General features: G+C 41.2%; 1 protein-coding gene across 1 annotated transcript; it reads left to right on the forward strand.

The window, feature by feature from the left end:
- Window positions 1-17,388: 17,388 nt before the first annotated feature.
- KL (klotho) lies at window positions 17,389-52,483 on the forward strand. The gene is made up of 5 exons (XM_084879505.1): window positions 17,389-18,284; window positions 38,865-39,375; window positions 40,266-40,534; window positions 48,618-49,719; window positions 50,248-52,483. Exons 1-5 carry the CDS (start codon window positions 17,469-17,471, stop codon window positions 50,583-50,585), a joined length of 3,036 nt encoding a protein of 1,011 aa, XP_084735631.1. The 5' UTR covers window positions 17,389-17,468; the 3' UTR covers window positions 50,586-52,483.
- The last annotated feature ends 19,606 nt before the right edge of the window (window positions 52,484-72,089 follow it).

Genomic DNA, 72,089 nt, shown 5'->3' on the forward strand with positions numbered 1-72,089 from the left:
CAAAGGGAAGAACAGACTTTGTCTTAAGAAACTTAAATCTAGTTCAAATGTATGAAAAAAACAATATTTAATAGTAGCATGAATTATTTCACATAAAAGCTTGTATTAGAAAAGATGGCTGCACAGGTAAATACCTAACTGCAGCTGCACACAACAATTTCAATAAAATACAACTAAAATATAAAATGGACATTACCCAGAACTACAGGAAAGTTAAGTGACTGGAAATTCTACAACAAGAAGCAAGGAGAAAACCAAAAGGAAGAGCAGAGGAGCTGTAAAAGCCTAAGGTACAGAGACAGGTGGCGCGCACGGAGAAGACGGAGCCAGAGAGAAGGGGAGGCTGAGTGCCTGGCTGGCATTCCCTAGTGGGAAGGAGATAAAAGCTCCGGACTGTGCTGAACCCCCGACCCGACAGCGCTGAACCCCAGTTCTAGGCCAGACCCCGGGGACCCAGGCTCATCCACAGGGAGCTGGGCAGTAAGGCGGAACCCCGGGGGAGCGGTGAAAGGAGGTCCAGGAGGCATGACGCACATTGCGTGGAGAAAGGACGGTTGGCTGTGCTGCTGGATTGCCCTGGCGGGAAGGAGACAGGGACTCCAGACTGCTCTGAACGCCACCTCCAACTCCACTTCCAACTGAACTGAACCCCAGTTCTGGGCTCATTGGGGGAGAGCCTAGACTGTTTGGTAGCAGGTGAAAATCGAGGGCACCTTTCTCTCAGAGGTGCTTGCAGTGAGTTCTGAAGGACCCTGAGACTCAGGAGCCGCATAGGGCGGGACTGAAGGAAGCCAAGGCTGTAGGCTCCACCCTGAAACCCCGCCCCATCAGGGAAGCTGCCTGCGAAAATGCCTAAACCAAATAGATCACAAACGAAAGAAATGGAGGACAAAAAGCGACTGGATATAGAGTTCAAATCTAAACATATAAGGTTTTTTAAGAATTTCCTAGAAAAGGTCAATAAGACCTACGAGGATATGAAAAGGGATCAACTAGAATTAATAAGGAATCAACAAGAAATAATAAGGGATCAACAAGAAATAAAGAATACATTGTCTGAAACAAAAAATATTAAACAGAGTCCTAAACACAGAATGGAAGATTGCAAGAATCAAGTCAAAGATTTGGAACATAAAGAGCCAGAAGACACTCCTCCGCAGAAGCAAGAAGGCAAGAGAATCCAGAAAATTGAAGATAATGTAAGAAACCTCTGGGACAACTTCAAGCAAACTAACATCAGAATTATGGGGGTCCCAGAAGAAGAGAGAGAGCAAGATACTGAAAACATACTGAAAGAAATAGTGACAGAAAACTTCCCCCACCTGGGGAAAGAATTAGATTTACAAGTCCAGGAAGCACACAGAACTCCAAACAAAAGGAATCCAAAGAAGACCACACCAAGACAAATCATAATTAAGATTCCAAGAGCAAAAGACAAAGAGAGAATATTGGCAGCAAGAGCAAAGCAGGTAGTTACCTATAAAGGAGCACCTATATGATTGTCAGCTGATTTCTCAACAGAAACCATGCAGGCCAGGCGGGAATGGCAAGAAATATTCAAGGTGATGAATAGTAAGAACCTACAGCCAAAAATACTACCCAGCAAAGCTATCACGCAGAATCGAAGGTCAGATAAAGAGTTTCACTAATTAAAAAAAGCTTAAAGGAGTTCATCACCACCAAACCAGAATTATATGAATTGCTGAAGAGGGTTCTTTCGGAAGAGAAAGTAAATAAAGATAAAAATTATGAACAACAAATACGTAACTATCAACAAGTGAATCTAAAAACTAAGGAAATTAAAAAAAAAATCTGATGAACAATATTAACTGGTGAATATAATAGAATCAGAGGTATGGAAGGGGAGTGGACTGACGATTCTTGGGGAAAGGGGAGAGGGGGATGTGGGAAGAGACTGAACATAAACTGTGCACCTATGGATGAGGACAATGGGGGTGAGGAAAGGGCAGAGGGTGGGGTGGGAACCTGGTGGAGGAGAGCAATGGAGGGGGGGAGGGGAGGAAGAGGAATATTTGTAATAATATGAACAATAAAGATTTATTTAAAATAAAAGCTTGTGTTAATAAATGGTGCAGACAATGGTTACTGGAAAAAATCTGCAATCATGTTACCAAACTGCTCATTTCTCTAACCTAGCACACACAACATTTTTGTTTCTTTCCTCCCTTATCCATGACCTCTCATCCAATCCCTTGAGGCTTAGCCTGGGCCAAGCATGAGTCAGGTCTACTTCACACATGGAAAAAACAAACAAACATTTTAAGCACTCCATAAAGTTTGTAGAAGTAAAGATGAACATCTCATGCCCAGCCCAGCTTCTACCGATAAATCAGGAAATTCTGGTTTGATTCCCAGTCAGGCATAAGTCCAGGTTGCAGGCTTGATTCCCGGTGTGGGGCTTTCAGGAGGCAGCCAATCAATTATTCTCTCATCATTGATTATTCTTTCTCTCTTCTTTTCTGAAATCAATAAAAAATGTGTTAAAAAATAAAATAAGTAAGTAAATAAATAAATGAATATTTTTTAAAAAAATGAACATGGCATATTCATCTGTGTACCCACTGTGCTTTATCGGAATATTTAATTACTGAATGAAGAGGGAACAATCACAGGTGCTGTGGTTTAATTCATTATTTAATTATCAATTCAATTTATGTCATCAGTAAAGTTCTTTAATACTTTGAAGATGTTTTGAACTTGGGTGACCCTGAGATCATATATCACGATAAATGAAAATAGGGGGGCCAGAGGACAAACTGGTTTTGCAGTAAGATCACAACTTGCATCTGAGTTAGTTTGCCAAGGTTGTCATAACAAGGACTGGCTTCTAACAAGAAAAGTGTCCTGAATGAATCCATTCTGGGCTTTCATGGCCCCTTTATGCTTCACTCTTCTCTCCTCTCCCACAGTGAATGCTTTGTATACACTGGCTTGTGTTTTCCAAATGTCTGTTCAGGTCCTATCTTGCTACCTCAATTAGATGACAAGCTACCTGTGCTTTTTCTTTTCTAACTTCTTTTCTAGTCCTTGGAGGACACCCTGGAGCACTGTAAAGAACTGTCTCCCTGGGTGAGTATGGGAAGCTGACCCCAACTTGGCCCTCCCAGCAATAAATGAAGAGAAAGAAGCCCAATGTGTTGTACTGATCAAGCTTTCTAAGGGGGCTTGGTCCCCACAACTGTCCTCCCCTCCAGGCATGGTACTCTTCCAACTGCCCTCTCCTACAGGCCTAGTTCCCCCACCCCCAACTGTCCTCTCCTGTAGGCCTGGTCACCCCAAACTGCCCTCTCCTGCTGGCCATCTTGTGGTGGCCATCTTGTGTGTTGGAATGATGGTCAATTTGCACATTACCTCTCTATTATATAGGATTTCTGCATGGTTGGTTCCTGTGATTGGGCTTGCTCAAACTGCCATGTCTGTCTCTGCCTATGTTCTGCCTGCCTTTGTTTACCACCGGACCCCTCCTGCCCTATCTGCCTGCATTTTAAGTTAACCCTCTTAATTTCAAGGGTTTTGCCTTCAAATATATATTTTTCTTTTTTCAAAAAGGAGAGAGTTGTATTAAATGCTGCTCAAAAGTAGTGTATATGTATCCATATCATAGGTAATATCTTAATAAAGAAAAAAATTTTTTAAGTAGTGAATAAATGCACATTTTCCTGTACTTTAACACTAAATGTTAATTTTTTCTTTTTTTAGATTAAAATTCTAAATCTCTTTAAAATTATGATTATTATTAAAATTATGATTATTATTGTTATTGTTCTCTGGTAGTTCTTGTTTGCTTGTTTATTGAACTTTTTTGTTTTTTGTTTTTTTCCTTTGTGAGATCTCTTTTCATATCCTTGGATGATTTTCACATTGAGTGTATTACCTTTATTTCTTCATGGTAAGAAAAGCTTTCTTCACAGGATTATGAAAATATTCTCTTAGTTTTTTTTCTAGTATTTTTGTACATTGTCTGTTAGCTACCTAATCCATTAGGAATATTTTGTTAGTATGGTGTGCACTTACAATCTAACAATTTTTTCCAAATGAATGATCATTTTCCCAAGTCTTTAAAAACATACTTTGACCACATGTTAGCTTATGTTAAATTTATCTACCCAGAGTTATTTTGTGTATGCTAGTATGTTTTACTGCTTTTTCACTATTCCTATTGCAATAATATATTGCTTTGATTATATTAGTGCAAATTCTTCCCTTATTCTTCCTTTCACAATTTTTGTGCAATTTACATCTATTACAAATGATGTTGAATATTTTTAATGTTTATATTATTTCTAATTTGCTCTCATGTTAAGTCTTTGTGTTCGCATATTTTGCCAATGTAAGCACATTAACTTTGAGATTGGTGCTTGAAATTTCCCAGTGGAAATGCTAGCAGGCACTGAAAGTATGAAGTGAAAGGTTACATATGAGATCATGATGAAGAGATTCAAATTTAGAAATCATTCTCAAAGTTGGAAATTGAGTTAGTTGAGCATTCAGAAGGACATATAGAAGGCCAAAGATTAGGAGATAGAGATAGTAAGCAAGAAGAGCTAAGTCAGAATCACAGAATTCTGTGACGAAATGTCAGCTTTTGATGAAAAACAAAACAAAACAAAAGAAAACAAACAAACAAAAATCCCCACCAGGCTCTCTATTTAGAGAGAGCTGACCAAAATAGTGCAGGTATAAAATCAATATTGTGGGGCTAAAGGTTTATAGGCAACTCTGCCATCACTTGGTCAAGGTCTCAGACCCTACAACCAAATTTTATTAGTCACACTTGAAGACGGATGCATTTTGTATAATTTTTCTATGTGGGTCATGTATTCCAGCCAGTTAAATCACTTTCTGCTTCAAATAATGACCCCTGATGATTCAGGAGACCAATTTCAAGTTTGTGTCTAGGAGCAGAGAAGCAATCTGTGAGAGTGGGTCAGATGGATGCTGATTAGGACATGCAAGCTCTGAAATGTTGACCTTGGTTCTAATCAAAAGAGACTGGCCATATTAAAAACAAAACAAAACAAAAAAAAAACCTGGATTTTTTTTTTTTTTTTTTTTTTTTTTTAGTATTATATGAAAGTGCCCAATTGCTTATGTGTCCTCGAGTGCACCAAAAAGTTGGTGGTTCTATTCCTGGTTAGGACACATGCCTGGGTTACAAGTTCTATCTCCAGTAGGCAGACAATTGATGTTTTACTCTCGCATTGATATTTCTCTTTCTCCCTCTCCATTCCTGTTTCTCTAAAATTCAATAATATCTTTAAAAATTCTCCCTATGCCTGGTTGATGTGGCTCAGTAGTTGAGTGTTGACCTATGCACTAGGAGGTCAGGGTTTGATTCCCAGTGTTGGGGTATACAGGAGGCAGTTGATCAACGATTCTCTCTCATCATTGATGTTTCTATCTCTCTCTCCCTCTCCCTCTCTCTCTGAAATCAATAAAAATATTTAAAAATAATTCTTCCCAATTCCTTAAGAGCATTTAAATATTCAGTCATTATTTAATTAAACAATATATAACTGTTTTCTTATCTTAGTGAGAAATAGGTCACAAAATTATGTATTTTAAATACAGACAAATAGGCAACCTGAAATACCACATCAAATATTTTCAATAAATATGGGTAGTTTAGATAGTTACTTTAAAAATTCATGCTGTGTAGCTTCACTCTTGCTATTTAGTGAAGTTTCAATCATCTTTTGCTCACATTCAGCAAATTCATAAGTTTACTTTTTCTTATTCACCCAGCTCCTTCACATTTATCCTTGACTTAATCTTCAATGCTACTACAATAGAATGTATAAATCATCAGTTTTAAGTTTCATGTCATTTCTGTAACCCCTGTCAGTCTCTCACCTCAAAATATATTTGTCTGCACCTCCACCTTTGCCTTTGAATTTCTCTGTAGTGTTACCCACTTCTCTTTCTCCGCTCAAGAAGATACAATCCATTCTTACTTATTAACATGTACTTTCTTTAATTTGCATGTAAGTTAAGAAGTCAAATGTTGATTTTATTGAGGAGAAACCAAGACGGCGGCATAGGGTAGACACTCGAATGCAGCTTACCACAACAAATTTGAATTTAGAACTGGAAAACAGGGGAAACATTGCCCTGAAGCACCAGATGGCTGGCTGAGAGGAGGCTCTGCCATCTGGGAAGGAGAGAGAAGGCACATTGAACTTCAGGAACTGTGAAGGTACAGAGAACTGTGCACGTGAAAAGGCGGCTGCCCGACTTCGCTGCCGGCTTGTGTGCAGAGAGCGGAGAGGGCAGGCCAAGTTCGCTGCTGGCTTACTCCCTGCGCTCAGAGAGGGCGGACAGCTAATGCGCAGCTGGCTTTCTTGTTCGGGAGGAAAACAGAACCACCCTATTGCTCTGATAGACGGCCCCAGATAGGGAGAGGCCAGACTGTTGGGCAGTGGGCAGAGATCTCTCGGAGGTGTGTGAAGCCAGTGGCCATTACTGCAGGACTCAGAAACCAGACCCTCGTAGGGAGAGGCTGACCAAAGCTTGTCTGCACCACCCGAGACTCTGTCCTATCCAGGCAGAGCACAGAAGCCCTTCCAGTGGCTAGCTTTCTCATTCACAGTGAATGGGACTCTCCTAGGGAGTGACAGACAGAAATCTAAAGCTTGTCTGCGCCTATACCAAAGAGGTGCACACGCCTGCAACCAATTGTGTGGGATTCAACAAAGCTTGTCTGTGCCACCCCAAGACTCGGCCCCATTCAAGCGGAATACAGAAACCCTCCTAGCTGAGACACTTCTGATCCTCATAGCCAATTGGCTTGGAGATTAACTTTCCCCAGTGATACCAAAAACAAGCAAGGCTTAACAACAAGACTGCACACACAGCCCACAAAGGGCTACACCAAGTCTGTCCACCTCAGGTAACTGGGAGGCTGACTCACTGAACCATATAGGACACCTTAGCACACAAAGCCACCCCACCAACTCAGGGAAGCTGTGAAAATGCCGAGACAAGGAAACAGATCACAAACAAAAGAAATGGAGGACAAGAAGCAACTGGATATAGAGTTCAAAACCACACTTATAAGGTTTTTCAAGAATTTCCTAGAAAAGGCCAATAAAATAAATGAGACCTATGAGGATATGAAAAGGGATCAACTAGAAATAAAGAATGCATTATCTGAAATAAAAAATATTAAACAGAGTCCTAAAAACAGAATGGAAGATCGCAAGAATCAAGTCAAAGATTTGGAACACAAAGAGTCAGAGGACACTCCTCCACAGAAACAAGAAGATAGAGAATCCAGAAAGTTGAAGATAGTGTAAGAAACCTCTGGGACAATTTCAAATGAACCAACATCAGAATTATGGGGGTCCCAGAAGAAGAGAGAGAGCAAGATACTGAAAACATACTGAAAGAAATAGTGACAGAAAACTTCCCCCACCTGGGGAAAGAAATAGACTTACAAGTCCAGGAAGTGCACAGAACCCCAAACAAAAGGAATCCAAAGAGTACCAAACCAAGAAATCATAATTAAAATCACAAGAGCAAAAGACAAAGAGAGAATATTGGCAGCAAGAGCAAAGCAGGTAGTTATCTATAAAGGAGCACCCATACGATTGTCAACTGATTTCTCAACAGAAACAAGGCAGGCAAGATGGGAATGGCAAGAGATATTCAAGGTGATGAATAGCAAGAACCTACAGCCAAAAATACTCTACCCAGCAAAGCTATCACTCAGAATCGAAGGCCAGATAAAGAGCTTCACAAATAAAAAAAAAGCTAAAGGAGTTCATCACCGCCAAACCAGAATTATATGAATTGCTGAAAGGGGTTCTTTAGGAAGAGGAAGAAGATACAGATAAAAATTATGATCAACAGGAGAATCCAAGATGGCTGCTCGGGTAGGCAACTAGCCGCAGCCGCACACAACAATTTCAATAAAATACAACTAAAATAGAAAATGGACATTACCCAGAACTACAGGAAAGTCGACTGACTGGAAATCCTACAACAAGAAGCAAGGAGAAAACCAGAAGGAAGCGCGGAGGAGCTGTAAAAGCCCAAGGTACGGAGACACGCGGCGCGCGGAGAGGACGGAGCCGGAGAGGAGGGAGGCCGAGTGCCTGGCTGGGGTTCCCAAGCGGGAAGCAGAGAAAAGCTCCGATTGTGCTGGGCCCAGCTCCAACTGCTCTGAACCCCAATTCTAGGCCAGACCCTGGGGACCCAGGCTCACCCATAGGGAGCTGGGCTGTAAGGCGGAACTCCAGGGAAAGGCGAGAGGAGGTCCCGGAGGCTGTGCCGCAGGATTGCCCTGACGGGAAGGAGAAAGGGGCTCCAGACTGCTCTGAACGCCCCATCAGGAAAGCTGCCTGGGAAAATGCCTAAACCAAATAGATCACAAACGAAAGAAATGGAGGACAAAAAGCGACTGGATATAGAGTTCAAAACCACACTTATAAGGTTTTTCAAGAGTCTCCTAGAAAAGGCCAATAAAATAAATGAGACCTATGAGGATATGAAAAGGGATCAACAAGAAATGATAAGGGATCAACAAGAAATAAAGAATACATTGTCTGAAATAAAAAAATATTTTACAAAGTCCTAAAAACAGAATAGAAGATCGCAAGAATCAAGTCAAAGATTTGGAACATAAAGAGCCAGAAGACACTCCTCTGCAGAAGCTAGAAGGCAAGAGAATCCAGAAAATTGAAGATGATGTAAGAAACCTCTGGGACAACTTCAAACGATCCAACATCAGAATTATGGGGGTCCCAGAAGATGAAAGAGAGCAAGATATCGAAATCATACTGAAAGAAATAGTGACAGAAAACTTCCCCCACCTGGGGAAAGAATTGGACTTACAAGTCCAGGAAGCACATAGAACTCCAAATAAAAGGAATCCAAAGAAGACCACACCAAGACAAATCATAATTAAGATTCCAAGAGCAAAAGACAAAGAGAGAATATTAAAAGCAGCAAGAGCTAAGCAGGTAGTTACCTATAAAGGAACACCTATACGATTGTCAGCTGATTTCTCAACAGAAACCATGCATGCCAGACGGGAATGGCAAGAAATATTCAAGGTGATGAATAGTAAGAACCTACAGCCAAAGATAATCTATCCAGCAAAGCTATTGTATCACTCAGATTCGAAGGTCAGATAAAGAGCTTCACTAATAAAAAAAAGCTAAAGGAGTTCATCACCACCAAACCAGAATTATATGAATTGCTGAAGGGGGTTCTTTCAGAAGAGAAAGTATAATAAATAAAGATAAAAATTATGAACAACAAATACGTAACTATCAACAAGTGAATCTAAAAACCAAGGAAACTAAAAAAAAAAATCTGAGGAACAATATTAACTGTTGAATATAATAGAATCAGAGGTATGGAAGGGGAGTGAACTGATGATTCTTGGGGAAAAGGGGAGAGGGAGATGTGGGAAGAGACTGAACATAAATTGTGCACCTATGGATGAGGACAATGGGGGGTGGGGAAAGGACAGAGGGTGGGGTGAGAGGGGGGGGGGAAGGAACATTTGTAATAATATGAACAATAAAAATTTATTAAAAAAAATATGATCAACAAATACGCAACTATCAACAAGTGAAACTTAAAGCCAAGGGAATTAAAAAACCTGATGAACAGTATTAACTGGTGAATATAATAGAATCAGAGGTATGGAAGGGGAGTGGACTGACGATTCTCGGGGAAAAGGGGAGTGGGGGGTGCGGGAAGAGCCTGAACAAAAACTGTGCACCAATGGATGAGGACAATAGGGGGTAGGGAAAGGGCAGAGGGTGGGGTGGGAACTTGGTGGAGGGGAGCAATGGAGGGGAAATAATGAGGAACATTTGTAATAATATGAACAATAAAGATTTACTTAAAAAAAGAAGTCAAATGTTAAAAAATCTTTAATCCCATGATATCTTCCCTTTCAACCATTTTAGCTTTTTTTTTTTTTTGCTTTGTATTTCACCTCAACATTTTAAAATAATATGCATGTAACTCTTTCTCTTAAGTCATTTATATCATTGCCTATTGCAGTTATAATAATTATCTTACATTGATATTAAGTATAAATATGTAAAGTTCATTCACAGCTGAGCCAAGTAGTACATTAAGAACATTTCTTTAATCATATATATATTTTTTTTTCTTGGAGAAGTGATTACCTCCTTTTTTCTTTCTTTCTGGTTTTGATGCTTGTTATATCCCTCCAGACGGTGTTTTTGCTTTTTCCTTTTAGCATGCTTTGTAATTTTTGTTAAAAGCTGGACATAACATATCAGGTCGAAGGAGCTAAGGTAGACAGGACTTTATTGTGAGATTCTATGTTTATCTGGTTGTGTTTATTGTTCCTTGTATCTGTGCTATCAGAGGATAAAATTTCCTCTAGTGTTCTTGTTTTTTGTCTGTCCCATTGTCTTTGGATTTTCCTAGAGACTTCTTCTTAAATAGGGTCTGAGGCTTGTAGTTCTTTTAGAAATAATCCCATTATATTGATACAAGAGTCCTCTTGAAGTGGTGGTGAGGTGTGGGTAAGAGGGACATTCTGTAGTCCTATGATTGAGTCTATTAGTGAACCTGAATTGGATATTTCTCTTGCTCCATGTCAAAGACTAGAGGGAACTGGAGTTGGGTGTTTCCTGTCCTTCAGACAAGCTGGGCTTTGGTCAGGTTCTGGTACAACAGGGTTTTTTTTGAGGAAACAAAGAGCTTGTTAAAGAGAAGAGAGTGAACTACAGGTGTATTTCAGAATAAGCTACAGGTGTTTTTCTTTTGCCAGTAGCATGAGGAAAGTTTTCTTCCCTCTTTACAGTGAGAATCTTGTAGGGTTCATGGAGTTAAATTCACAGAAGTGTGTGGGTCCCCTAGGGGTGGATCCTCTGAATTTTTAACTCTCAAGTTTGTTTACACTAAATCTTCAGCAATCTATCAATCACAATTTAAAGTTATCCTACTGGAATTGTCACCAGATGTGGGCTTCTGCACACGGTATGCTGTGATTCTATGTATTGACCTATCTTTAAATTTCTTTTTGGGGGGGGGGGGGCAGAAAGTTTCCATGCAATCTTACTTCTTTTATGTGTATAAGAAAAGTTGATTTTCAGTTTGTTCATTTTTTTTTTCCTTGTGAGGATGTAAGTGTACTTCCAAGAGCCTAACATGTTGGACCAGAAACCTGAAATTCTTTACCTCAAACCTCTAGCTAAGTTTTCTTATTCACTTCTAAAGTCCTATAATATCTCTCTCAACAAAGTTAATCAGATATCTACCTGTATTTTGTGTGATTGTTTGTTTTCTGGGACACCCTCTTGAAGCCCATGTTCTCCTGTCCACCTGGAATGCTCGGGCTCTAAATTGGCTGCATCCCAAGGCTTGCTTTTGCTATAATTCTATGACTTCCTGCTATATTTCTTCTGCCTTTTAGTATCTGTCATATGTAGCCAATGCTTTCTCTCTTTCTCTTTCTCTCTCTTTTTTTTTTTTTTTTTTACTTCCTCATTTTAGTGGAACACATATTTCTAGAGCTTCACCAAAAAAAAAAAAAAATCATTTATGGATAGCACCTTTTGAAATATCTTCAATGTCTGAAATAGTGTATACTACGATTACACTTAATTATTAGTTTGGTGGAGTATAGAATACTCGGTTGAAAATAATTCTCCCTAAGAATATTAAAGATATGGCTCCACTGATCTCTAATGTTCAATGTTACTTTTAAAGAGCCAAATGCTACTTTGGTTCTTATTTTATTATTATTTCTAGGGGCCCAGTGCATGAATTTGTGCACCTTGAAAGAAACTGTGAGCTGTGAGGCTGCAGTGGGCACAGGGGAGGGTTTTGGCCCATCCTCCCTGTCCCCACCCAGACCCTCCCACCGCAGCCCCTGGTCCCATATCTGCCAGTAGCCTAGCTCCTTCCACTGCTGCTCCCACATACCACCTGCTTGCACCCATGAAGTGGCAACTGCTGCCCCGATTCCCCCTCGGGAGCAGGGGGAGATGGAGAAGCTCTCAGGGGCAATTAGGGCCAGCAACTGTCACTTGCACCCACTGATGGTGCCAAGCAATTGGGACCAGTGCCTGGTGCTGACAGTGGGTGTGAGTAGTGCTCTGGTGCTGGAATAGGATCAAAGGCTTTTCAGCAATCACCAGAGGACTGCCCCGATGACAGCAACTGGCACCTAGCCTTGGTCTGGTGCCCCCACTCACCTGCTCCACCATCCTGCCATGGCCCATACTTGCCATGTTCTGTGGTCTGCTGCCTGCTACCAATGCCCCCCATGTTCTGCGCACATCAGCATACGTCATAGTGACCAGTTTTTCAGTTGTTCCACTATTTGGTCTATTTGCATATTAGCCTTTTATTATATAGGATTTTTTTCCTTCTGGAAGCTTTGGGATTTTATTTCTTTATCTTTGAGATTCTGAAATTACACAATGATGTGCCTTACTTTTGTTGTTGTGTTTTAAATCATAATTGTGCTACTTAGACTCATTTAACTGGAAACTCACATATTTCAATTATGAAATTTTCTGTGTTCTCTCTTGAATTCTTATAAGTTGGATTTTGATCTTCCAAATTTTCCTTAAACATTCTCTCTTATTTTCTAATGGTTTACTTTTTGTACTAGTTCCCAACAGATTTTCCTGTCTTCCAAGAATTTAACAATTTTTAAATTTTATTTTTGTTATCATATTCTTAACAATTGCTTTGGCCATTTCTTACCAATTCATTTATTCATTCATTCATTTCACAAATATGTATGGAACACGTACAATATGCAAGCACTGTTGTAGGTCTCAAGGTCTTAGAGATACTGTAAAGAAAAAGCCAGATGCCTATTCTCATGGAGTTTATATTTTGAGTTGGGGATAAAGAAAATAAGTAAACAAAGATAATCTGAGGTACTCAAACTAAGTGAGAAAGGTAAAACAGGGCATTGTAATTGAGAGTTATTGTCTAACTGCTTTCAGTGGAGAGGTTAAAGAAATGCTGCTATCAGAATGTGGCTTTTGTTCTAAAACCTGAGGAGAAACAAGTAATCCTGTGAAGAAAATTCCAGAGAGAGCAAGAGCCAGTCAAAGGCCCTGAGGCTAGGAACCAGTTTGGTGTGTTTTAAGAACAACCAGGAGGCAACTGTGGCTGGAAAGGAGTAGAGGGGAAGAGCAGTGTGAGAGAAGGGCAGGGATTGTTGGCCTTTTTTGTTAACTGCTGCCTTCCTAGTGCCTAGAATAGCACTCAGCACAATAAAAACATTTGTTTAATGAGTACAGGAAGGTAGAGGTTCTGATGCAATATAATGATAAAACTTTAATATGAAATACTCTATAAGGTCTGATCCCTGCCTATCTTTTCAGTTCACTATTTCCTTGCACAAATAGATTTATTTTTAATTAAGTATTTATTTTTACTACAAATATGCTGCAAATATTTTTCTTTCATGTTTTGTTTCCCAGTCTTTTGCCTCCAGGTCTCCTTGCAAGTTTCACTCTCTTAAACCCCAGATATTATCAGATATTATAACATCTCTGTGAAATTTTTTCAGCTCCTGAAAATGAGATAATTTCTCCTTCCCCTAAATTCCTCATGTGTGTCATTTGTTAATACTCAACAAAAACAACTAATTAATTATCACTTCCTTTATCCTGGTTCTTTAATCCAATATTATCTTTGAGGGGTGCAGTTGTCTTCTATATTTTGAAGCCTTAAGCTTCTGAAGGTGGCTTTGCCCATAACTGTTGCTCAGTATTATGATGTTGGTAACTTCTCAGCGAGGCCGAGTGTCTGTGGCTGTGAGTTGTGAGGTTGGAGATGTAATTTTTCCTATGTAGATCAGTGAGCCTCCTTCTATATATTACCTTGGCCAGAGAGGCCTCTGGGTCCCAAGAACACACAGGAGAAGGACTGGTCAGAAAGGATTGATGAAGGAATGTTTCAGCATGATGACCACCTTTAGGTTGTTGAAAATCATCACCTGGCAAAAGTCAGTAAGTAAATTTAAAAATTTCCTTTCCTTCAATGCTCCAAGAACATTATCTTTATATTCAAAAGTCTTATTTGTGGGAGAACAAAGCATTGAATGAAAGCCACATTTTAGATGTTCAAAGATGGTTGTGAAAAGTAAGAACCAAAATAAACCAGAACAAATGAGGAGTAAGTAGTAGCCATTAGTCACACTTCAGGAATCTAGAATGTAACTGTCAACAAAATCTTGATAACAGAGTTCTGGGAAGGAAGTTTATCATGTAATATTTATCATTGGTTAAATTAACTATCACATTGGAACATCTCTGCAAATGCTGAAATTATTAGGGGATATGTGAGCTGGGGGCAGATATGGCAGAGATTTCCCTTTTCTGCGTCAAGCACTGAAAGAGAGATGAACAAACCAGTTATAAGTGGAGGCAACCTGGGATTGAGAAATAATAGAAAGAAAGAAAGCAAGATGCAGAAATAGATTTATAAAGCTGGGAGCCAGGTGGGATGCCATTTTCTCTGATGGAGAGGCAGCGACGACCCTGAACCCACACTGCACATTTATTTTATACCCCCAAATACCAGGAAGTATCACTAAAAACTTAGGATCAAAGGAGCTTATTTGCATTCTTGTGTAGGCCCTAGCATTCCTGGTGCTTGCCTGGATTTACATATCGAGCAGGCTCTTGGACTGATATGAAGGCCAAGCTGATAACACTTTCCACCATCTTGGGGAAATGTGTATCCGAGATGCGAGATGCGGCTCTGCCAGGAGTCTTGGACTCAGCTGACAACAATTTAAAGAAATGCCCATGTGCCTTCCCAGTCGGCCCTCTACATATATGTCTTCCCCCACACCCACAGAGAGGCATAAACTTTAAACGAGAAGAATTTAGTCAACGTAGTCCTTTTTGGTAAATCGCTGTTCTAAAAAAAAGCCTTAATTTTTTTACTATTGGTTAAATAAAAGTAGCAATAGATGCAATCAGCCCTGAGCAAACAGCCACACATCAATAAGCAAACACTCAGCCTAAGCTATTTTCCATGAAACCCATGGAGCATTTCTAATAGAAACTTAACAAGCTACAACGCAGCAAACACTCCAATCTTCAGCTCTAGAAAGGAAATGTGATCCTGCATGCAGACAAAGAAGCTTTTTAATTTAGCTAGAATAGAGTGTGACTGTGCAGTTGGGTGATGTAATTTTTTTAATTGCTAAAGTGCCATTGTTTTTTATTTTATGTTTATTGAAAAATAAAAATGCCATATGTAAGAATGGCAATAATTCTTGTTCAGTCTGATGTCTTAATCTTACTAATTATGAAAATATATGCCACATGCTAGTTGCTGCTGGGAATATTTAATAAAATATTGGAATCCATTTCTTGTGCTTGCATTTTAAGAGGATTAATAAAAGTACCTTAGTCTGTAATATTTAAAACTATTGATTTTAAGTGTGTATGACATAGCATGGGGATGATCAATGGACAAGATGGATGTACCACTGAAAGGATCTTCATCATTCAACACAGTGTCGGAGTGGGAGACTGAGGCACAAGGTCCTGGAATGGGAGGTAAAGGTATTATTAGCAAGATCTTACACTTGTCTGGATGCTTTCGGTCTGAGTCATTTGAGATCCACGAGCCTCTAGCGTGGCAGGGCCAACATGTCCGCTGTCTCCATCTGATAGATGAGGACCTTAAAGCTCCTCTGGCCAAGATCACAAAGATGGAGACCAGGCTTCACATACACATACTCAAATGGGCCAAATGTCTTCACCACTTCTGTCCAAAGGCCTCTTTGGCAACTGGAAAGATGTCGTGACCCTATTTTGTTGCAGAGGGAGTGGATGCTTGTGCTAAATCCCTCCTCCTCTCTCCCTTCACAGCTCAGAGACCTTTTGGCATCTAGGAACCTCTGGCTCCAGAAAACTTTATATAGACAAGTTTCTTGCCAACTCCAAGACAAGGCCCCACTTTACACAGTTCTTCTTGGCCACTGATACGGCCTGAGGAGGGCCAACCCGGTGCTGGTGGGTGCCACAGACTGGATGCCACCTCCATGGGTCAGGAGAGAGCCTGCAGCAATGATCTTTATTGAATGTTTTGCTCTCTGGATGCGTTTGGAGGAACCACATTCCTCCTAGCGTGTGAGGGAAGGCCTTCATGCTGTGGACAAGGCTGTCGGAACTCCGAAGGAGGGTTGTCCTGTGGTTTTTCTTAATTTATTTCACCCAGTTCTCCAGACGTGGTCTCGGTCTTCGGGTGAGATTCACGTAGGAAACGCTGAGGACTTCTGCAGCCACGTGCAATTGGGGTCCAGTGGGGCTCTGCTCACGCCCCCTCAGCTCCTCTCCTCAGCTGTCCCTGGCTGTCACTTCTCCCCACCCAGCCAGAGGCACCAGAAGCAACCTGCTTGTGGCATGGTGGCCCGGCCCCCTCTCCTTTGGTGGGCCCAAGGCGTCAGTGGCGGAGACAGGCGGGCTAGGCTGAGGCTGGCCGAGCAGGAGCAGGTTGAGCGCGTCGCTGTAGATTATGCTGTTCTTGTGCATTTGGGTTAATCTTAGAGAAGAATCCCCACCCCTTTTCTCCCTCCCTGATGCTTGCCTTGTAGCGCCTTCCTCTGGAGGCTTCTCTCCTGCCATCCAGCCCGCGCCCTCTGCCTCCCGGCCAGGCACTGCACTGCACCAATGCATTTTTTTTTACATTCAACTTTAGTATTTTTATTATTATGAGACTTTCCCTCCAAATTCCTCAATAAGAATGACTTTTCAACTTAAAACACACACACACACACACACACACACACACACTCACTCACAGTAAGAGGGAAAGTCCTAAGACAACCTTCCAGCTTCATGTCTTCCTCCAGGGCTCCCTAGGGTGGGGCTGGAGGACAGCCATGGGCCCTGCCAAGTGTCTGTCTCACCTAAAGGCTTTAAGAAAAGTCCACCTCCATTCCTTGTTTTGCAACATTCAAAGTTCCGACCTGTCTCCCCACCTTGCCTTCCCAATATGACTGCAGCCAATTCCTAATTGGCTCTAATCACGTCAATCTAAAGCTTTTCTCAGCCTCCCAAGGGTAGAAAAGAGAAAACCAGTGGTGCCCCCGGGTCCACGGACCCATGAGGCTGGCGAAGGCCCCGCGCCAGACTCAGGGAAAGTCGGTTCCCGCCTTTACTTCCCGAACCAACACCCACTCCTTGGGAGAGAAGGCGGCGCAGTCCCTCCGCGGCTCCCAGGCGCAGAGAGGAACTGGTGCCTCGGAGCAGGTGCCTTTTCTCTGATGCTGCAGCCTGTCGCGCCCCTTTCCCCGGCACCTGCTGGTCTCTGCGCCCTTGTCTCCCCCTCCGCCCTTTGCAAGGCTGGGCAGGCGCCAGCTCTCAGGTAATTATTGCCAACCGCCCCCGGGAGCGGGGGTGGGCGCGCCGGCGCGGCGGGGCACGGGCATAAAGGGAGGCGCGGGCCCGGGCCCCATCACAGGCAGCATGCCAGCCCGCGCCCCGCCGCGCTGCCCACGGCCCCCGCGGCCGCCGCTGCTGCTGCCGCTGCTGCTGGCCCTGGGCGGCCGCCTTCTGCGCGCGGAGCCGGGAGACGGCGTGGGAACGTGGGCCCGCTTCGCGCGCCCTCAGGCCCCCGAGGACGCCGGCCTCCTCCACGACACCTTCCCCGACGGCTTCTTCTGGGCCGCGGGCACCGCCGCCTACCAGACGGAGGGCGGCTGGCGGCAGCACGGCAAGGGCGCGTCCATCTGGGACACGTTCACCCACTCACCCCCGGCACGCCCTGGAGGCGCCCCCATAGCCGCTCTGCCCACGGGCGCCCCGTCACAGCCCCTGCCCGCCACCGGGGACGTGGCCAGCGACAGCTACAACAACGTCTTCCGCGACACGGAGGGGCTGCGGGAGCTCGGGGTCACCCACTACCGCTTCTCCATCTCGTGGGCGCGGGTGCTCCCCAACGGCAGCGCGGGCACCCCCAACCGCGAGGGGCTGCGCTACTACCGACGCCTGCTGGGGCGGCTGCGGGAGCTGGGGGTGCAGCCGGTGGTCACGCTGTACCACTGGGACCTGCCCCAGCGCCTGCAGGACGCCTACGGCGGCTGGGCCAGCCGCGCCCTGGCGGACCACTTCAGGGACTTCGCCGAGCTCTGCTTCCGCCACTTCGGCGGCCAGGTCAGGCACTGGATCACCATCGACAACCCCTACGTGGTGGCCTGGCATGGCTACGCCACTGGGCGCCTGGCCCCCGGCGTCCAGGGTGGCTCCCGGCTCGGGTACCTGGTGGCGCACAACCTCCTGCTGGTGAGTTCAGGGGCCAGGGCCTGGGACCGGCCTCTGCAGACTCCAGGGTCAGAGGGGTGCCGGAGGTGTCTGTGTGATCACTTGGGCGCCGCACGTGGAAGGCCGTGCGGGGCGGAGGGGGGGTGGGGAACTGAGCAGTTTAGGCTTTCTTTGGAGGGCGTGGAGTTGGGAACGGGATGGAAATCCCGCAGTGGGTGCGCCCATGAGTGCCCAGAGTGAGTGCCCTTTGGAGACCATTTGTCAGGAAGATAATAGAATCAGTTTCTCCTGGAGAAAAGGGATCTCCTTTCTCTGGGTGTAGAGAAATCCTCCGATGTAAGGCGGGGAGGATTTATTTGTAGCTATGGGGAGGATGAGGAGGATGAAAGAACAAGTTTGTTCAGAAGCTGCCGAGACAGCTTTACTCTGCTAGGGTTTGTGGAGGTGGCAGGAGTTCAATGTTAATCCAATAAGACCTGTGTTGCTTGTGATTCAGTACGCACCTCAGCAAATGCGAAGGTGTCAATCGCATTTCGTGGAGAGCTGTTAAATGTCTTTGGAAGTTCTTTTGTTTAACCTTATTTAATTGGCAAGGATGTGAAAACACTTAAAATAATCTTAAACAAAGCTAGCCTAAAAGCACATAACTACAGATGTCCTCCAAGTGTATTTCCATGATGCTCTTGTCAGTTGGAAGGATTCCTCTGGGAAGATTTTCTTAATCTAAAAAATAAAAATAAAATAAAAATAAAAAATGATTTGAACACCATGTACAAAAAGCTTAATAAAACTTTACAGTAGAAAGTGTTGATATGCTATGATCAAGCTGTCTCCCAAAAAAAATTCTTCCTCCTTTTTCTTCTTTACTTAGTGTTCAAGATTAGATCTCATTGATATGAGTATTCATTTATAATGATGTCAGTTGTTGGTACACTTTGTATAGTTTTGTATCAAGAGAATATTTTATGTGTATGTACAAACATTTAAATAAAAGTGTTTAAATGTAAAACTTTTGGGACTGTATTTTGGTGACTCGTTAAGAATTAAGCCACATATTTTGAACGAATTCAAGACAGAACACTTCTGAATACTTTTAATTGAAGCTGCAGATAATTGAAGTGTCACATATGGATTACTGAGCTGACTTAGTGCTCTGATCTGCCAGTGATGTTGTAATAATGGCTAAATACACTGTATGTCAGCTCCACAAGATCTGCTGCCACAAATCATAAAAGCATGCTGGATTTGTTTGAAAAAAAATTTAGTTGTTAGTGATTTCATATTGATACATATCTTTTCATTAACATACTTCAGAACAATGCTAATAAACTTTTCAGTTTGGGCATCCTTTGAAGGAATCAAACAAAAGATCATAAGGACCATTTTTTATGGTTGGTGATAAAAAAAAAAAGTATGAGAAGAACAGGCCCTTCTTCTGAGAAAGACATAAGCAAATTTCAGTCCATACCAGAAAAAGTTCTGAGGACCAGCTGGTGGACCAAATAAGACCATTTCTGCAAAATCACCACTTTACATTTAAATCGCATGAGTTATATTTTTAAGTGCATGTAATAAACTCCATATGTATATAAAAGTCATCAGTTGCTATTTTAGTGACTTACATGATTATTTCACATGTAAAATAAGGTATTGAGACAGCAGGAGCTTTCTGGTACTCTGATATTTTATATAGTCAGCATGCTTTTGATTCTTGTGCCCACTCACAGCCCTTTAATTAGCTTCTTAGTTATATTTTTGGATCCTTACCCCACCACACACACACAAAACAACAACAACAAAAACAACAACAATAAAAAACAACCTTGCCAAACACTAACCATCCTTCCCAGAAATGCAGTGGACTCTGAATTCATAGGAAATTAGTGACAGGTGATACTTGCTTTTGCTGATGCTGCAATCAAAATGCTAGTTGTTGTAAAACATTAATTTCTTTGGTTTGGAATTTAGTCACTTTCGTATCTTATGAAGTAAGTTGTCATTATCAAAGAATATCTTTAATTTTTTCATTAGGTATTTTAATATTCTTTCTTGGTGTAGTGTTGCAGAGATGGGGATAGGTAAGTTTTGACCTTACTTGAAGAGGTAAAACATATTCTGCAAGTTTTGTTAATAGAACATTCCAGCTGGGGCTTAGATGTTGATGTTAGGGGCCACCGAGCTCCTCACATTTCATTTACATGTGAGGATCTGATGCTACTGAAGGATAAAGCTGACCAGCACCCCTCCCCTTTGGTTCTGTACTTTGCTTCCACTCTTTTAAAAGTTGGGTAAGAATACCCTCTGGTATTCTTAGAAATTTTACATGCCTCCCAATCCCCCAGAGATTTAAGAATCATTGTTTGTTGGGCTGGAGGACAGAGGCAGGCCAAAGTATAGGATGAATAAAGGGGGGAATCTTTTGTGAGTTCCTGATATTGGGATAAACCTTGGAGAGAGAAAGAGAGAGAGAGAGAGAGAGAGAGAGAGAGAGAGAGAGAGAGAGAGAGAGAGAGAGAGAGAGAGAGAGAGAGAGAGAGAGAGAGAAAGAAAGAGGAAGAAGGAGGAGGAGGAGGAGGAGGAGGAGGAGGGGGGGGGGAGGAGGAGGAGGAGGAGGAGAAACAAGAAACAGCACTTAAAACTGAGAGAATTTTCCTGACTAGCTCTGGGAGGCTGGACTGCTTTGCTCATCTGTGTATAACACAGAAAAAGAACACACCTCTCTCAGACTTGAAGAGAGACTGTGTGCCTTCACAGATCTTGAAAGTTCTTGAGGATCTCTGCAAAACTAGCAGTGACGCCTATAGTTGGGAATTCAGTCTCTCAGTTTTTTATTCTGCCCATGGGTTTCTGAGAGGATCAGGACTGAGTTGAAGAAGCTGACCTGTCTGCAATATTTATCTAACCACTCGTCCTTCTTTCTTGACACACCTCAACTTGACTTTCAGAACCATGTTCTTTCTTACTTCTCTCAGCTCACTGCTGATCCCTTCTCAGTCCCCTTTGCTTATGCCTCCTCACCTTGCCTCTAATATTGGCATGCCCAGGACTTCACCCTGGGGCATCTTCTCTAGATTCACTCCAGGTGATTTCTTGAATACTCTCTATATCCTGATGACTGATAACTTTGAGTCTCCAGCCAGAACTTTTTCTTGAGCTCTGTATATGAATAGACTTCTGTTTTATCTACTTAGATTTCCAAAAGGCATGTCACATTGAACACACTCAAATACAATCTCCTGTTTTTTTATGACGACTTTGCTCTTTCAGATGGGCGGCGTCACAAACCTTATTTCCTCCTTTTCTCTCACATCTTATTTTGAATCCATCAACAGCTCCAACTATTTTCAAAATATATCCAGAATCCAACCACTTCTCTCTCTATCTAAAACGACAGTAGGCACATTCTCCCTGGATAATTGGAGTAGTTTTCTAGCTGATGCCCTTGCTTCTGTCCTCACCCGCTGCAGTGATGGATCTTCTCAAGGATACTGTTATATGGGTGTTAGGTTTGATCAAGTAATTGAACTGATACCCCTCAACCAGGAACTGGCTTTTCAGGTCACTTCACTATGGACATTCCTTTGGCTGAAGACCACATTTCACTTGTGGTGACTACATTCCATTATCTCCCCTCCGGGTATTCTAAAGAAGTCTCTGCCCAGAAAAAAGCCTACCAAAAGTCCTTCAAAAGCCGCTGACTCCCCTCACTGGGTGCTGGAGCCATCCAGCCACCTGGTGTGTGGATGATCGAATAAATTCGTAATGCCTCACCACTCTGGCCTCATGCTTTCCTCTTTCGGTGACATAATAATGGGAATAAGATAAAGTTCCTTGTTTATGAAAATCTCACCTTTTCTTCAAGAACCAGCTAATTTGCTCCCTTTGACCCCACCCGAATGCTATTTCTTCCTTCTATGGAGTCCCACAATGCTTCATTGTGATGGCTCTTACCACATTACATTGTTCCTTTATTTAATCATTTGCCTTCTTACACCACTCCACTTGCTAGGCAATTCCTTAAGGGAGGAAACCGTGTTCACTTCATCTGTTATTCCAAAATTCCCTCTTGTTCGTGGTGGGTGCTCAGTGAATGATTTCTGACTATTAATAGCCTGACTCTGGCTTTGTGAAGGATGCTTCCAGGATTTGCTCTCTTTCTCAGTCTTTCTGGCTACTTTCCAGTGGGAAGTACCAAATCCTAACCAGAAAGGAAAATCAATAAACATAATGGGATAGATCTGACATTTTCAGTAAAAGCTCAAGGTTCATCAAATTGATGATTCCATTATAAAAATTTCCAAATAATTATAAAACTATCTATAATCACTATAGAACTTTATGAAGAAGTTTTCAAAATGCAAAGTAGGGAAAGTTTTCTGGCTGGCTTTAGGAACATGAATTGGAAATGGCTTTGTTATCTGGTTGAATTTTCATTCCCCAAGTAATAGGAGAGGCAATTTACCTACTAGATACATGCTCAAATTAAATAAATATGTTATGTACTTTTGGGAAGCACGATACCAATTTTCTTTTTCCCCCCAAATATATTTTTATTGATTTTAGAGAGGAAGGGAGAGGAAGGGAGGGAAGGAGGGAAGGAGGGAGGGAGGGAGGGAGAGAGGGAGGGAGGGAGGGAGGGAGGGAGGGAGAGAGAGAGAGAGAGAGAGAGAGAGAGAGAGAGAGAGAGAGAGAGAGAACATCAATGATGAAAGAGATTCATTGATTGGCTGCCTCCTGCATGCCCCCTACTGGGGATCAAGCCTGCAACCCAAGCATGTGTCCTTGACTGGAATCAAACCTGGGACCCTTTAGTCTGCATGCTGACATTTTATCCACTGAGCCAAATCGGCAAAGGTTATACCAATTTTCATTTAATTAAAATGTATTTAGTACATGAATGGAATAATCAACTGGGCTGAAACAATATATTTTATAGAATACAACAAAATCCAATTGTATGTTTAATCAGAAATAGATAAAGCATATCCCAAAGAGCTTGACTCACTCCTCTTGAATATCTGATTGAACATAGTGTTTTTTGAAGGTTACAGTCAAGTCCAAGAAAAAAATTAAGAAGAGAAAAAGAACTAATAAAATAGTTTTAAAATCATAGCAATGTTTAACAATATCAATTATTTTCAGTTGAAGAAAAGAGGCAATATAAAGAGTACTAAGCATTCAAATAATGCCAATGTGCACTTCTTAAGTATAAAATTAATGAATGTACAACTATGTTACCTGGATATGTCCTCAGCCATGACTTTTGCATACAAACGTCTTCTGATTCATCTTAATTTTTCAAGCAATACAATTACTCTAAGTCAGAATTTTATTATACTTATTTTGTATAAAAGGTGCCTTTCTTTCAATGAATTTTATCTTTTAAAGCATAACATAAATTTTAGCTTTAGAAGGATAATAGAATACATATCTATTGGAAGGACAAGAAATAAAAGAGTGAGTAAATAAAAATACATACTGTTACTGAATCATCAAAGATAAAATCTTCTGAGGAAACTCCAAACTGATATTTGTAATTTCTACTTAAACAGATAATCATATTCTACCATTTATATACTCTTATGTTGATATATCTTGGTACAAAGTTAATAAAAAGGTTCACTATACCTCTTCTCCCTGCTATCTAGGGATAAACTCATTTTTATCCTAGTAGGGGTGTCGAACTCAATCAGAGAAGGGGCCAAAATCTAAAATCCAGCCTAAATCGCGGGCCGAATGGTTTACTGAACAGTCATAAACTGACAATGTCATAAACTGACAGCGGAGTGCAGTGATGACAGCGCGGTGCGGGCCACATTGCAAGGCCTGGCCGGCCGGATTTGGCCCGAGGGCCTTGTGTTTGACACATGTGCTCCAAAGAGTTGACATAAATACTTCCATTTTGTGGTAACAGCAGACAGAGCAGATCATGTGCTCATTTGTAATTCATTGAGATCAGAGAGGAATAAGTAATGTTTATTTTTAAATTTTAATTGTTTGTCTCAGCCCTGGGAACAGAGGAAATATTCAATACAAAATTTTAAAATAAATATTTATTGTTCAGATTATAACAGTTGTTTCTCTCCCCCCACCCTCATAGATCCCCTCAACCCGGTACCCACCCTATCCCCTGTCCTTACCCCCCCCCCGCCCCCCCGCCGCCCCTGTCCTCATCCATAGGTGTATGACTTTTGTCCAGTCTCTTCCCGCACCTTCTTCCCCCTGAGAATTGTCAGTCCATTCCCTTTCTATGCCACTGATTCTATTATATTCACCAGTTTATTCTGTTTGTCATATTTTTTATTCTCTTGATTTTTAGATTCACTCGCTGATAGATATGTATTGTATTTGTTGTCACTTTGTTGTTCATAGTTTTTATCTTTATCTTTTTCTTCTTCCTTTTATTAAAGAACTAGAGGCCCCATGCACAAAATTCATACACAGCTATGGTCCCTAGCCTGGTTTGTGATCAAGGCCATCTTCCCCAGCTGCCCACAGCCGGCTCCGCCCCCCTGCTGCCACCCACCCCGGTTCCCTGAAGGGACTGAGAGGTCAGCTGTTCCTGCCCGGTTCTGGTCCTGCACCCGCGGCAGATAGCCATCAGGCAATCAGAGCCTGTTGGGTGGGGAAAGGAACCAAGAGATGGTCAATGTACTTCATAGTGACTGGTCCAGCAGTCATTCTGCTCATTCTGCCATTAGGGTCAATTCCATATTACCCTTTTATTATATAGGATAGAGGCCTGGTGCATGGGTAGGGGCCAGCTGGCCTGCCCTGAAGGGGGACTCTGGTTGGGGTTGGGATCCCTGCTGGGGGCAAGGCTGACCTGAGTGAGAGGCCGCTGAAGGTTTGCAGGACAGCCACGCCCCCAGTTGGGGTGGGGGGGTCCCCGCTGGGGGACGGGACTGGCCTGGGCAAGGGGCTGCCAGGGGTTTGGAGGCCTGCCACACTCCCAATTGGGGTGGTGGTCGCCACTAGGGGGCGGGGCTAGCCTTGGGGAGGGGCTGTGGGTGATTTGCAGGCTGGCCACGGCCCTGGCTTTGTCAGGAAGGATGTCAGGATTGTGTTCAGAAGATGTCCAGTCTATCCGGTCTAATTAGCATGTTACCCTTTTATTAGTACAGATACCTTTCAGCATTTCATATAATACTATTTGGTGGTGATGAACTCCTTTAAAGAGTTTTATTTTTTTATTTATTATTATTATTATTATTATTTTTTATCTGTGAAGCTCTTTATTTAACCATCAATCCTGGATGATAGCTTTGCTGGGTAGAGTAATCTTGGTTGTAGCTTCTTGCTGTTCATCACTTTGAATATTTCTTGTCTCTCCCTTCTGGCCTGCCAAGTTTCTGTTGAGTAATCAGCTGACAGTCGTATGGGTACTCCCTTGGAGGTAACTGTTTTTCTTTTGCTGCTTTTAAGATTCTCTCTTTGTCTTTTGCCCTTGGCATTTTAATTATGATATGTCTTTGTGTGGTCCTCTTTGGATTCCTTTTGTTTAGGGTTCCTTTTATTTCTCTGTGATTCTTGGACTTGTAAGTCTATTTCTTTCACCAGGTAGGGGAAGTTTTCTGTCACTATTTCTTCAAATAGGTTTTCAATATTTTGTTCTTTCTCTTCTTTCAGTACCTCCATAATTCGGATACTGGTATACTTGAAGTTGTCCCAGAGGCTTCTTACCATATCTTCATATTTTTGGATTCTTTTTTCTTTTTGCTTTTCTGGTTGGAATTTTATTTCTTCGCATTTCAAATCTTTGACTTGATTCTTGCAATCCACTAGTCTGCTGTTGGATTTCTAAATATTATTCTTTATTTCAGTCAGTGTATGCTTAATTTCTAGTTGGTCCTTTTCTATATCCTCGAGGGTCTCACTAAATTTCTCGGAGGTTTCCAGAAGATTATTGAGTAAACTTATAATCATGGTTTTGATTTCTATATCCAGTAGTTTTCTTTCCTCCATTTCTGTCATTTGTGACCTGTTTCTTTGTCTCCACAGTTTGGCTGCTTCCCTGTGTTGATAGAATGGCTTTGTGTGCTGGGTGTTCTATAGGGCCCAGTGGCTCAGCCGCCCTAATTACCTGAGGTGGACACTCTTGGTGCACCCCTTTGTGGGCTGTGTACACAGTCTTGTTGTAGTTAAGCCTTGATTGCTGTTGGTATCACTAGAAGGTATTGACCTCCGGCCCAATTGGCTGTGAGGATCAGTTGTGTCTATAATGGAAGAACTTCTGTGCTGGAGACACCTTATGGAGAAAGATTTGCTTCAGTGGGGCTTTGGTGCTCACTGAGTCTGCCCCCTGTGTGTATTTCTTATGGATGTGAAGAGTTGTAATCTGGATGGTCTCACTCTCACCACTGGGTACACTGGTTCTTGGATCTCCAATGAGGTGCAAAGTCAGCCACTGCCTGAGGCCACCAAGCAGGAGCTACAGAGAGATCTGCAAATACCTCCTCTTTGTTTGGGATTTGAAGGTGCCCAGATGAGGCCCAGCTGTGAAGCAATACAAGCTGCTATCCAGCCTTGGGCCTTCTTTTGGAGGCTCTGGGACTCTCTGGCCCAGCTGCAGTTTGTTAGGTTTTAGATTGCCAAAGGCCAGGCTATTCATATGCAAAAGCCTCTGCACACAGCTTAGGTGGGGTTGTAAATTGGATTGGGCGGGGTCTCAGGGAAATACCAGGGCAGAGCAAACAGCAATGGCTGACTGTCAGCCCTGCCCCCCTGCCCCGAAGAGGTCCCTGGGTTTCTGTGTCCTGCGGCACCATACAGGAACAATGATTGCTGCAAGCACCTCTGAGAGAAAGCTGCCCTCATGTTCTGGCCCAATGTGAGACAGTCCAGTTTCTCCCTGTATGAATCTGGGTCCCCAGAGTCTCACATAGAACTGGAGTTCAGAGCAGTCAGGAGCTTGTATCTCTCTCCAAGTTGAAAAAGACAACAGTGTACCCAGTTGCCAGCCCATTTCCACGTGCATCTCCATACCTCCACACTTCCTCACAGTCTCAGTGTGCTTTTTTATTGCCTTCTATTTGTATAACTTCCACTCACCCAGCCTTCCTGTGGTTCTGAATGATATCTGTTTTGTCTTTGTCTTTAGTTCTAGTTTTGATGTGGTTTTGTGTGGCAGCAAGTTCAGGTGTTTAATCTATGCCACCATCTTGGTTCTTCTCAATACAATTTTTAATGAAGGGATAAATGTAGATGTAAAATAATCTGTGCTTATTTCAATATGCCCTTTTTCTTTCTTTCAAATTAGATAGTTACACATATTTTAGGAAGGAATTTCAGAGTGAGGAAGAATCTGAAAAAATTCCTGCCTAGATAGGTATATGATCTTTGTGCATCCCAAGGGCAAATAATATCCCAATTTCCTCCATTATACAGGGAAGGAGAGGAAGAGGAAGAATATGGCTGACCTGGAGGCTGTACTATCTTTTCCACTCACATCCTATTGGAAGGACCCAGTCACATGGTATAAGGAGCCTGGAAATTATTGTCTCCTGTGGAACCCTGTGCTCAGAGAATAATTCTATTATGTTGAAATAATGTAAGAACAAATCATTCAGGGCAACCAACTGTCTCTTCCATACCACCTACCTCCCAGATATATTTTGAGAATTAAAATAAAATCATGAATGTCAACATGTTTTGGAAAACATAAAGAGGTCTACAAAAGTGAGTTGAGGTATGGATTTATTGTCAACAACAATAATAATAATCTATATTAATAATAGAGGAATACGTAAATTGTCCGGGACACCATCACAGTGACAGTAATGACCAAACAGCAGGCTGCAAGGTGCAACAAGGCCAGCAGGAGGGTAGTGAGGGACAACCAAACGACTGAGCAGCAGGCTGTATGGGGCGGCCAGGCCAACAGGTGGGGGACAGGGAGGGCAGTTATTGGTGACCAGGCCAGCAGAGGGGGGCAGTTGGGGCAACCAGGACAGCATGGGGGAAGAAAGGGGTAGCCAGATTGCTGGGGAGGGATTAGGGGCAATCAGGCTGACAGGAGGGCAGTTGGGGGTGACCAAGCTGACAGGGGGGCAGTTAGGGGTGATCAGGCTTGCAGGGGGGAGCAGTTAGGGGTGATCAGGCTGGCAGGGGGGCAGTTAGGGGAGATCAGGCAGGCAGGCAGGTGAACAGCTGGGGAGCCAGTGGTCCCAGATTATGAGAGGGATGTCCAACTGCTGGTTTGGGGCCTAAACCGGCAGTCGAACATCCCTGAGGGGTCCCAGATTGGAGAGGGTGCAGGCTGGGCTGAGGGGACACCTCCCATGCACGAATTTTGTACATTGAGCCTCTAGTAATAGTCCTATATAATAAAAGACTAATATGCAAATAGACCAAATGGCAGAACAACCAAACAACCAATCAAAGCATAATGTGCTAATGATATGCTAAGGTTGCTCCACCACTTGATAGGATGTGCACTGACCACCAGGAGTCAGATACTCCGAATAGTAGGTTAGCTTGCTTCTGGAGTCTGGCTAATTGGGACTGAGTGAGATGGGCCAGACACCCTGGAGCTCTCTCATGGTCCTTTCCTGGTCAGATCATGACCAGTGGTTCCCTCAGCCAGGCCTGCACCCTCTCACAATCTAGGACCACTCAGGGGCTGTCAGAAAGCTGGTTTCAGCCTGATCCCATGGGGCACTCCCCTTGGGAGGGTGCCAGATGCAGGGCTCTTGGCTGTGAGCACTGCTGTGGTAGTGTAAGCCTCTCCTGACCAGGATGATTGGGTGTGAGCCTGAGGCAGGCACAGTGGGGCTGGATTAGTGGGAATGGCAGCTAGGAGCTGCAGGCAGCATTGGACTGCGGGTTTCAGCCCGATCCCTGAAGGCTACCCAGAGGGACCTCACCCACGTACAAATTTGTGCACTGGGCCTCTAGTAGTAATAATAATGGCAAAAGTACTGGATAAATTATCCTCTTGTTATTTTAGAAGAAAGAAATGAAATTATCCCTCTTAACTTCTTCATTGAAACTTGTAGCATTCAGTGGAATGAAGTCTTTGAAATATTTTTAGTAGCATTTGACCAAATACTTTAAAATAATTTTGAAATAACTGATTTTACATAAAACACAGTATTATCAAGTAATTTTTCTGGATACAGCTTGATGTTTATTTTTTTAATTAAAAATTGTTTTTTAGGTAGAGAAAAACAGAGGAAGAGAAAGGAAAATTGATGTGAGAGAGAAACATTGATTAACTGTCTCCTGCAAGCCTCCTATCAGAGATAGAGCCCAAAATCCAGGCATGTGCCCTGCCCTGGAATCAAGTCAGCAGTCTTTAATGCACAGGATTTTGCCTAACTAACTGAGCAACATGAGGCAGGGATGGACACAACTTGATGTTTAAAAGAAGTATACTCAGTTGGTATTTTAATGGGGATTGCATTGAATCTGTAGATTGCTTTGGGTAGTTTTAATGGTGTTGATTCTACCAATCATTGAACATGGTATGTTCTTCCATTTGTTTATGTCTTCCTCTATCTCTTTTTTTCAATGTCCTGAAGTTTTCTGAGTACAAGTCTTTTACTTCCTTAGATAAGTTTATTCCTAAGTATGTTAATTTTTTTGTGTGTGGGTGTAATGATAAATGAGATTGGTTTTAATTAAATTTTGTTTGTTTGTTTCTCTTTCTGTAAGTTCATTATTGGTGTATAAAAAGGCCAAAGGTTTCTGGGTGTTAATTTTGTATCCTGCTACATTGCCAAATTCATTTATTAGGTCTACTAGTTTTCTGATGGAGTCTTTGGGGTTTTCTATGTATAGTATCATGTCATCTGCGAACAAGGAGAGTTTTACTTCTTTTCAAATTTGGATGCCTTTTATTTTTCCTTCTTATATGATTGCTATGGCTAGCATTTCCAGTACTATATTGAATAGGAGTGGTGATAGTGGGCATCTCTGTCTTGTTTCTGTTCTTAAGGGAAATGAGTTTAGTTTTTGCCCATTGAGTATGATGTTGGCTGCAGGTTTGTCATATAAGGCTTTTATTTTGTTGTGGCATGATCCCTCTATTCACACTTTGCTGAGAGTTTTTATCAGGGAAGTATGTTGGATTTTGTCAAATGCTTTTTCTGCATCGATTGATATGATTATGTGATTTTTGTCTCTCAGTTTGTTTATGTGATATATCATGTTTATTGATTTGCAGATATTGTACCATCCTTGCATTCCCAGAATAAATCCCACTTGGTCATGGTATATAATCTTTCTAACGTAATGCTGAATCCGATTGCTAGAATTTTGTTGAGTATTTTAGCATCTATGTTCATCAAGGATATTGGCCTGTAGTTCTTTTTTTTGTGGTGTCTTTATCTGATTTTGGGATTAGAGTAGTGCTGGCTTCATAGAAAGAGCTTGGAAATGTGCCTTCCTCTTGAATTTTTTAGAATAGTCTGAGGAATATAGGTTTTAGTTCTTCTTTGAATGCTTGGTAGAACTCCCTTGTAAAGACATCCAGAACAGGTCTTTTGTTTGTTGGAAGATTTTTTTATCGCTGCTTCAATTTTTTTGGTAGTTATTGGCCTATTAAGGTTTTTTTTTTATTCTTCTTGATTGACTTTTGGGAGCTTGTATGTTTCTAAGAATCTCTCCATTTCATCTAGGTTGTCCATTTTGTTGAAATATAGTTGTTCATAGTATTTTTTCATAATTGTTTGTATTTCTGTGTGATAGGTTGTTACTTCACTTCTTTCATTTCTGATTTTATTTATTTGGGACCTCTCTCTTTGATTCTTGGTGAGCCTGGCTAGAGGTTCAATACCAGATATTAAGCTATATTACCAAGCCATGGTTCTCAAAACTGCCTGGTATTGGCACAAGAACAGACATATAGACCAATGGAACAGAATAGAAAACCCAGAAATCGAACCAAGACATCATGCTCAATTAATATTTGACAAAGGAGTCAAGAGCATACAATGGAGTCAAGACAGTCTCTTCAATAAATGGTGTTGGGAAAATTGGAGAGATACATGCAAAAAAATGAAATTAGACTACCAACTTACACCACACACACACACACACACACACACAAACCACACTCAAAATGGTTAAAGGACTTAAACCAAAAATGGGAAACCATAAAAATATTAAAGGAAGCCATAGGCAGCAAAATAGCAGACATTTGTTGTAGCAATATCTTTACTCATACAGCTCCTAGGGCAATGAAAACTAAGGAGATAATAAGCAAATGGAACTACATCAAATTAAAAACTTCTGCACAGCAAAAGAAACCATCAACAAAACATCAAGAAAGCCTATTGCATGGGAAAACTTATTTGCCAGTGTTATCTCCAATATGGTTTTAATCTGCAAAATTTATAGGGAACTCTTACGACTTAAGAAAGGAAGATAAACAATGCAATCAAAAAATGGGCAAAGGACCTAAATAGACACTTTTAAAGAGGACATGCAGAAGGCCAAGAGGCATATGAAAACATGCTCAAAGTCACTAATCAGCTGAGATATGCAAATCAAAACAACAATGAGGTACCATCTCACTCCTGTCAGAATGGCTATCTATATTGCAAAAAGGGTAATATGCTAATTAGACCGGGTTGATCAGTCATCTTTAGGACATCTGACTTCCTTATGGACAAAGCCATGGTGGTGGGGGCCAAGGCAGAGGCCATTAGGGATGATCAGGCCAGCAGGGGAGGGCAGTTGGGGGCGAGATCAGGCTACCAGGGGAGGGAAGTTAGGGACAACCAGGCTGCCAGGGGAAGGGCAGTTAGGGGCAATCAGGCAGGCAGCGGAGAAAAGTTGTTGGAGAGATCAGGCTGGCAGGGGAGGGCAGGTGTGATCAGGCAGGCAGAGGGAATTAGGGTCAATCAGGCCAGCAGGAAAGAGCAGTTAGGGGTGAGAGTAGGCCGGCTGGGGAGGGTATGGGGGCAAGATCAGGCTGGCAGGGGAGGGCAGTTAGCGGCGATCAGGCATGCAAGCAGAGGTAGTTAGGAACAATCAGGCAGGCAGGCAGAGGCAGTTAGGGGTGATCAGGCAGGCAGGCAGGTGTGTGGTTAGGAGCCAGTGGTCCCAGATTGCAAGATGGAAGTCTGACAGCTGATTTAGGCCTGATCCCTGTGGGAATGGGACGAAACCGACCGTTGAACATTCCTCAAGAGGTCCCCAATTGCAGAGGCTGGGCTGAGGGAACCCACCCCCATGCATGAATCTCATGCACTAAGCTACTAGTCAAGAATAAATAACAAGTGCTGGTGAGGATGAAGATAAAAAGTAATCCTCTTGCACTGATGGTGGGAATGCAGTCTGGTGCATCTACTGTGGAAAACAGTATGGAGTTTCCTCAAAAAATTAAAAATGAAACTTCTATTTGACCCAGTTATCCCACTTCTAGGAATATATTCCAAGAAAATAGAAACACCAATCAGAAAGGATATATGCACCCCTTGTTTATAGCAGCAAAGCTAAGATGTGAAAATAGCCTAAGTGCCCATTGGCAGATGAGTGGATTAGAAAACTGTGGTATATCTACAGAATGGAATACTACACTACTATAAAAAAGAAGGAATTATTACCATTTGCAACAGCATGGATGACACTGGAGTGCATTATGCTAAGCAAAATAAGCCAGTCAGAGAAAGATAAATATCACATGATCTCACTCATTTGTGAAAAATAATGAACAACATAAACTGATAAACAAAAATAGATGCAGAGTCATAGAAGCATCGAACACACTGTCCAACTCATGAAGGAAGGCAGAGGGTGAGGAGGTAAGAGATCAACCAAAGTACTTTTATGCTTGCATATGAGCATAACCAACAGACACAGACGTGGGTGGGGGGTGAGAGCATGTGCTGGGGGGTGAGGATGCCCAGGGAGTGGTCAATGGGGAAAAAGGAGACTTATGTAATACATTGAACAATAAAGAATTTAAATTAGGACAAGATGGTGACTGATCAGATGGACTTGTTCTGAGCCTAATCCCAGAATAAATAGAAGCAGCTTCTAAGTCGCACAGGGAGTATTGATTGGCAAGCTAAGGGGTAGCAGAACTCTAAAAGAAGGTAAGGATCTTCTGGATAGGATTTCTTGACCAAGCAGCCAGCCCTGCGGAGCTGCTATGGGCTCAGAGGGAAAATTACACCATCTTACCAAGAAAAGAGGATCTTCTCTGAGGCCTGGAAAACCCACAGCAGAGGAGACCATCGAGCAGCTGTGAGGCCCCAATCGGCGCAATATGCAAATTGTTCCCTCTACCAGGAGAGAACAAATATTAGAGGCCTGGTGCATGAATTCGTGCATGGGTAGGGTCCAGCCAGCCTGGCCAGTGGGAGGGGACATGGGTCATTGGCCGGCCTGCCTGCTGGTCAAATGTATATGTATATGTATATGTGTATGTGTATGTGTATGTGTATGTGTATGTGTATGTGTATGTGTATGTGTATGTGTATGTGTGTATATGTACATATATAAACACACACACACACACACACACACACACACACACACACACTGAGTGGCCAGATTACTATGCATTCAGAGATCATAATAATCTGGCCACTCAATGTATATGTTAGGAAATGAAAAATATTCAAATAAGCAAGATGAAGAGAATTATACCACCAATAAGCCTACTACAAAACCTCTTTTAACAATTTATAAGTCCTCTGGATCTTTACATACATATTTTTCTTTAATAAAAATGCTATTAAAACTCTAAATATTGCCGGGACCTGTTTGGCTCAGTGGATAGAGCATCAGCCTGCGGACAGAAGGGTCCCGGGTTCCATTCTGGTCAAGGGCATGTACCTTGTTTGCGGGCACATCCCCAGTGGGGGGTGTGCAGGGGGCAGCTGGTGGGTGTTTCTCTCTCATCGACGTTTCTAACTCTCTGTCCCTCTCAATTCCTCTTGGTGCAAAGTCAATAAAATAAAAAAAATAAAAATAAAATAAAAAACTCTAAATATTGCTTTGTAACCTGCTCTTTTGTTCAGTTAGTATTTTTAGGAATATATGTTACATGTTAATTCACATTCTTCTGTATTATTTATAATATATGAGTAGTAGCATTTCTTATATTTCTTTAGTTACACTAAAATGTATTAAAACATGCATATGATGGTATAAATTTATTTGAATATTGGACTTTTCAACTGGTTTCAATATTTTGCTGTTAGAAAAGCATTTAGATGAACATTCTTGCTCATACTCTTATGAGTCCATATCAATAGCTTTATTAAATTTCAATCTTAAGATAAAAATATTATAAGATTACCATACCAAGAATAATTAGAAGGCTGTGCAAAACCAAACATAACTCTCCTCAATTAATCATTATTACTTGCTAGTATCCCAAATGGTGACCTTCCTACAACTCGTAGTATTTGATTATTCAAATCTACCATTTGAAAAAGAATTGAACCCATGAGGAGTTAAAGAGCAGAGTTTGGTTAAGTTTAATAGACACTGGGGCCTCCATGTACCAGGAAAAGAATGAGGGAACTCTTTAGGGAGCTTAGCTCAGGCTTAGGAGGCAAATCATTTTTGCAATAAGTGATGATGTGCCGAGCCAGCTCAGCCAGGTTCGGTGACACTGAGAGGGGCAGTGAAGGATTAAGAAAAGACAGACAAGAGAATGAAAGCTGCATCTGGGTGGGACGCTGTCCTCTCTGATGGAGAGCTAGCAACAGCACCACAGCCTGTAAGCCGAGTCTTTATTTTATATCCACATTCCATGAGGCAAAATAAGGGCTTGGTTACAACAATCTCATGGGTTTCGAATCTACTCAATTACATGTACCTGAACTCTATCAAGCCCAGATCACTCAGGCACATGGGATCACATGTTTGGACCCTAGGTTCAAGCTTACAACCATAGCCGTTGGGTACAATTGTGCTGGGAGGGCTCTGCCTTCCAAGCTGGGACTTGCCACGTGGCCATGAGAGAACTATGCCCTCTCATTAGTCCGAGGCTTGAACCTGCCCAAACACTGTAGCTGCTCTCCACATGATGTAAGAAAAGTTTGCATAAGATTCAGAGGGCATCCAGAGGAAGGCTTTGCAGCTCAGCATGGCAAGTGGGATAGCAGGGGGTGAGGGGACTTCCTGGATAAGATGCCATACATGAAGTGACCTGCAATTTGTGTTGTTGTAGAGAGCAATAAAATAACATATACACGGGGGGTGGGGGGGCGGGGGGGTTTGGAATGGGGCAAGTGGTTAAGCTAAATGGTACCTAAGATGCTTTCTATATTAGTTAGGGTTCTCCAGAGAAACAGACCAATAGGATAAATATAGATATATAGAAATAAATTTATTTTGAGGGATTGGATCACATGTATGGAGATTGAGAAGTTCCATGATCTGCTGTCTGAAAACTGGAGGTTCAGGTAAGCTGGTGGTGAAGTTTCAGTTCATTTCTGGAGGCCTAAGACCAAAGGAGCCAATGTCCACTAAAGGCAGTAGAAGATGGATGTCTTAGTTTAATCAGAGAGCAAGTTCATTCTTCCTTTGCCTTTTCCGAGCTCTATTGGATGATGCCCAGCCACATAGGTGAGGGTGATCTTCTTCACTTAGTCTACCAATTCAAAAGCTAATCTCTTCCAGAAATACCTTTTCAGACATACCCAGAAATGATGTTGCTATCGTCTTGTTAAATTAACATTTGCTAAATGGAACATAGGGTGCGACCCCAGGTTTAACAACAGAGCACAGGAGAAACGGCACAAGAGAAACTAATATAGAGAAGTTTGCTACTCACAGATTCTGGAGCCTGTTCATGGCATGCCTCAAGGGGCCATACAGGGATGTCAAGGCAGAAGAGAGAGAGAGAGAGAGAGAGAGAGAGAGAGAGAGAGAGAGAGAGAGAGAGAGAGAGAGAGAGAGAACAAACTTGGGATACATGCCTTTATTTGGAGTTCTTGGGCTAGAGCCAAATTGGTCAATTCAAACCAAAAGATGGTTTTGGTAAGCCCACAAGAGTCTTATATAAGAGGTGCATAAGGCACACAGGCAGAGGGAGGAAGGAGAGACTGTCAATCACAAGAGCTGTTGGGAAAGTCATATCAGGAACTCACAATTTCTTATGACTCTGCAGGCCGCCTTCTAGGGCATGTGTTTTTATGAAGTCCAGTGTCTGTTTAAGTCCCTGAGGCTGCATGATTGAACAAAATGGGTTCTGAGGCAGCAATACCATGAGTAGCTTAAATTGTCAACAAATATTTTACCAGCCATCTGGGGTTCCCTAAACCCAGTTAAGTTGACATAAAATTAACTATTGTACCTTCCAATGTTGCAAATGTATACTTTCTAAATAATAAACAACTTGATATAAGTTTTCACTTGCATCATGTCATTTAATCCTCACAGTGTCCCTCCAGGAGAATAGATGCTATTTCCATTTTTACAGAGAAATAACTGAAGCTCACACTGGTCATGGATAGAGGACTTGGGATCCAAACCTCTTCTAATCCAAACCACAGGACATGTCACTGCATCACATGATTCCTTAACAGAGGGTGTTTCCTTAGCTGCAACATCTTCCTTTTTGGTTTGCTCATCCCTTAGGAACAGAAGGAACAAATGTTCATAGAGACCCTAACATATGCAAACTTTGTGTTAGGTGTTTTATTTAAATTATCCTATTTAATCCTCATAATAACCTCATGAAAGACACAGGAAAGTTAATCTCACTTTCTCAGGCTAAGTAATGTGGTAAAAGAGGTAGCTAAACATGATGGAGCAGGAATTTTATCTGACATCAAATACCAGATGTGTATTGCTATATGGCTCAGGTCTTTTGTTTTCTTGCCCAACTCACTCCGAACCATGTCAAAGTAGTTATGGTTAGAGTAGTAGCCCATGATTGTAAACAATTCTATTATATAACTGTGATTTCAGCTGCCTGAAAAACTTACCCAGATTAAGATGTTCTTGGGTTGCTCTCACTCTTGCCTGATGCCCACTCTACCCATTATAGCATTTATTCTGTAGAGATATGTAAAATTTAAGGCATAATTGTTGTAGGCCTCCAATTGGCCAAATTAATAAAGTCCCCTGGTCTGAAGCCCTGAGTACTAGTGTGAACAGCTCTCTTTCTTTTCTGTTCAACTGTTAAATGTCAGGCTGAGATCTTTTGTAAGTGGGAAAGAAGAGTTGGGTGTCAAAACAGAGGAAGACAGAAAAGGGTAGAAGACATCAGAAAGCCAGCAGTTTAGCACAATTAAGCTCCAAGTTTTGAATCACATACACAAATGTCACTATTATTTGAATCAACATTTTATTCTCCATTTTCTTCTTGGCATATAGATAGCTGCTTCAGGTCACACACGCACAAAATACATTCAATGAAATGAAACATATTTACTAAGACACTAAAAATAAAAGTTCAACATAAACTATTTTATTCCACTGAAATGCTTGGCTGAATTCATAAGAATAGTAATGATGCCATTCTTGGACACCCATACTAAACTAATCAGAAGATTATTCAGAAAAAATAAAGAGGATATTAGGCATACTGAGTGAAAGAGCCTAGGAAATGGAATGAAAACTGGCATGATCATTTTGGAGAATTTGGGTCAAACAGAGTTAGAATAAGTTTTTAAAGATGATATACTAGGAGTAAAAAGTTGATAAACAGCACTTATATTTTTAGCAAAATAGAGTAAATTGAGGAATCTAAAAGTAAAGAGAAACAATTCAAGTAAAGTAGGAAACCTCATATCATTCTCACTATCAATAAAAAGAAACAAATTAAAATAAGAAATCAAAAGTCAATAAGATTTTATGGGAGTATAAAGTTGCTATTATGGAAGCAAAGCTCATTTCTTTGCTGTAGGAAAACTCCAGGCTGAGTGCTGACTAACTACAGACATCAGGTCTCCTAAAGCTGTATTTCCTTGTGTCTTTTTGTTTTGTGTTTTGTTTTTGTTGTTGGTTTTTTTGCTTTGCTTGTACTTTGAATGCTGGGTCTTGAGGGAAGTCAGCACTGTTCCAGAGTTCTGGTGGGTGGGTTAAGGTTAGATACTGGAGTTACTCCTTTAATTTATGCATTGATTCTTCTTAGTGAAAAACAAAGATTGTGAGAACATGTGTTAGAATTTTAGCTCTGAGAGATGGGTACATAATATAAAATTGACTTCAACAATTTGAGTCAACCTGAAAATTCCCAGTCTCTTAGGATAAAAAATAATAATAATAATCCTATTTAGAGATTTCTGGTACAATCACAGATTTGGGATTGGTTCTTTTCACCAAGTCTATTAATTAAAAAGTACATAATACAAAGTTAATTAAGCAGTAAGGTATTATAACATTTTTATTTCATTAATTTTTTAAAGTATGAATAATAACTATACATTCAACACCAGAAATATACATTTCCCACTGGCTGCTGAAAAACAATGGAAATAATTCCAATCAGGATAGTAGCTCACTGTTGGCTGACCTACCTCTGAAGTAATTTACTGATTCCAGGTGACTTTTACATTGTGGAGTTAGTCATTAGGTTAAGTTTGATGAGAAACAGATACAACTAGGGTTTGGAATTCAAATATGTATATATGTCTCCTCACAATCATAAATAAGTTTTTCATGTTTTTATTTTCTTTTTCTTTTCAGGCTCATGCCAAAATCTGGCATCTCTACAATACTACTTTTCGTCCAACTCAGGGTGGCCAGGTGTCCATTGCCCTAAGTTCCCACTGGATCAATCCACGAAGAATGACAGACCACAACATCAAAGAATGTCAAAAATCTCTTGACTTTGTTCTAGGCTGGTTTGCCAAACCCATATTTATTGATGGTGACTATCCTGAAAGCATGAAGAATAATCTTTCATCTCTTCTGCCTGCTTTTACTGAACCTGAGAAAAAGTTCATTAAAGGCACAGCTGACTTTTTTGCTCTTTCCTTTGGACCAACCTTGAGTTTTCAACTATTGGATCCTCGCATGAAGTTCCGCCAATTAGAATCTCCCAGCCTGAGGCAACTGCTTTCCTGGATTGACCTAGAATATAACCACCCTCAAATATTTATTGTGGAAAACAGCTGGTTTGTCTCAGGGACCACCAAGAGGGATGATGCCAAATATATGTATTACCTCAAAAAATTTATAATGGAAACTTTAAAAGGTAAGATTTGGGATAAAATTCTAATTCTTACCAAAATCCCCTGGTAAAACAATCTTTAAGATTATCTGTAATAAACTATGTGAGTTTATAGTTTTTAATCATAATGTAGAAATTCATTTTGGCAATAATAAGAATACATCTATGTAACACCTTTTTCATTTAAGACCTTAAGAAGCTTAAATAATTTTTAAACACATTTTGTAAATCAAAAACTGGGTTATAATATGTGAAATTACTTGACTTTCGGAATTACTACTATAGATTTTTATATTACACTAAGGATTAAGTATATCCCAGAGTATCTAGCTCCTCTTAAATGTTTTTGCATTCTTATTGCTTGTACTGAGTGAAAACTTTAAAATTTTTTAATTGATTTCAGAGAGGAAGGAATAGGGAGAGAGAGAATCATTGATTGACTGCTTTTGCACACTCCCTATTGGGGATTGAGCCCACAACCTGGGCATGTGCCCTTGATCGGAATCGACTTGGGACCCTTCAGGCTGTAGGCCGACACTCTATCCACTGAGACAAACTGGGTAGGGCCTGAACGAAACACTTTTTAAAGAAAAAAGAGTATCAACATTTTCTGGAGAAAATAGTAAGTAGTTCATGCTTTTAAAATTTTTCTTCATTTTATTGCATCAGGCACAATGTTAGGATAGAAAGGGGAACATCATCCTAGGCCCAAAGAGCACCCACTGGAAATAAAATAAATCAAAATAAAAACTTATTGGAGATAAGCTATTTGTGAAGACATTTATTTAGAGAGTTATCTAGGTTTAATTAGATTCTTTTGTAGGTCATTGCTCTACCAAACAATAAGCACATTACATAATGTATTCCTTACATAGTAAAACCCTCAGATCTCTTGTCCTCTCTTCCCTTTGCAGCCATCAGGCTGGACGGGGTGGACATCATCGGGTACACAGCGTGGTCCCTCATGGATGGCTTTGAGTGGCACAGAGGCTACAGCATCAGGCGTGGACTCTTCTATGTTGACTTTTTGAGCCAGGATAAGGAATTGTTGCCAAAGTCTTCAGCTTTGTTTTACCGACAGCTGATAGAGAAAAATGGCTTCCCTCCTTTACCTGAAAATCAACCATTAGAAGGGACATTTCCCTGTGACTTTGCTTGGGGAATTGTTGACAGCCATATTCAAGTAAGTCAGTTGACAAAACCAATCAGCAATCTCACAAGCCCTATCGCTAGCAAATAGAACCTCCTTACTAGGTTGTCTCGCACATTGTTGTTTGGACCAAACATAGCTTCTTAAGAGGATTTTTTGAATGCTGCATTCTTCTTTCCAAAAGTCTTCCTAGCTTCGCCTTGCACTTTAAATCAGCCTCCAAAGGGGAACAAATAAAAAAATGTATAATATTTAAGATCTGATAAGATAAAATACTCTTTTTTAACATAGCAATTTTCAAATCTTTTTAAAGCAGTTGAGTTCTTCCATAAATGAAAAGTAACACAGAACCCTAAATTATTTAATATATCAGTGGAACTGCTAATACTGAGGCAGGCAGAGGCCTCCAGAGATATAGCTTTGGATCCCACAATCTTGCTGAAATATGTAGAGAATGGAAACTCTTGCTCAAAATTATTTTGCACAATAGACATTGAGATGGTAAGGAAGTTCCATAATGGTCAACCAATATTTATTGAGAACATACTATGTAGTTAGTTTTCAATATTATTGTAATTTTAAAATATTTTAATTTACTTACTTAAATTAAAAAATTAAGATTTAATTTTTCTTTAATTTTAAAGAAATTTGTTTTCTGGAGTGTAATTGAATAGTAAGCATTAATAGATGCTTAACATATACACATATGTTACAATGTTTGAGGGGAACATACAATAAGATGAGTAAGATATGATCCCTGCCTTGAAAGGAGTCTTGAGTGAAAATGATGGATACACAAATAATATAACATATGCAGAGAATAGAGTATGAAAAATAGAAAAAGTTCAGTATCCAAAGACAGGCAATGGGATTAAACATGTTGAATGCTTCTAGCCAATTCATTGGTACTGTAGGGGAGGAAAATTAACTTTTTCTCTACTCTTCTGACTTCTTAGCTGAGAACTCTGTAGCAAAAGTCAGATTAACAAGAGAAGAACAAACAGAAGTTTATTAACATGTATACCTCATATATACAGTGGAGATATTCAGTGAAAAATGAATAACTCCAGAGGTGGCTTAGAATTCAGGTTTAAATACCATGTTAATAGGGAAAGGGGTGTGGTGATATAGGTCTCTTAATGGAGAGTAAATGATTTTTAGACAACGTAGCTGGGCCCTCATAAGAATAGATGGGAACTATGATAGTTTGTGACAAAGTTTGTCTGGATATGTTGTTGACTTCTAGTCTCTTCGGTGACAAGAGTCTCTTCCCTGGGGAGGGGATTTATGGCCTTCAGTTCCTGTTGGAGAATCCATCTTCAGGCAGGTAAAGGGAGTGCTGAGGAAGTCTCTCCCTGCATTTGATGTTTTTCAAGTGCCTGCAGTTCAAAATAATCAATACACAAAAGGGGCCTATTTTGGGGCGGCATGTTCTGTTACCCTTCAGTTCAAAAGTATTTGGAAGAATGTTTGGATTGAGGAAAGTCCTTAGTTGAAATGGGTTGCTCTTTTCTTGTAAATATCAAATTATAATCTTTTATTTATAAGAAAATATATTAACCCTATACTTAATACATTTTTTATTGCTGGTTTGTATTACTGTTATGTCTTTTTCAGACCTTCAGTTAGTTTTAGGGGCAGCCTCAGAGGTAAATTCCTTCCTTACAGGTTAGCAAGGATATCGGAAGCAAAACAGCAAATCTTCTCAGCTCCACCCACTCAGTGGGTGTTTTCCAGCCTCCTTTCTCTCTCCTACCTCAGCCCACTGGTATTTGCAACCTCCCTATTCTAATTCCCTTCCTGCAAGGAGGATAAACTGTGGAGTTTAATTGAAATGTGAAGGGGCAAGAGTGGTGGAAGAGAGGAGGAAAGAAGGAAAGGTATAAGGGAGGAAGGTAGACTCACAGTTCCTCCTTCTTCCTCCTTTTTAATAATGGGGTTGGGTGATATGGTCCCTGGCCCTTGCTCCATCTCTTGATCTCCTGTCAGGCCTCGCTCACTACTGGGCCCTGCACCCCTTGTCATTGAGGGGTTATGCTCCTCTCAAGATCTCTATGGTAGCCTGAGCCTGGGCAGGTAATTCTCAGTTCAGTCCTTTGTGGAGAGACATCTCCACCAGCCTCTTTGCAGACAGTGTGAGCTCAGAGACACTGGGAACTTTTCACTCTGCTCATTCCCCACCCACGGGCTGTGTTTACCTTGGGGACTGGTAAAGAGTGAGAAAGTCTTGAGAATATATCTTATTTCCTCGAAAGGGAAGAGAAATACCTGGTCAGCTGCAACAAGCATGACAGTGAGGAGGAACAGAGATGGGCAGAGAACCCCTTTTTCTACTCCTAGAAGCATTTGTTTTAGAATTTGATCTAATGCCAGACATTTATCAGCCATGAATCTTTCTTCTCAGGTCAGCAGCTCAGGGTCCCTACTCCTCCACCTAGCAGAGCCCCCCAGTGCTCTCCTATGCAGAATCAGTCCAACAAAAGATTAAGTTACTCTCAACCCAAAAGCTCTTTGGGTTGGACTTGAACTCCAAAAGCTCTTTTGAGGGAAAAAGCTGCAATTGCTATTTTATTGTTTTGCTTTTCACCATGAGCTATGCATTGTTTTGGTAGTGCCCTTCCCAAGCTGGCTTTTTAATTGACAAAGTAAAATAAAGTTTTTGTTAGGGCAGTTCAGAGGAAAGTGGGAGTATTTTTAATTCACTCTATCCTTTTACTACATTATATTAAAGTACTGAGAAGTGACTTTTAAACCATTGAAATTTATCTTTTCCTCCTGCCTAGCATTTTAAAATTCTAATATTAATGAGGCATACATTTTACTGAAAAACTTAAAAAATTATTAAGCACACAACCTGTCTGAAATCTGACCTTAGGCTTATTCACACGTATTGTCATTGTGTTTGGACCAAATTTTCCACAACTACTAATTCTCATAGTGAATTAGGTATAGAACACGCTACATTCTGGAAATGTATGGCTTCTTTAGTAATGGTTATGTTACAAGAAAGTTTCTTCCATAACATACGAAATACATACTGTATACCCATTCCTTATGATTCAGCTTTATTTCATTTTTTATTAAGAAACTAGAGGCCCAGTGCAGCTCTAGCGGCTACTGACAAAGTACTCCCTCCCTTCCCCTGGCCAGCCCCATACCATAGTCAAACTGCCAGAAGAACTCCTAATGGAGGGGACAATTTTCATACTACACTTTTATTATATAGGATAAGTCAACTATTTTAAATGAAATTAGATATAATTTTGCCAAAATTCTATCCTTTCTAAAGGTTCTGTATTTTATTTATTTATTTATTTATTTATTTATTTATTTATTTTAAATCTTTATTGTTGAAAGTATTACAGATGTCCCCCTTTTCAATCCCTATTTCCCTCCTCCACTTGGTTTACACCCTACCCTAGGCTTTCACCACCCTATTGTCTGCGTCCATAGGCAATGCATATATGCCTATAAATTTGTTGGTTAATATTACCCCCCCCCCCAAATTGACCTTTCCTCTGAGATTAATCAGTCTGTTCCATGTTTCCATGTATCTAGTTCTATTTTATTGATCATTTTATTTTGTTCATTAAATTTATTATTCATTTATTTTTATTTTTTAGATTCAATTGTTGATATTTATTATTGCCATTTTATTGTTCATAGTTCTCCTCCTCCTCCTCCTCCTCCTCCTCCTCCTCCTCCTCCTCCTTCTTCTTCTTCTTCTTCTTCTTCTTCTTCTTCTTCCTCCTCCTCCTCCTCCTCCTCCTCCTCCTCCTCTTCCTCCTCTTCTTTCTCTTCCTCTTCTTAAAGAATAACCTTCAATATTTTATGTAATACTGGTTTGGTGATGATGAACTCCTTTAGCTTTTTCTTGTCTAGGAAGCTCTTTATCTGACCTTTAATTCTAAATGATAGCTTTTCTGGGTAGAGTAATCTTGGTAACAGGTGCTTGCTATTCCTCAATTTTAATATTTCTTGCCGTTCCCTTCTGGCCTGCAAAGTTTTGTTGAGAAATCAGTAGTATGGGCGCTTCCTTGTAGGTAACTAATTGTTTTTCTCTTGCTGCTTTAAGATTTTCTCTTTATCTTTAACCCTTGGCATTTTAATTATGATATGTCTTGGTATGGTCCCCTTTGGGTTCCTCTTGTATGGAACTCTCTGTGCTTCCTGGACTTGTAAGTCTATTTCTTTCACCAGATAAGGGAAGGTTTCTGTAATTATTTCTACTAATAGATTTTAAATGCTTTGCTTGCTCTTTTTTCCTTCTGGTATCCTCATAATGCGAATGTTGGTGCACTTGAAGTTGTCCCAAAGGTTCCTTACACTATCTTCATTTTTTTGAATTATTATTTTTTTAATGTTCTGATTTGGTGTTTTTTGCTTCCTCATATTCCAAACTGTTGATTTTATTCTTGGAATCCTCTACTGTTTAATTACTGTAAATTATTCTTTATTTCAGTTAGTGTATGCTTAATTTTTGTCTGTTCCTTTACATGTCTTTGGAATTTTCAGTAAGATCCTTGAAAGTCTTACTAAGTTCCTTAAAGCTCTCATTAAGATCCTTGAGCAACATTATAATCATTGTTTTAAACTCTGTATCTAGTGGTTTGTTTGCTTCCATTTCATTTAGTTTTTCTGGAGATTTTTTGTTATTGTTGTTCTTTCATTTGTGACATGTTTCTTTGTCTCCACATTTTGGCTGCTTCTCTATATTCTTTTCTATGTATTAGGTAGACTTTCTTTGTCTCCTAGAATTGGTAGAGTGGCCTTGTCTAGTAGGTGTCCTGTAGGGCCCAGTGGCTCATCGTCCCCAGTCACCTGAGCTAGAAATCTAGGTGTACCCTGTGTGGGCTGTGTGTACTGTTCTGTTGTAGTTGAGCCTTGATTGCTGTTGGCATCACTGGGAGGATTTAATATTCAGGCCAATTTGCTTTGAGGTTCAGTTGCAACTACAGTGGAAGAGTTGCTGTGTAGGAGACACCCTTATGAAGCAGGGCTTGCTTCAGTGGAGTTCTGGAGCTCACTAAATCTGCCCCTTGAGTATATCACTTGTGAATGTGTAGAACTATAATCTGGTATGTTCTGAATTTACCCACTGGGTGCACTGGCTTTGGGGCCTCCAGAGAGGTGAAAAGTCAGCTACTGCCTGGGGCCACTCAGAAGGAGCTACAGAGTGATCTGAATATTGTTTCTACTTGTGTTGGTCTTGGAAGTGCTTAGGCAAGGCCAAGTTGTGAAGCAAGGTAGGCTGCTGCTTGTGCTGGGGCATGCTGATGTCAGCTGCTGCTTGTTTGAGAGATTTTAGGGAAGCCTGGGCCAGGAGAGGTCATTCATATGGAATAGCCACTGCAAACAGTTTGTATGGGGCTGTAAATTAGATGGGGCAGAGTCTCAGAGACTCCTCATGGCAGAGTGAATAGTATGAGCCAGGTTGGTAGAGACTTAGATATGGTGCCTGCCAGTCAGCTCTGAGATCAAAGAAGTCTCAGCATAGGAACAATAACTGCTGTAAGCACCTCTGCTGGGGGAAAGCCACCCTCTAAGTTCTTGCTCTAATGCCAGACAATCTGGTTCCTTCCCATATGTATCTGGATCCCCTCAAGCTGCTGTCCAAGCATTAGAGTTCAGAGGGAGTGGGACTGTGTAAGTTTGTACACCAGCCCTTTAAGACCATGTGAGAACCATGCCAGAGTCCTCAGACAGCCAAAGCCACTCAGAGTGTGAAAGGCCTTGTTGACAGTATGCCAAATGGCTGAGGCTGCTCTCAACACAGGTGCAAGGCCACAGCGATCTCACCGTACCCTGTGCTCTTCTATAAACCAAATGATGATGTCATTATTGGCAACTAGCCTTCTTTGTCACTGGAGTAATACACAGATTACTGACCAGCTAGTCTGCAAGAGAGTAGGCTGGGGTGTTGGGGGGGGGGGGAGTTTTGGCGACTTTAGAGAACTTAGATGGAGCTGAAAGCTCAGACAGAACAGAGAGCTGGTACTGCTATGGTGTAAAGTCAAAAGCTCATAGGAGCTCAGATATAGCTATTAAGTTAACCAGCCAGTATGCTGAGAGAGAAGCTTAGAAGTACTATGTGAGGCTACAGAGACTAGCCGGTGTGCTGAGCAGGGGAGAGAGGAGAAGCTACTGAGCTAGAGAGGCTGGAGAGTCTACTAAGGCTGTAGCTCCAAGGGAGAGAGAGCTCAGATACCACTACGATGTCAAGTGGTGGGTTTAGAGGCAGCATGCAAATGCTCAGATAATAGCTGTGGGTACAGAGACTAATGCTGCTTTTGTGGGAAAGATATATCTATTCACCAGCAGGTGTATGGCTGCCTGCCTGTATAAGCCTGCTGAAAAGGACTCTGTTGGTTAATGTCTATATGGCCACTGGCTTCTGCAATAAAGACTCATTCTTATATACATATCCACAACCTCTCATTGCTTCTCCATCTAAGACCTGGTGTGCAAGAAGACTCAGCCCCAGGCAGAAGGGCTTGGACCCAATACCTGTAACTAGTGAGCAGAAGATAAAGGAGGAACTTGGACTAAGTGCCAACAGTTAGTACAGTGGGCAGGGTTTGAGAAGGAACCTGCCCTGACATAGAAAGAATTTAGAAGAATCTATAGACAGCGGTGCTCTTGCTGTCTTTGACAGAGCAACTGCCTGGGTCTCCAGCAGCCTCCATAAATATCCCTTATTTTTAAGAAATAAATTCCTCTACCCCCAATATTTATACTTTAGTATTTATTTTGTTTTCAAATGGACTGAATAAAAGCTGTTGTTTTTTTTTTGAACAATTATGGTAGAAAAGATACAACTCTAGTCAACTCAGAGTTCTATAAAAATAATCCAAAAATTCTTTCTAACTATGAACACGTTCACTTCAAAAAAGCATGCAAATATTTTCTCTTGCAAAGCCAAGGAAACATGATTGGTAGGTACATCACAGTGAAAATACTTCTGACAGCATTCCCATAGTACTAGGGGAAATGCATATGTGGGTGATCTACAAGGGACAATCTTCCAGAAAATGCAATTTCCCTCTTGCATGCTGTTCATTATTATTTTCCTTTAGGAACACAGCACTGACCCCTCCAAAGAAACAGCAGCTCATTTGCAACAGGCCCATAAAACTATAAGGAAATCTCTATTAGAGTTTAAAAATTAGAGTTTGTCTGACCCCTGTTTTCATACAGAGGGTCAAACCAAATAACCTTCTCTAAGGAGACTATTTGCCAGGAGAAAACAGGTGTAGACAGTGAGTTTGGAGTTCACTTTCAGTTTGCATTTCCTTCATGGTTTACATGTGGAGGGAGGATTTTTGTCATTATGAGTCTACAATTTTCAATATCCTAAATACCTATTTTTATTTTGGAAGCTTTGATGTCAGATGTTGAGAATATTGTCATAATCATCATAGAAAAACAATTAGGAAAAATTTTTAAACTATGTTAAAATATTCCATTATGGATGGATGACAGTATTGTTTCTTATGTCCATATTCTTTGTCACTTTCTACCATCAGTCAGATTGAATTTGTTAAATTATGTCATCAGCTGCAAAGCTAACAAAGGGCTACAATTATGAAGATTTAGTACCTCCTCTTCTGAGAGCAAATCTGTGTAGAATGTGATTTTTAAAAGCACAATATAATTTTTAAATGTCATTTCAATTTTTTAACTCTAACCCACTTAGGTTTTAAGCTTTATCTTTTTCATTAAACATTTTTTAAAGTCTCATCACCATAGTGATTTATTATATTAAAAGAAAAATGTCCAAAAATACCCTGCTTGCTTAACACAGATCAGACATGTGTGAGAATCACTACTAATGTTTGTTATCTGAAGTAAGTAAAAAAAATTCAGATTTTAAAAATTTTAAACTATGGGTTTAAATAAAGAGAACTATGGGTAAAACAAATGTGTAAAAAAGAAAGTGGGTTATTTTCTTCTTCAGAAACTCACTATTTATGAAAAATCATTTCAATTTTCAGCTAGAAAGGTTATTGTTTTTGCTCATCTTGCTGGCTAGCTTCCTTGAAAGAATTGCATTGAATTACTTTACTAAGCCTGTCCAGCTGAAGTCATAGACTTATGCTCCCTCTGCTCCTCCTAGGTTGACACCACTCTGTCTCAGTTTACCGATCCGAATGTTTACTTGTGGGATGTCCACCATAGTAAGGGGCTCATTAAGGTGGACGGCCTTGTGACCAAGACGAGGAAACCTTATTGTGTCGACTTTACTGTTATCCGGCTCCAGATCGCCCTACTCCAGGAAATGCATGTAACACATTTCCACTTCTCGCTGGACTGGGCCCTGATCCTGCCTCTGGGTGACCAATCCCAGGTGAACCGCACGGTCCTGCACTACTATCGCTGCGTTGCCAGTGAACTCCTGCATGCCAACATAACCCCCGTGGTGGCCCTGTGGCGACCTGTGGGCCCGCACCAAGGCCTGCCAGAGCCCCTGGCCAAGCAGGGAGCCTGGGAGAATCCCCAGACGGCCCTGGCTTTTGCAGAGTATGCCAGGTTGTGCTTTACAGATCTTGGTTCCCACGTCAAGTTTTGGATCACCATGAACGAGCCCTACACGCGGAACATGACCTACAGTGCAGGGCACAACCTGCTGAAAGCCCACGCCCTGGCTTGGCGCGTGTATGATGAGAAGTTCAGGCGCTCTCAGAAAGGAAAAATATCCATTGCTTTGCAGGCTGACTGGATAGAACCAGCCTGCCCTTTCTCCCCAAAGGACAAAGAAGTGGCAGAGAGAGTTTTGGAATTTGACATTGGCTGGCTGGCCGAGCCCATTTTTGGTTCTGGGGATTATCCACGTGTGATGAGGGACTGGCTGAATCATAGAAACAATTTCCTTCTACCTTATTTCACTGAAGATGAAAAAAAGCTCATACAGGGTTCCTTTGACTTTTTGGCTTTAAGCCATTACACCACCATCCTTGTAGACTGGGAAAAAGAAGATCCAATAAAATATAACAATTATCTGGAAGTGCAAGAAATGACAGATATCACATGGCTCAATTCCCCCAGTCAGGTAGCAGTAGTGCCCTGGGGCTTACGCAAGGTCTTGAGATGGCTAAAGTTGAAATATGGAGACCTCCCCATGTATATAATCTCCAATGGCATTGATGATGATCTGCAAGCAGGCCAAGACAATTTGAGGGTGTACTATATGCAGAATTATGTAAATGAAGCTCTGAAAGGTAAGGCATCCTGAAAACTGTCTCTTGAAGGTTGTGTTACTCGAAGGCATGATGCCTGTTAGAAATTCTCAAATACACACAGTCACCTTCAGAGAGAAGCACTGTCCATTTCTTGCCACACTGAAAAAGTCCTACCAAGAGTTAATATTTTCCCAGAGATAAAGGAGTTTAGCTAAAAGTGGCTTACAACTTATCCTGAGCCTGTAAAAGCATGGACCATCCTGTCCTCCATCCTCAGATGGCCTCAAAGCAGTCCGATCTGCTTCATGTATGTAAAGATTAGCTCAAGTGCCTCAGAGTAGGTTTCATTATGTAAAACCTATTATGTTAAATGTAGCTCATACCTACTTTGTCTTGATATTTACCTATTTCTTTCCATAAAAGAAGACTTTCTAATTAAATACAATTTAGTCTGAAGTTTTAATAAATGTATTGATGTTTTCTCCTGAGGCACCAAGGCCATGTAAAAGTAAAATGTTATGTGCAAAATACTTTATTAACTATTCTCCTGTCCTTTTGTTTTTCCAGCCTACATATTGGATGGGATCAACCTTTGTGGCTACTTTGTGTTTTCATTTAATGATCGCACAGCTCCAAAGTTTGGCCTCTATCGTTATGCTGCCAATCAGTTTGAACCCAAACCGTCCATGAAACATTATAGGAAAATTATTGACAACAATGGCTTCCCAGGTGCTGAAACTCTGGGGAGATTTTGTCCAGAAGAATTCACCCTATGCACCGAGTGCAGCTTTTTTCATACTCGAAAGACTTTACTTGCTTTTATAGCTTTTCTACTTTTTGCTTTAATTATTTCTCTTTCTCTTATTTTTCATTACTCTAAGAAAGGCAGGGGAAGTTATAAATAGTCCTGAACATTTTTCTATTTACTTATTTTGAAATAATTACGCACACACATTAGTTGTTAATCATTTGCACTTGTCAGTGTTGTAAAGCTATAGATTTCATATACTGATTTCTACAAAACCTTTCTGTGGTGTATGAAAAAAGTTTTCAAATAAGCATAGATGACTATAACATCTTAAATAATGTGAATAATGCCTGGACTTGTTTCTCTTTGAGGGGTAATTAAAAAAACAAACATCATTTCTATGATACACTGTGTAACAAAAGCATGAGATATGACATCCATTCTGTAATATTTTTACAGAAATTTAATGACAAGCTAGGCTATTTTTATCTGTGCCCATTCCTAAATATAACGTTTACTTAAAGTAATATTTGCAAGTGTTAGAATACAAAATTAAGTCCCAAGTAACCATCTTCTAACTACCATGATATGCCTAATGGTCTCTGTCACGAAGATGATAGAATATAGGAAAGATGACAAAGGACCTGTGGCTGGGACAGTTATTTTAAAAGCAGCGTTTCTGTCAAATACTGCTAATGTTAATTTACATATTTGGTTAATTATATACTTGCCAGAGCAAATTACAGAATTTTATATTTGTATATGACTTTCAAAGTGTTCTCTAAAACCTGGGTCCTTGAAGGCTTTGTGTCATAAGGGATTTTTACTGATTGCTTGCAGAAAAATAAACATGACTCATGAGATGTTGGGCTCTTCAGGAAGCATAAACCGATTGTGAAGTGCATTATACTGCAGGAGCTCCAGGAGGAGGGAAGGAGTAAAAAGTACATATTATGAGCAACATCATGATTAATTTTATTATAAACCCTTTCATTTTAGAACAGACCTTGAAATAAATGAGGTGACCTTTCTTGAAAGATTAAAAACAAGATAATAATTCATCCTGTGAAGAATAACTTCATTTCTGCTCTTTAGAATGTGCCATAGTTTCTCTGAGTTGAGTTTTAAGTACTAATAGATTGAAAAGCATTTGGTCTGATAATACTGGAAATTTTTCTATTGTGAATTGCTGAAGTCCCGTTTATTTATTTATTGATTGATTTTGCTGCTGCTTATGTGGAACTAACTTTGAATTAGTTGTGCTTTGAAGTTTTACACTGAAACATGCTACTGATTTTCAGAAAGGGTTTAATTTTATCCTCTAATGCCCTTTAAATAAGTCTTGCTGATTTTCAGACAGGGAAATCTATTACCCTAGAGTTCTAGGTGGTCTTAATGTTTATTTTATAGACGAGCCAACATTGTGTCTGGCAAAATAAACCAACATCATATCAGGCATAACTAATTTTGCGACACAGTAATACAATGGATAAGAAATATTGTACTGTATTATGTATCATCTTTAGGGGTGTTACAATTTTTTTTTCATTGAAAAGTAAGCTTTGGGGTTATTCTTTTAAAAACTGTACTTATTAAAACTGGAAACTAGATAATCATAGTTTATTTTATGTATGTATTTTTCTGATTAGAAGAGTAATATATATTAATTGTAAAAAAACACAGAAACTATATGTAAAAAAAAGTGCATACTTAGAGTCACATCATATTGTAAATTATGTATCTTTATTAATTTTTATTGTGTGCATTTCCTTTGTCATTTATCTTCAAAAACACCCTATTTTAATACTCATAGAGTAATTCCACTATATAAATTTATCACAACTTATTTAAATATTCCTATTTATTGAACTAGTTTCTTATTGTTAATTACTGTTAAATAATGAATGTTACCTAAAAATTATTTTCTTCCTACAAGCATTTTTTTGAGTGTATAGAGAAATAATTACAGTACCTGGGTGACCAATCCAGGTGAACTGCATGGTCCTGCACTACAGTTATTTGATAATGGATTATAATAAACTGACCTATAACTTTACCTTCTTTCTGAACCATATTATTCATTGCTAGAAAAATTTCTTTAAAAAATTTTTTTGAGTTGTCTAAATGACATAGAACATGATTGGAGTGGTGAGGAACTAGGCCTGACAGAAAGAGAGAGCAAACTTCAACGTAGGTTGGGGAGAGTGCCCCTGGTTGAGCTGAAAGATAATTTCAGACACTGAGAAAGCAAAATAGGGGAAGAGTTGAAAATGACAGACACCAAAGTACTGAGGAGAAACAACATTTCAAAATCATTCAACTGAGTTACAATGATAGCATCATGCTAATTTTGAGTCACCATAGAGCCTTAGTGGGAGGTCCATGGCTCACTGCCAGCCTGAAAGGAGAGAAGCACCTCTTAGATCAGCCCAGAGCATGCTCATTTCTTAAGCAGTGTCTCAGAGCATTACACTCCTTCTACCGAAGCTCTATTCTTGGGAATTCTGGACTTTTCACTATGCCATATACAGAGATGGGCAAAAATAGGTTTACAGTTATGATGACAATCTTTTGAGTTACAAACAACTATAAACCTACTTTTGCCTAACATATATATATATATATATATATATATATATATATATATATATATATATATGTGTGTGTGTGTGTGTGTGTGTGTGTGTGTATACATATATATATATATATATATATATATATATATATATATATAGAGAGAGAGAGAGAGAGAGAGAGAGAGAGAGAGAGAGAGACATATATAAACATGTTATACACACACACACACTTATTTATTTAAAAACTAGTGGCCCAGTGCACAAAATTTATGGGGGTGTCCCTCAGCCTGACCTGTACCCTTTCCAATCAAGGACCCCTCAAGGGATGTCCGACTGCCAGTTTAGGCCAATCCACATTGAGCCTAAACCGGCAGTCAGACATCCTTCTCGCAATCTGGGACTACTGTCTCCTAATTGCTCACCTGCCTGCCTGCCTGCCTGATTGCCCCTAACTACTCTGCCTGCCTGCCTGCTTACCTCCACCTGCCATCCCTGCTGGCCTGCTTTTCCTCAACTGCCCCACCGCCAATCTGATTGCCCCCAACTGATTCCCACTAATGGCCTGCTCACCCACAACTGCTGTCCCATCCTGGCCTGACCACCCACAACTGCCTTTCCCTCTTGGCCCCTAACTGCCTTTACCTCGGCTCCTCCACCATGGCTTTGTCCAGAAGAATGTCCAGAAGGTCTCCTGGAAGGTCTCCAGTCTAATTAGCATATTACCCTTTTATTAGTATAGATAGAGGCCTGGTGCAGGGTGGGGGCTGGTTTGTCCTGAAGGATGTCCTAGATCAGGGTGGGGGTTTGCTTGGGGGGTGGGGCAGCCTGGATGTGGAGCCTGTGGTGGTTTGCAGGCCAGCTACACCCCCATTGGGATTGGAATCTCCACTGGGGATGGTGCCAGCTTGGGAAAAGGGCTGGGACAGTTTGCAAGCCAGCAAGGTCCTCACATGGGGAGGATGGCCAGCCTGGGTGAAGGACTGAGGGCTATTTTCAGGCTGGCCACACCCCCTTCAGGGTGGGGGTCTCCACTGGGGTGCCTGGCCAGCCTGGGTGAGGGGCTGATGACTGTTTGCAGGCTGGCCACATCCCCCAGCAGGGACCCTCACCACATGGGAGCATGGCCAGCCTTAGTAAGGGGCTGAGAGCTATTTTCAGGCTGGCCATGCCGCCCAGCAGGAACCCTCAACCTGATGGTGGTGTGGCCAGCCAAGCTGAGGAGCTGAGGACCATTTGCAGGTCCCTCCCTCAGCAGCTGGCCTGGGTGACTCAAGCCTCCCACCTGCTCTGGCTGGCTATGTGGCTGCTGCCATCTTTGTCCTGATAATTTGCATATTCCCTCCTGATTGGCTGTGGGCATCATGGAATGATGGTCAATTACCATATTTCTCTCTTATTAGTACAGATAGAAACCATTCCCTTGGAACACCTACATCTCTTAGTAGTTGTGGGAACAACTCTCTCTACAGCGATATTGAGTGATATGCTGTGATTCCCTGAGGTTTTGCTGGTGGAAAACTATCTGCCAGTGACAGTCCTGAATTTCATCTCCTCTGATTAACAAACCATTCATTCATTTATTCAGAAAATATTTATTGCATACTTACTATATGCCAGTCACTCTACCATGTTCAACTTTTCTCTGATAAGATAAAGCAGACATTTCCTACCCTCGGAGTTTACTATAATAGATAGTTGGAGGAAAAGATATTATACAAATAACTATCTATCCATATATAAAAACCTTAGCAATCGAACAACCAGAAGGACCAAAATGACCAGAATGACCGTAATGACTGGTTGAACAGTCAGCCCCTTGGTGGTCATTGCACTCCCACAATGGGAGTGCCGCTCAGCTGACTGACCTGTCCTGGCAGTCCACCAGCCTGGCAGTAGCCACTCACTTCCTCAGTAGTCTTGCAGGTCCATCTTCAGAGAATAGGCCAGGCACTGATGGACCAGTGTCACTGGCAGCATCCCAACAGCACTGCCGACAGACAACCGGTGCTAATGTTAGCAGGACAGATCTGGATACCAGGCCAGCAAGGGCATCCTACTGCCCACCCAGAGGGCCAATCACATCCCAGCTTCCCTCACCTCCCTTGGGCCCCCACCTGTGCATAAATTCGTGCACCAGACCTCTAATATAATATAACTACAAAGGACAGGTGCCACAAAGAAAACTATTTTCATACTGTGAAACTGTTCTCCAACCTAGTCCAGAGTAAGAGGGAAGGTTTCCTGTGGGAACATGACATAAAACTGGGACCTAAGTGTAAATAGGAGTTAGTAGCCATTGGGGACATTTGTGATGAAAACATTTATAGAAAATTTGGAGTTGAAAAACAGAAGGTGAAAAGTTGACCAATCTGTCCTAAATCTATGGCTAGTGTCTGCTACAAGGTGGAGTCAATAAATTTCTATTTGTCTTTAGTATTCCTATAATACTTATAAAAATACTTGTGTATGTACTTGAAAATTTCAATTTTAAAAAAGGTGATTTGAAAATCTAGGAAACTGATTATTTCTTAGGGAACTATAAATTATTATTATTATTAATAATATATTTTTATTGATTTCGGAGAAGGAAGGAAAGGGAGAGAGAGATAGAAACATCAATGATGAGAGAGAATTATTGATCAGCTGCCTCCTGCATGCCCCCACTAGGGGTTGTGCCACAACCTAGGCAGGTGCCTTGACTGGAATAAAAACTGGGACCCTTCAGTCTGCTGGCCCACACTTTATTCACTAAGCAAAAACCAGCTAGAGCTAAATTATTAAAATCAAATTAAGAAGTAGCAAACTTGAATAGACTGAGCACCATAGAAGTGATTTTAAAAGTTATTCAAAATATATTATTGGAAAAAGTAACAGGATTTACTAGTAAGAATTTTGTAGCTGGATACTGGCTTTAAAGGGCAAGCAATTCTGATGTAATTTAAAATGTTTAAAACTATAGAGACAGATGCTCATTGTATTGATGGAGCCAATTTTATTACTATAATCTGATAAAGATACTGTAAAAAAGATTACGATGAAAAAATTTCTAAATGTAATATTAGTTAAAATAATCCAGCAATATATTAACAGACTAAACTATGGCCAGATAGAGTTTACTTTAAGAATTCAAGGTTGCATAGATAACAGAAATCAAGCAATACAAAATAGAAAAATAAACATATGAATAGCTGCTGAAAAGCCATTTTGATAAATATTCAGCAATTACTCTTAAAAACAACTTTAGAAAAATATGTACATGAGATACCTTTTAAAGATTGATAAAGACAACAAAACATTGGTAAACACTATTCTAAAGAAAAACATTTAAAAAGTACTTTAATTATAATCAGGAATTAGGTAAAACTTTTTGCTCTTGTCATTATTCTTCAACATTGTTAGAGGGTCTAACAAATGCAGTAAGACAAGACAGTAAAATAATTTGTATAAACATTGGAAAGAAATAATAAAACTCATTGATATTATTACATTCCTGGAAATTTCAAGAGGCTTACAAAACGTGCTCGAATTGATAAAATGGATAGATATAAAATTATATGCAATAATCAATAGCAAAAATAAACACAAAAATGAAAAATAAATGTGGTTGCAATTAAAAAATCTTGGAAAAATCTTCAAACAAATGGAAAATTCTACTTAGTTCTTATATGTGTAGCTAAATGAGGGAGGAAGCAAAGAAGGGTGAGAGGGCTATAACTTTTTAAAAAGCCAGCATGATCCCAATTTGTCTTTCCTTTGTGGAATTATAAAAAAAAATAGAAAAATGCTGTTCTAGTAGACAAACTTTCAGTCACTTTTTCATGAGACCTGACTTTTTTACCTTATTGTTCCTGTAGGTACTATTCTGTCAGTAATTATGTTTCACTCAATGCACTGGGGAGAGTTCTTTTTGTCCTTCCAGCATCTTATCTAATAAAAGAGTAATATGAAAATTAACCATCACTCTACTACACCCACAAGCCATGCCCACAAGCCATGCCCACAAGCCATTCAGAGCAAGTATGCAAATTAACACTAACCAAGATGGCTGCAGCCACAGAGAGCAGGAGGTAGGCTTGGGTTTCCTTGGCAATGGCGGAAGCCAAGCTTTCCACGCATCCTGGAGGGCCCAGGCCTCCATTCAAGGGTACAATAAGTTTCAATTATAGAAGGTAAATAAATTCCAACAGAACTGGTGGCAGACATGGAACTGGAAGAGCAGGAGGCTAGTGTTGCCCCTAGCAATGGAGGAAGCCAAGCTTTCCACACACCCTGGCAGGTCTAGTCCTCCACTCCAGACTACAAAGTTTCAATTTAGAAGATACATAAGTCCCAACAGAAATGGCTGCTGCCACAGAGTGAGTTGGAGGCTTGGCTCCACTCCAGGCTACAAAGTTTCAATTGTAGAACATAAATAAATTGCAGATACCAGGGCATCCCAAAGGACATTCCCTTGGGATGTGGCTGGCCTGAAAACCATCACAGGCCCCTCACTCAGGCCACCCACATCCCAACGGAATGTCCTGATCTGGGACAACCTTCAGGGCAAACCAGCTGGCCCCCACCCATGCACCAGGCCTCTACTCTATCTAATAAAAGTAATATGCAGATTGACCATCATTCCAACCCATGTGGTCAAAGATCTTGCCCCCATGTGGACACAAGATGGCCACCACAAAATGGCCAGCAGGGGAGGGCAGTTTGGAGGTCCCAGGCCTTCAAGGGAGAGCAGTTGGGGGTGATCAACCCTGCAGGAGAGGGCAGTTATGGGTGGCCAAGCCGGCAGAGGAGGGAAGTTGGGGGCAAACAAGCTGGCAGGGAAGCAGTTAGACATCAATCAGCCTGGCAGGGGAGTGGTTAGGGGGTAGTCAGGCTGGCAGGCAGAAGTGGTTAGGGGCAATCAGGCAGGCAGCTAGGCAAGTGAGCAGTTGGGAGCCAGCAGTCCTGGATTGTGAGAGGAAGTCTGACTGCCTGTGTAGGCCTGATTCAGTCGGACATCCCTTGAGGAGTCCCAGATTGGAGAGGATGCAGGCTGGGCTGAAGGACAACCTATTCCCCCACCCCACCCCCGTGCATGAATCTCATGGAATATCATGCACTGGGCCTCTAGTACTAAATAAACACAGTCATTCCAGGTTCTTTTACTGTTCCATATGTTGAGTGTGTGTTCATGTCACAGAAAAAGAGAGAACATTGCACAACTATTTTGCTATGCTTGACAATTTAAAGTAGATGCTAATTGTTCTACATTTTAAATATTTCAATTAAACATAGAAATCTATAGAAGGGAATTTCTGATTTGCTACATTTCTTAATTCCCAGTGTCATAGCACATTAGGAAGAGAAGAAGGAATCACCCTTTTCTGTAAAAAGGCTTTGCATGATAACCCTTGACACAGCAAATGCCAATACAACCATGAGACCAAGTCTCCAAGCCCATCTACTCAGTTGAGAAATAAAAGTTGGCTTCAGGGGGATATTCCTGACTTTCCCAGCTACTTCAAATGCAGTCCTGCAGAATAGTTAGCCATCCTTCTCCTGATTTCCTCCTTCCTCCATCTTCATTAGGGCCATCACCTACCTGATTTCCTTGACTTCTATCATAAGAGCTCTTTGAAGACTTACCATCTCTTTTCATTGATAGAGCACATGGTTAGTTTAAATCCATTGTTACATTAATTAACTTTTTAAGCAAATATATCTATTCATGACCCTTGATATAGAGATTTGAGCAGAAATTCAGCCTTCTCAAAACTGATTGAATGGGACAGATCCAGCCCAAATTGACTTAGGATTTACTCTTTTTACTTCACACGGTGTACGACACCCTTTTCTACCAATGCTTTCATATCAAACTCATATCACACTTCCCCCGTCCTATCTAGTATAGCAGTCTGAGTATACTGAGTGAACTTTTTGTATCCTATACAATAAAAGCGTAGTATGCAAATTGTCCCCATCAACTGGGAGGTCTTCCAGGAGTTCGAGCAGGGGTAGGGGCAGCCCGGGGAAGGGAGGGAGGCCTCAGCCAGCAGCCGCTAGAGACCCTACCAGTGCACAAATTTCGTGCACTGGACCTCTAGTTCAAAACATAAAAAAGAAATTCATTGAATTACTTTGGTACTCACACTAATGTGAGTACAGTGGTGCCTCACACAACGAACTTAATTCGTTCCAGGAGCAAGTTTGTTATGCGAAAAGTTCGTTATGTGAAACGCGTTTTCCCATAACAATACATGTTAAAAAAAATAATTCGTTCTGTAGCATAAAATATGCTAAGATGACATAAAAAAGATAAATTTTTTGTTATTATTTTTATTTAGATACATCTAAAAACATAATTTTTTAAAAAAAAAAACACATTTTTTTAATTTTAAGACAGACTAAGTAGAGTCTACCGAATCTTGCACATCTTCATCCATTTTCTGCTTTTTGGCCGATGGTTTCATGAAAAACCTGTCCAAAGTCGTTTGTTTTTCTCTTTTCTCCAACATCTGCCGGAAATAACGGACAAGAGTATCGGAGTAAAGATCGTTGATCCTGTTTGCTTCAGCTGAATCCGGATACAGTGTATTGAGTTTAACTTAAAAGGACGACTGCCGTGATACGTGCGTGATTTAATTCGTAATGAAGAACAATTGCCGCGATACGTGCTTAAGTTAAGCGCAGTGACTAACGACTGCCTGCAGTGCCTGCGCGGAAGGATGCAATACATCGGCAGCGATCGTGGAAGCTCGGGCGAAGCGGTCGTGGAAGCTCGGGCGACTTCGTTGTGTGAAACGAAGTTCGTTGTATGAATCATGAAATGAAGTTCGTTGTGTGCAGCGTTCGCTGTGCGAGGCGTTCTTTATGCGAGGTACCACTACCAAAGAGGTTCAAGATGGAATATTTGAGAACAAACATTTTTAACTTATCCTCAAAAACAAAAATAAAAACAAAACAAAAAATAGCCTTTGGAGAATTTCAGGCTTCTCAGAAACTATAATTGTCATGCTGCTAAGAACTGTTTTGTTCCTGTAGAGATGGGCAATAATAGGAAAGACATTTCTGGGAGAATAGCCACATTAAGCAATGACAAAACGCTCCCTGGTGAATTTTGCCACTTTGCATGACATCCTCCTTAATCTAAATTTCAGAGATGTTAAAATAGCAATAGGAAGAGTGGCTACCACAATTTTAACTTACATGATGATGTTCTGAGCATCAGTTATTTGATGCTGTGGTTACAAAGTCCTTTTTAGGTCTCAGATGTCCACTCTTGAAGACTCTACCTTAATTTATGGTTCTTGTTTTTGAGAAGCTCCAATATAGTTGGAAAGAGTAATTCTTTTTTAAAAATTATTTATAATTATTTATTGTTCAAAGTATTACATATGTCCCCCTTTTCCCCTATTTACCCCTTCCAGCCCCCCTTGAATCCCACCCCTACCCAGGTTTTCAGCACACTATTGTCTGTGTCCATGGGTTATGCATATATGCATACAAAGTCTTTGTTTGATTACCTTCCGCCCACCCTCCCTATGAGATTCCGCACTCTGTTCCATGCTTCCATGTTGGAAAGAGTAATTCTTTAAAACTATTTGTGACCTGCAAAGGCACTGTCTGATTATGACTCAGTGACTCAAGAGAGGAGTGGGAGTGGAATGATGCTCTCTGTAGCCTAGAAGCCCCATCTGTAGCTTTTTTACTCATCCTTCTTTCCAATCACTACTCTCTCCATCTAAATCTACTGCTCTGCTCTGAGGGCCAAAATCAGGTTTCAATCAGGTTCCCTATGAGCCTCATGGTGTGGGAGCAAAATTATACCCTGAAGGTTGCTCAGTGAGCACAAAATAGAATTTAAGTGAGATGGGGAATGGGATGCTGGTGGCCTCTGTCTTCTTAGAGGGAGGCTACTGACAGGAGAACCAGCCTCTGGAAGCCCACTGCTCAGATTCTCTCTTTCCCAGGCCTTGGCTGGGAATTCCCATAGTTCACCTACCTCTGAGATGTCCTTTCTTGTGTGCATCTGGGCAGAACATTCTTTCTGACTATATGGAATCAGCCTCCAGTCATTTTGAACCGGAAGTGTTTTTGTTGTTTCAAGTGACCATTCTTCCCTGCTTGACCCCTGGGTGTGCCTCTCAATGGTTATCTTCCTTGCTTGCCTAAGTCCAAGAGCTTACCCTGTGTAGACTCTCTCTACTCCCTGTATTGGCCAGCTGGAAAGCAATACATTTGACATTCTTTTCTCCTGTTCTCTCATTGACTAGGTGATCCCATTGAAGGTATATTCATTTAATACATTCCTCTTACTCTCTTATAGGTTGGAATCTGTAAAAGAAAAAGATAGAATACAACTAAGCATAAGGCACCCCCAAGGAGATTTCAGATGAGGGTTTAGGGAGCAAACACAGAAATATATTTTCATCCCACCCTCTTCAAGAGTGAAAGCAAGCAAGATTTTAGGATTGTTCTGCCTTGTTTTGGGCATAATATAGTTTCTATTTCCAATCTCTGTGATTATTTAAACTGTAGGTTAGAAATAATGACAGGAGAGTAAGCAAAGAGAAAAACCCAGAACTTGAGTTAATTGAATTATATTATTTAATGTCGTCACTTACAACTTCTAATATGCTTAAAGTTTGAATTAGAAAACAACATTAAAACTGTGATGACTCCACATCCACTAAGATGGCTGGCTACAATCCAACAGGTGGACAATAAGTGTTGACAGGAATGTGGAGAAAGTAGAATCCTAGTGCATTACTGTTGGGAGGATAAAATGCTGCAGCCACTTTGGAAATTAGTTTGGCAGTTTCTCCAGAAGTTAAACAAAAATATATTATATGGTCCAGCCATTCCACTTCTAGTTAGCTATCCAAGGCAAATGAAAAAACATCCACTCTGTTATTTCTGCCACATTCTATTTGTTAGAAGCAAGTCACTGAATACAGCCCACATTCAAGGAAAGGATAATTAAGTGCCATCTCCTGAAAGGAAGAACATCAAACAATCTGTGGACATATTTTAAAACTACTCTCTAAGCCAGAGTTTGTTCTACATTTTCCAGGAGGGAGGTCTTTATGGTTGAAAAGATAAGGATACTATAAGAAAAAAAATCATTTTGCTTTCTTTGTATCTTCTATTGATATTATACCATCCATGTCAAGCAGAGACCTATCACTTCCTCCTGTTTCTTACACTAAATATGCATTTAAAAGTCTTTATTTTATTATAATTGGTTTTGCTGTCCATCAAACCTTTTGAAAATCTCATTAGATTCTGGGCTTCAGACTCCCTGATATTACTCATAGGGGTTATGTACATATTTTGAATTTGTTCTTCCTTTTGCTTTATTTCAAAAAAGGGAATAATTATTAAATATTATTATTGAAATCTTGATTTTTTATTATCCCTCCTACTAGGTTCTGAAGTCTCCCTGTACACAGGAAGATTGCAGAAGGGAATCAGAAGACACATTTATTAAGAGGTGTACAAATGTGTGAGAACTGGACTAAAGGGAAAGGGCTCCTATTGGCCCCTGAATCTAAATCTTAGCCCTAGCTTGCCCAGGCACGCTCCAGATCAGGGTGGGGGAGTCATCTCTGGTTTGAGGCTATACTTACAGGCTCAGCTATATGTTCTGAGGAATGAACGTACTTGATGTGTATCACCTGGCAATGCTGTGACCATACATGTCCAAACAATGTTACAGGTCTCAGTGAATCACATTGGCATTTTCCTTCTCCTAGCAAGTGCTACAAAGGTTGGGAAGAAGTTGCCTCGCTAAAGGAGTGGATGTTATTCCCATTGCCTTTGTAAAACCTGGCCTCCCTAGAGAGTTTGTGCAGCCTCACTGTCTTTAGTATCTTTCTCATGATAAAGATTATTTGCAACTAGAGGCCTGTTGCATGGAATCATGCACCAGTGGGGTCCCTCAGCCTGGCCTGCAGGATCAGGCCTAAACTGGCTCTCCGACATCCCTCGAGGGGGTCCTGGATTGTGAGAGGGCACAGGCCAGTCTGAGGAACCCCACTGGTGCTTGATCTTGGCTAGGGAGGGATACCGGAGGTTGGCCAGCAGGGGAAGGGTTGCAGGAGGGCTCCAGGGCATGTCCTGCCATCTCGCTTAGTCTTGATTGGCTGGACCCCAGCAGCAAGCTAACCTACCAGTCGGAGCATTTGTCCCCTGGGGGACAGTGCATGTCACAGCAAGCAGTTGAGCAGCTTTAGCATATCATTAGTTTATTACACTTTGATTGGTCGAATGGACGACTGGACACATAGCATATTAGGATTTTATTATATAGGATTATATTAAAAATATCACTGGTTAGAGAATCCACTCTGACAACTGCCCTGTTCTCACAGCCAGTGTGGCTTTCTGATGTCTGCACTGGTCATTGATTCATCATCCTGACATAGAGGAACCTTCTCTGTCAGTAAGGGAAGCAGCAGAGGAAAGATCAATTTGTCTGGGTTGCAGTCATTGTTGGATAATTCAATAAAAGTCACCTTCCCTTTTTCTAACTTCAATTTACTCTTTTATAAAATAGAAACAATAGTATCTATTTCCTTGGGCTGCTTTGAGGATTGATAGGTAAAATATATATCCAAATAAACATACATGCTAGAATATTTAAAAATTCCTTGGACACAAGACCTCAAAGCACTCAGTTGCTGTTGCTGCCTTTTCACTTTTTTTCCTTAACAGGGTGTTAATTATATGTACTAGAGGCCTGATGCACAAAGATTCATGCAAGAATGGGCCTTTCTTCCCCTGGCTTCCGGTATCAACTTCACTCTGGCCAAAGCCGCTTTTCCGCCTTTCTGTGCTGCTCAGAGGCCCAGAGCAGCTGGGGCAGTGCGGAATGCACGCCGCCCCCGTCCCGCCCCCCCTCCCCCCCCCCCCCCCCCCGTCAGCGACTGTGTATGCAAATTAACCCACCATCTTTGTTGGGTTAATTTGCATACTCACTCCTGATTGGCTGGTGGGCTTCGCAAAGGTATAGTCAATTTGAATCTTATGTTTTTTAGTGTAGATATCCGGCAATGATCTGAGGCAGGAAATTTAACAAACAAAAAATGGCATAAAGAAACTTCCCCTGGTGTTTATTCTTCTGGGTCTGAAGTTCTGGTTCATTGTGGTTCCTCCTCATGAGGCTATAAAATCTACCTGGAGAATGTTTTGGCAAATGGCTTTCAAGTTTGCTTCTTGGTGTAGTTTTCTTTTTATCTAGCAGGGATGGAGGACTCTGCAGCCTGGTCTCTCCTTTGGCCTCTATTGCCTTGCCACAGTTTAGTGGCCTTAGCCCTGTCCTGCTGAGACACAGCTGCTGAGAGATTGTCTTCTTAAATTTCATGGCTCACAATGTCACCTTGAGCAATCTAGTTTGAATCCCTCATTCTTAACATTGGAATGTGAAAACATGAGATGTTGGTTTTACCCTCCCAAGTCCTTGGACAAAAATTACAAAGTGTTCTTCTGTCTTCTCAGAAAAATACTGGTCCCTTCTCATTCTCATTCAGTCCCACAAAGCGACATGAAACTGTTGCTAAGTATACAACTGCTTAAAGTTCCTTTATTTTCTGTCAGAGGATTCTGCTTGATGTCTGCTTTCAATAATAGTCTGAGCACTGAACCATGATCCAGTCATCAGGACTTTAGGGCAGCGAGGCTATGTTAATAAGATGAATTCTGAGGTGTATGAGGAGGTTAGGGCAGCCACATGTCCTTTGAAACGTGATCAATGCAGCCAAAAAACTGTTACAGTTGCTTGAATTGCAGCATCACTGGCTTCATGCTTCTATTGAGTCAGCTAATGGCTTCCATGCCTTGTACAACCACCATTGGGATTATATTGGAACCACTGCAAATTGATAGAAAACTAAAAAGAAACTTGTTCTCCTCTGCTATTTGCAAGTTTCTTCCAAGTTGAACATTGTGTTTCATGCAGGCCTAGAAGACAAGCAGTTCTAGGGTATTTCTTCCTTTCATATGGGGTCCCAAAGGGTGATTCTCACAGATCCCAGTGAAAGATGTAACCTCTCCACCCCCAAGTCCCTGCAGCTGTTCCTTAGTGAGAATATTTAATTTACATGACTGGATAACTTTATTTCTCCGAAATTATTTGAACTGTCCTTCTTTGTGGAAGGTGGTACCTTCATTCTGTATTGTAGGTATCTGTTGGTTATGCATGCACACAAGTCCTTGGTTGCAATTGGATTGACAGCTATGCATATTTTCACTATATTTTCCCATCTAGATGAGGGAGAGTCATCTTATTATTTTCCCCAGTTTGGTGCCTCCTCATTTGACATCTTTAACTCTTGTCCACCTGGAGTACATAGAAATCCTGCCTCCTATTGCCCCACCAACACCAGGAAAGGCAGTGTCTCTTTTCCGCTCTCACTTCTGGATGAGGGTGTTCCCTTAGGTTTTCCTCAGGCAAAAAGTTTTTGATGCTGAGACCAGTTTGGCTCAATGGATAGAGCGTCGGCTTGGGGACTGAAAGGTCCCGGGTTCGATTCCGGTCAAGGGCATGTACCTTGGTTGCGGGCATATCCCCAGTGGGGAGTGTGCAAGAGGCAGCTGATCAATGACTCTCTCTCATCGATGTTCCTCTCAATCTCTCTCCCTTCCTCTCTGTACAAAATCAATAAAATATATTTTTAAAAAAAGTTTTTGACAAAATCATCTCAGAAAGTGTTTCAGACAATGCTTGATGGGCTTGGAAATCAAACACATTGGAGGTTCTCCAGAAGAAAAGATGAGACTTAGATCATCTTAGATCACTTTGAAGTGATGGAAAAGGAGAGGGATAATGTAACAGAAAGGTCAGGTGGGAGGAGACTCCTAAGAAGAGCCCTTCTGAATTTAAGGCAAAGCTCCCATTCCCTGGAATGGCCAGGAAAGGTACTGTCTCAGGGAAGTAGGGACCATGAAGGGAAACAACTTTCTGCCACCCCAGAAATTTTAGAACAAGACCAAGTCTATTTTCAGATTTAGGCTCTACTATATGGTAGTATAATTTCAGGCTTTCATATGCCAAAAATAGTTCCCACCTACCTACTGCTTCATGAAATCCTTGTCACCTTCCCAATCCTACCTAATAAAAGAGTAGTATGCAAATTAACCATCACTCCACTCAAGCCACACCCACCAGTCACGCCCATCAACCAATCGGAGGAAGTATGCAAATTAACCCCAACCAAGATGGCTGTTGCCACAGAGAGCAGTTGAGAGGCTTGGGTTTCCCCAGCAAAAGAGGTAGCCAAGCTTTCCACACACCCTGGCTGGCCTAGACCTCCGCTTAAGGCTGCAAATTTTCAATTATAGAAGATAAATTCCAAGAAAAATGGCAGTAGCCACAGAGCTGGAGAGAGCAGGATAGGGTTGGCCCCAACAGCAGAGGAAGCAAAGCTTTCCACAGATGGATGTCCAACTGACCTGGCTGGCATAGGCCTCCACTCAAAGTTTCAATTACAGAAGGTAAATAAATTCCAGATATCAGGGCCTCTGTTTGGGTTTGCCGGTGGCATGGCAGGCCTGAAAACCACCACAGGCCCCTCACTCAGGCCGCCCCACACCCCAAGGGAACCCCCACCCTGATCCGGGACACCATTCAGGGCAAACAAGCTGGCCCCAACCCGTGCACCAGGCCTCTATCCTATCTAATAAAAGAGTAATATGCAGATTGACCATCACTCCAACACACAAGATGGCTGTCCCCATGTGGTCAAAGATCCTGTCCCCATGTGGACACAAGATGGCCAGCAGGAGAGAGCAGTTGGGAGGCACCAGGCCTGCAATGGAGGGCAGTTGAGAGAGACCAGGTCTGCAAGTGAGGGCAGTTGGAGGTGATCAACCCTGCAGGGGAGGGAAGTTAGGGGTGGCCAGGCCAACCAAGGAGGGAAGTTGGGGGCGAACAGGCTGGCAGGGGAGCAGTTAGGCATCAATCAGGCTGGCATGGGAGTGGTGAGGGGGTGATCAAGCTGGCAGGCAGAAGCAGTTAGGGGCAATCAGGAAGGTAGGCAGGCGAGCAGTTGGGAGCCAGCAGTCCTGGATTGTGAGGGGGATGTCCAACTGCCCTTAAGGGGTCCCTGATTGGAGAGGGTACAGGCTGGGCTGAGGGACACCCCTTCACCCCATGCACGAATTTCATGCACTGGGCTTCCAGTCCTTTATAATAAAAGGCTAATATGCAAATAGATTGAATGACAGAACAACAGAACAACTGGTACTGACCACAAGAGGGCATACAAAGAACACTGTGGGTATCGGCAGCAGGCAGCAGAGTGTAGAAAATGGTGGGCATTGCCCATGGATGGATGGTGGAGCAGGTGAACGGGGGTACCAGACCAAGGCAGAGTGCTGGTTGCTGTCATCGGGGTGAGCCTCTGGTGGTTACTGCAAATTCTTTGCTCCTGTGCATCACGGTCCTGCTGGCATTCATACCTGCTGCCAGTGCTTGCCCCGCTCTCACCAGCTTAGCACCATCAGTGGGTGCGAGCAAGTGGCAGCTGCCAGCCCTGATCTCTGCATCAGGGCTTCTACACCTTCCCCTGGTCCTGAGGGGCATTTGGGGCAGCAGCCGCCATTCGCACCCACTGATGGTGTTGGCCCCAGTCACACCTGCTGCTGGCACCAGCTCCAATCACTCCATGTTGTCAGTGGGTGTGAGCAGGACCATTACAGGCAGCGGATGGGAGTGGCAGTGGCAAGATCAGGGCTGTTGGCAGACAGGGAACTGGGGCTACAGTGGGAGGGGCCAGGAGGGGGGCAAGGGGGATGGAACAACCTGCCCCTGTTCCCACCACAGCCTCACAGCCCACAGTTCCTTTCAAGGTGCATGAATTTGTGCACTGGGCCCCTAGTAAAGAGATAAAAGGCTCAATTAGTAAAATCTAGACTTCTGTCTGAAACTCATTCATATTAAAATATAATCAATCAACTTTTCAGCAAGTGGGATGGTTGATCCCCATGGATATGGGAAAGGTTATCTACAGCAGGGTGGTATTAACTAGAGACCTACTTAACCTTGAGGCTAGGACAGCACCCTACCTTGAGGCTAGATAGGGCAAGGAAGCTCCCTTATAGCGTTGGCTGCCAGCTGGCTTTTCAGCTATGCATGTAGGAAACAATGTAGGAGATGTTCTCTACAAGTTGCTAGTAAACCAGATTTACTTATATTTATATTCTTTTTTTTAATTCTTTATTGTTGAAAGTATTATATGTGTCCCCCTTTCCCCCTATTGACTCTCTGAGCCTGCCCCTGCCCCCAGCACAGGCCTTCATCCTATATTGTAGATGTCTATTGGTTATGTGTAAATGCATGCATACAAGTCCTTTGGTTGATTTCTTATCCTCCCTTTCCCACCCTTCCATGCCTTCCCTTTGAGGTTTGATGGTATATTCAATGTTCATTGATGGTTGTCTCTGGATTTATTTTTTCTCATTAGTATATGTTCATTTTATTCCACAAATGAGTGAGATTATGTGATACTTATTTTCTCCCACTGAATTATTTCACTTAGCATAATGCTCTCCAGGCCCATTCATGCTGTTGAAAATGGTAAGGGCTCTTCATTTTTTACAGCAGCATATTATTCCACTATGTAGATGTACCACAGTTTTTAAAAAAATAAATCTTTATTGCTCTGTCTCCCCAATAACTTAAGGTGGACACTCTTGGTGCACCCCTTTGTAGGCTGAGTGCAAAGTCTTAGTGTAGTTAAGCCTTGATTGCCCTTGGTACATGGGGCAGAATTGACCTACAGGTCAATTGGCTGTGGGGACCTGCTGTGTGGAAGAACTGCTGCACTGGAGACACTCTTATGGTGCAGGACTTGTTTCAGTGGGGCTTTGGTGCTCACTGAGTTTGCCTCTTGAATATGTCACTTATGGATGTGAGGTGTTGAAATCTGGTGTCTCACAATGACCACTAGGTACCCTGGCTTCTGCATCTCCAATGGGGTTGCAGGTCAGCTATTGCCTAAGGCCACCCTACAGGAGCTACAGTGAGAACTAGTTTTCTCTTCTTTGCTTGGGGTTTGGAGGTTTTGGAGCTATCTAAACTGGGTTGCAAGTTTTATAGGTTAAGCTGCTATAGGGAAGGCCATTCATATGCAAAAGTTGCTTGGATTTTGGGTGGGTTTGTAGGTTGAGTGGGGCGGGGTCTCAGGGTGTCATCAGGCTAGGGCATGGCAAACAGTGATGACTGCCAGCACATCTCTGACTATGTCCCAGAGTCCTGCGCCCTAGCGCAGCAAGAAATTATTCCTGCACGCAGCTCCCTCACTTTCCAACCCAATGGCATACAGTCCTGCTTCTCTCTGTAAAACTTTGGGTCCCACATGTCTCCCCAGAAACTGGATTTCAGAGAAATAGGGAGCTTTTCTCCCTTTGAGTTAAAGAAAACAATGCCTGATACCAGCCCAAATTGCAAGCGCCTTTATACCTCAGCTTTTTTTGTGCACTGAATGTTCTTTTTTATTTTTATTTTTAATTTTTTGTTTTATTTTTATCCCTTTTGAGTTTATTTTTATGTATGGTGTAAGTTGGTGATCTAGTTTCATTTTTTTGCATGTATCTGTCTAATTTTCCCAATATCACTTATTGAAGAGTCTGTCTTGACTCCATTGTACACCCTTGCCTCCTTTGTCAAATATTAATTTAGCATAATGGCTTAGGCCAGTTTCTGGGTTCTCTATTGTTTTCCATTGGTCTACATGTTTGTTTTTGTGCCACTATTAGACTATTTTGAGAACAATGCGTTTGTAATATAAATTGACATCAAGTATTGTGATTCATCCAACTTCATTCTTCTTTCTCAGGATTGCTTCAGCTATTTGATCTTTTTAAAATTTCATATATAAATATTTGATGAGATTAGTTGATTCTACTAATTTATGAATACAGTATATTCTTCCACTTGTTTATGTCTTCCTCTATCTCTTTTTTCTAAATGCCCTGTAGTTTTCCAAGGACAAGTTTTTAACCTGCTAAGTTAAATTTATTCCTAGGTATCTAAATTTTTTGTTGTTGCAATAGTAAATGGAATTGTTTTGCTCTCTCTCTCTCTTTTAATTTATCACTGCTGTATAAAAATGACACAAATTTCTAGGTGTTTATTTTGTATCCTACTATGTTGCCAAATTCATTTATGAAATCTAGTAGTTTTTATATGGAGTCTTTAGGATTTTCTATGTACAATATCATGTCATCTGTGAATAATGAGAGTTTTACTTCCTCCTTTCCAATTTGGATGCCTTTTATTTATTCTTGTCTGATCACTATGGCTAGCACTTCCAGTACGATGCCAAAAAAGAGTGGTGAAAATGGGCATCCCTGTCTTGTTCCTGTTTTTAGGGTATATGGATTTAGTATTTTCCCATTGAGTATGCTTTGGCTGTACATTTGTCATATAAGGTTTTTAGTATGTTGAAGTATGATCCCTCTTGTCCCACTTTGGTAAGAATTTTTTTTTTTAAAATAAAAAATGGGTGTTGGATATTGTCAAATGCTAATGCCAGGGGTCTTGATCCTGTATCTAGAAGGGTTCTAGAATCTGAAAAAGAAGCTGTGTGTAAATTAAATAAGAGTCCAGAGACAAAACATAATTTTGAAAGGCATCTGGGGGCAGGGGGCAGGCAGAAGAGCTTGGCTGAAGAAACCAAGTTCTTCTTGTCTCAGGATCCCTTGCTTTTTATCAACACAATTTGTCCTAAGGCAAGGTAGAGATATACACATCAAAGGGTAGGGTTAGGTACAGAATCCATTGTCAAATTGGGGAATTGCCTGCAGCTATTCAGGTGTTTGGCCAGTAGGAGGCAATAACATTTAGATTAAGATGCCCTGAGCTGTCTGGCACTAAGCAAAAATTCTTTTCAGGTTTAGGGAAATGCCTTCAGCCATCCCAGCAGGCAATAACATATGTGACTCAGCCAATGTTGAGTCCCCAAGTTCCATCAACCTTTTGATGAAACTCTTGCAATTGTGACATTCTGGAACTGGATTCTGGCGAAATGCTTTTTCTGCATTGGTTGACTAATTATGTGATTTTTGTCTTTCAATTTGTTCATGTAATGTACCAAATTTATGGATTTGTGGATATTGTACCAGATTTGCAGCCCCAGAATAAATCCCAATTGGCATGGTGTATGATCTTTTTAATGTATTGCTGGATGTGATTTGCTAATATTTGTTGAGAATTTTTGCATCTATGTTCATCAGGGATACTGACCTGTAATTCTCTTCCTTTGTAATATCTTTATCTAGTTTTGGGATTAGGGAAATGCTGTCTTCATCGAAAAAGCTTGAAAGTACTCCTTCCTCTTGAGTTTCTTGGAATAGTGTGAGGAGGGTAGGTGTTAGTTCTTTTTTGAATGTTTGGTAAAACTCCCATGTAAAGCCATCCAGACCAGGGCTTTTGCTTGCTGGAATTTTTTTTGATTATTGCTTTAACTTCATCAGTATTTATTGGCCTATTCACATTTTCTGATTCTTCTTTATTGACTTTTGGAAGATTGTAGTTTTCTAGGAATATGTCCATTTTGTTTATGTTGTTCAGTGTGTTGGAATAGAGTTGTTCATAGTATTCTTTTACAATCTTTGTATTTCTGTGAGGTAGGTTGTTACTTCACCTCTTTCATTTCCAATTTTGTTTATTTGTGTCCTCTCTCTTTGTTTCTTGGTGAGCCTGGCTAGAGGTTCATCGGTCTTGTTTATAATTTCAATGATCCAGCTCTTGGTTCTATTGATCTTTTGTATTTTTTTTTTTTTAATGTATTTGGGTGCTCCTGTATTGGATGCATATATGTTTACCAGAGTTATATACTCTTGTTCTATCAACCCCTTTAATATTAATAAGTGGCCTTCCTAATCTCTTGTTATGGCCTTCCCTTTAGATCTATTTTTTCAGGCATAAATATTACTACCACATTTATTTTTTTTTCATTTCCATTTGCCTGAAAAACCTTTTTCCATTCCTTCACTTAAAGTCTGTCTGAGTCCTTTGTTCTGAGGTGAGTCTCTTGTAGACAGCATATATATGGGTCATGTTTTCTTGTACATTCAGCCAGGCTATGTCTTTTGATTGGAACATT

The sequence above is a fragment of the Pipistrellus hanaki genome, assembly GCF_964339955.1.
Source record: "Pipistrellus hanaki genome assembly, chromosome: 3".
In the NCBI taxonomy this organism is placed as follows: domain Eukaryota; kingdom Metazoa; phylum Chordata; class Mammalia; order Chiroptera; family Vespertilionidae; genus Pipistrellus; species Pipistrellus hanaki.

Coding starts and splice junctions, on each gene's coding strand:
- KL (XM_084879505.1), top strand. CDS start 17,469: ATGCCAGCCCGCGCCCCGCCGCGCTGCCCACGGCCCCCGCGGCCGCCG. Junction 18,285..38,864: donor TGGCGCACAACCTCCTGCTG/GTGAGTTCAGGG, acceptor TTTTCTTTTCAG/GCTCATGCCAAAATCTGGCA. Junction 49,720..50,247: donor TGTAAATGAAGCTCTGAAAG/GTAAGGCATCCT, acceptor TTGTTTTTCCAG/CCTACATATTGGATGGGATC.